Source organism: Thermobia domestica, chromosome 9, assembly GCF_964235325.1.
Source record: "Thermobia domestica chromosome 9, izTheDome1.hap1.1, whole genome shotgun sequence".
Taxonomy (NCBI): domain Eukaryota; kingdom Metazoa; phylum Arthropoda; class Insecta; order Zygentoma; family Lepismatidae; genus Thermobia; species Thermobia domestica.
In genome coordinates, this window is record NC_137462.1 from 18,927,888 (window position 1) to 18,978,899 (window position 51,012).

General features: G+C 37.5%; 1 protein-coding gene across 1 annotated transcript; it reads left to right on the forward strand.

The window, feature by feature from the left end:
* Positions 1-703: 703 nt before the first annotated feature.
* LOC145693930 (uncharacterized) lies at positions 704-48,005 on the forward strand. Its single transcript, XM_081770088.1, has 8 exons — positions 704-882; positions 23,740-23,822; positions 29,255-29,455; positions 32,824-33,026; positions 35,713-35,862; positions 38,917-39,034; positions 42,588-42,684; positions 47,664-48,005. The coding sequence occupies exons 1-7, from the start codon at positions 863-865 to the stop codon at positions 42,674-42,676; spliced, it is 864 nt and encodes a 287-aa protein (XP_081626214.1). The 5' UTR covers positions 704-862; the 3' UTR covers positions 42,677-42,684; positions 47,664-48,005.
* Positions 48,006-51,012: the final 3,007 nt, after the last annotated feature.

Genomic DNA, 51,012 nt, shown 5'->3' on the forward strand with positions numbered 1-51,012 from the left:
GTACGGAGAAATAAGAAGTGTTTGTAAGGACTATGACCTGACGAAAGAAGTAGTACAGACAATTAAGACTAATGGCAGTCTACATCAACACAACACCAACAATAGTGCATCCAGTTCCAGCGCCTCGGCTAGCTGCGACGTCATCGATGATGACTTATTTCCATTCAACTGATTTACAAATCAGGTGAGTTGTTGATGGATTTTATTGTAAATTAAAATCATGTATGTTGTTTGTTAAGTCTTCAGCGAATAAAATTCAACATTTCAAATTTCACTGTCTCATTCATAATCCTACACAAACACACACACACACAAAAGGAGGTTTAAAATCTTCAATGTGGGTTTAGGTTAGCAGTTCAAAATCTAGCTTCTTCTTTTTTTTTTTTTTTTTTTTTTTGCGTACAAAAGGTTATTTCTGAAGGCCATCTAGCCTATTTTCTTCAGAGGTTGTTGGCAACACTGCCTGAACCCTTCGGACGCCACTGTCTTCATGATGGGTCGAATAAATATAGTGATGTAATTATACTTCTGTGATTCTTGTCTTCTTTGTATGTATTGAATTTTTTTTTTCCCTTTTTTGCCATATTATTTATTTAAAACGTAATTTTATCTCTAATTTTATTGTGGCAGGATGTATAATCACGTATAAAAGAAAGCGTCCATTGTTATTCCAAAATTGACTCTGTTCTCTAGTGACGGTATATTATTTTAAAACATACCCATTGTTTATTTTTGTTTGTTTTTATATTACAAATGGTCAAATTTTCTTTAAAATTGTTTGTGTGAAAGAAAACAAAATTGTTCAGTTACATCCAGGAAGCTCGACTACGCTTGACAGCGTGGGAGCTAATACAACAACAAAATGGGACAGTATTTTTCAAGGTTAGTGTATTAGTTAAATTTTAACTTCCAAAAATATTTAGATCTAGTCTAGTTTAGTAAGAACAGTTCCTATAAAAATCGAAAAACTGAGAAAATCTTTTTAGCACTTTAAACGGCAAGCCCCAAAATCAGATGTTTTATCCTACAACAGATTTCAGATGAGAAGCGGCATGGCCTTGAGTTGGCTTTACGCGGCGTCCAATTGGCTTTGAGCGGTGTTGACAATTCGCGACAAGCAGTTCTGCACGCTGACTTCTCGCGCTACTGCGAATCTTGACAATAGCAGAGGCGCTTATTAGAAATATTGTATTAGCACATTAACTGCTCACTTTACGAAGTAGAGAAAAGAATTACGAACACATACGTGAAAACTACATCTTTTTATGATAACTGGTTGTCATGATACACGCTTTGAAAGGTTTCCATATAAAACAATTAGTAAAACGAGCGTTGAGTCCCGTCTAATTTCCAGTGGATTTTTCTTCGATTTGGAAATGGAACTCAACTTTTATTAAAGGATAATCAGGGGTGTAACCAACAGGTTGTTCTAGGGGAACATTACTTTCAGGGGGAGGAAAGCTTTTCACACATTAAAAACAGAACAAATGACCTCTTTCAGAATATGAAAGCATTTTAACTCACCATGTATACTATACACATATTATGTTTCCTCGATGCTACCTTAACAAAAGACGGATCTTAACAGTACTGAAGTTGAAAAGCGGATTGTAAGAGATAAATCAATAAGCTATTCATAAGAAAACAAATGCTGTTTCTAGCAGTCTGTTTATCCGACTTTGTGTTTATGTAGGTTAAAATACTAAAAGGAAAAAACTCGAAAAAATATCAACTCAGATACTATTATGCAATAATATAGTAGTGAGAGATCCTGGGGGACTGAGGGAGCCAGGGCCCCTCATTTTATTTGTAAATGTGCAATATTAGGCATAATTTGAATGCAATTTGTCTTAAAATCATCATATATGCTTTCTGCACCTGAATGCACCCCCCCCCCAATTTACAGAGAAATCAGCGTCCTTGTAATTAGGTACAGAAACTGTATTGATGATGTTTTCTTTTTTCTTTTTTTAAAAATCTTATTTTATTATAAACGTTCCTAATTTGCATTAATTATTAAATAAGTTTACTAAACATATACTAGATGAACCTCATTTCGGGGCTGGAAATAGTTTGGAAAGTCAAGGCCCGCTTTTCCCCCGTTTCTACACCCTTGAGAATAGTAAGCGATCGAATTAAATAACAAGCCTCTGCAATTTGATTCATATATATATATATATATATATATATATATATATATATATATATATATATATATATATATATATATATATATATATATATATATATATATATATATATTCGATTCCCGGCGGGAGCTCATGTGGAAGAACAGAAGGTATGGGACATTCGTAATATTGTTTTGAAATTGCCTTCATGCAAGATTCTTCCTTATTCGACAGAAGAAACGCAGTATGATTTTTTTTCTTCGTTTCAATACCTTACGTATGTGTGGCCAATTACGTACTCCTTCTTTACTCCTCTAGCAGGGACGCAAAAGCACCAGGCGTCTGAGTGGTGTCATAAATTATTGTAACCCAAAACAAACTCGACCATATCGTGTTGCTTACGAATCAGATGGATTGTTGTTGTGAGACCTACATCAAGTATAAGAGTATGTTATTACATGGAAGCAAAGGAGCTGATTGTGTGTGTAGGAACGCAACTTCTCTTCTTGTAGCATAAACAGAATTCATCAGTGTCTAGGTTGCTTTCTTTCGTGCTAGTTCATTTGTTCTCCAAAATTATAGTTGACAATGTCTTTAAGGTAACCGAGTACAAGTGCGGAATTTTCTTTAAAAAAAAAAAAAAAAAAAAAAGTGCTACGAAGTGAAGCTCGAAGAATTATTTTTTGTGTTTACAATTTTTGGAACTCATAATAAAAAATTTACAAGAGTCAGATTCAGACAATGGCGAAATATTAATTGACATAGACGATAGTGAAAGTAGTGTTGAAGACGAACGTTTAGCAGTTCCACTGGAATAAGTTAATAGGTAGGTTATTCAGTTGCTATATATACTTCTAGGATACACAGCCAAAATCTTTGAGTTTGCTGGAATAGTATATTTACATTGTGAATAATGTTGCCAATGTATGTGTAATAATCTCAACTAGAGGAAGAGCGAGAAGGGAAAGGGGAGTCCGAAATCCGGCAACACCGCGCGGAATATCGCACAGCATTGGCTACTGCCCGTGATGCTTTACATCTGAAAAACACAATAGGACTAGTTGCGTGCGCTGGCCTTTATAAAGGGTAGCAACGTGTGCATAACAGGATATGCGCATGGCTCTCAGGAATGGACCAGGTGTGCATCTAATGGTGTGATATCAAGTTTCACCTTCTCGAGACACAGGGAAAAACGAATGTTATACAAAGTGCTAAGTAGGTGCTGCATTCTTAGTACAGGTTACGTGAAAATCAGAGGTGAAAGTGAGGGGGAATGCTTGTTATGCCGTCCCCCCATCTCGAAAAAATATGTACGACGTCCCCCCAGTTTCTAACAGATTACAATAGGCAAAGATATGCAGGGGGAAGGAGGTGACGTCATGTCGCTACCTACCGCCCCCCCCACATTTTTAGATCCTCTTTTACTCATGGTGAAAATTGATATGCTTTATAGGCAAGGGCGCCGATTTCTCTGTAAATTTGGGGGGCATTCAGATGCAGGAAGTATATATACGAGGATTTTAAGACAAATTGCATTCAAATTATGCCAAATATTGTATATTCATAAATACAATAGGGGCTCATATGAGCTTTGGGGGGCCTAGCTCCCCGGCCCCCCAGGATCAGAGCCCTTGTTTATAGGTTATAATGCAATTTCCCTAAAGAAGGAAGAGGGTAAAGTTGGATATTAGGGAGATGAGCTTTCTTTTTAAATCCTTAAAATATATCAATCTTGATGTAGGTACACAATACAACATATTTATATTTTACAAGACATAACACTAATTTCTTCTTCATATGTCCCGTATTTGCCAGCGTGTAATATGCCATTACAGCCTAATGATATTATGTTTTTAATAGAAGGGTGCCCGAAATTTTTTGCACCGACTGTACTTGACGTTTAACAAAAAATTTCTGGCTGTTCATATAATTCGTAATATTGTTCATTATTCTATTTCAAATTAACATGGAAAAACTGTAAAAAAATCATTGGGAATGATAGTTTTGGGAATCAATATCTTTATTTATATTTTAAATTAGTTATAAGTCTTGTATATGGATGTGTAAATGGATTATTACAATTCTTACGGTGTCAGTGCTATCCGAAAATATAGATCCACTATTGGACGGAACTTTCCAGATCAAATAACCAATCTAAAATTCGACAGAATTTTCAGGACCACCCTTCACCTCTCTTTTAGATACCTAGGTCCTTCTAAAATCTAGTTTAATCCAGATTTTACCAAATTTTATTCGTTTCAAAGCCCCACCGCCAAAATGCTTTGTTTTGATTGGCTGATAAACCCACGCTATGATATTAGGGCGCAATTATTCCATTCCTTGCAAGAATTCCGCTGAAGACGCCGGAGTAGGATCTGCCAGCATATAAAAGTCAAAAATTAGCTGGAAAAGCTGCAGTAAAAGGTAAAATAAGATAATAGTTGAATAACCACCATCCAGGAAGTTAAGGAGCCATAAATTTGCTAGCTTTTCATAGTAAAAACCGGACTAAAAAGAAGAAATAGGAAGTGCAATTTAGGGACGCCATGATTTCATATACCGATCGCTATGGACAGGATTCCGAAGTAGTGTGATTTCCGTTTTCTTTCCTAAAACCGGTTCTGAAGATTAGTGTTTCCCCTGATATTTTCACCTCCAATTTTCCTGCTAATTAAGGGTTATAAGACCTGTCCATATATAGATTTGTTTATGTAGGTAGCGAGTGATTCTTTTTTCTTAACATATATGGCGGTATTCAATTTTGGCGTTGTTAAGATAGGTAGAATAATGTACGTGTAAATTAAGCAGGGGGCTCCTATCTGACTCCCAAATTGGGAGTACGGCTTCCAGCGGGATGAGTTGAACATGTAGTTTGTTCCGGATTCCTGCCCCTTCAGGGCAGGGGTCCTATTGTTAGTCAACACTTTGATATGTCCCCTCGGGGCATTGATTAAACACTCAAGAATGTGATTTAGTAAATACAGGGCCAGTTGGCCCTGTTCCTTTCTTTCCTTTTCCTTTCGAGCCGATTTAAAATGGTGAAATCTGAATGTTTTCTGTGTATATTTATTAGTATAACATGTATTAATGTAGTGTGTAGTATGGATGTGGCATGTATGTGTTTGTAATGTAGTATCATTAGCAATTGTAGTTAAGTGATGTAAGAGTGTGTGAAATTATGGAGTATGGACAGTGTATCATTTACTATTCACATTTTCGTATTCAATCAATCGCTAAACGCAACATATCAATCTATAGTAATATCAGAAATTCAAAAGTGAACGTAATATAGTATAACAATTCCGTGTACAAGGTCACATTCAGTTGTTCAAGGGTTAATTATATCGTCGCTAGCCCTAGTGTCAAAAGTCAGTACTAACCGCCATTCTTCTGTCGAGGCACTTAGTGATTTAGTTTTCATGGAATTGACCTTTCTTTTCGAAATAAAACCTAGAAGGTATAATTCACAGCCCATATGAATGTACAGTTAGGTCAAGTGACCCAAAATTAATATATTCTGAAAGTTTCAACATTCTGTATAGTCTAGAAATCGAGATATTTAAGTAAATAAACAATACGTAATTTTTAACAGAAGTCGGGCGATATGATGCTAGTTCTTCGCTTTGAAATTATATTAAATGTTCATTTTTCTTCGTGGCTGCAGAAGTTTATTGTTGCTGCAGAATTTCATAAACATTAAACATTATCGCAGATAATTCTATTTTCAGTGAACATACGTAGGATTTTTTTTCTTTCTTCTTAATAAAGCTACCGAGTATTACATAGTATTGTGTGTGGGATGAAAAAGTCTTGGGTTCGAGTGAGGTTGTCGTGCGGTGATCGGAATGGGAAATGTTTGTAGTGATTATAGATTTTAAAGTGTTAGGATGAAATGCGTATATAGGCTGGGCGTAGATAGAGGAAACAGGGTGTTTGTGAAATATAGCGACGTAGTAAATGAAAAGATAATGATATGAATATTATATGAATATTAATAAGTATATGAATATTGTAGTAAATGAATATAGAATATAGGACACCCATATAGTTAAATATATAGTAGCCCAGTGAATACTTCGCCGTGTGTTGACATATAGATATTGAATAGATACGTGTAACTACAAACATCTCAGGTTCTGACCCCTGCACCATGATATCACGCGGACCGGAGGGCGATATATAGTCGGACTATGGTAATACTTTGTAGTTTTATGTGTTATAATAATAATCAACCATAGTAATACCATCTGATAGAATGGGTAGCATCATATAACCGCTGACTAGACATATTGAATAATAAATTATGAAAAGACAATAGTAGTTATACAACAGGGCTGTAGTGAATTATATTTTCTGGTCAGTTTTAAAATAGAATATCCTGCTCCGTGAGATTTTTTTTTCTTCACGTTACCTACTCAGGCTAGCTTACAATGTTCATGGAGGCGACGGTTCGGACAGGGGTACAGAAGCAAAACAATTAATTATTGAAATTTATTATTCACGTACCCGGATGTCGACCCCTAGTCCCTTTAAGTATTTTCATTTCTTTTCTTAGTTTAATTAGACGAGGGAAATTAACGACATCCCAGACTGTGGCGTGTCTGCGCAGGGTAGCTATCGGTGAGGTTTGGCCATAGAAATCACCGATCCGAAATTCAGTTTATTTAATTTTTTTTTATTTTGGCAAATCACTAATTAGGGATATCTTAACTTTTACTCTAGTTTCATTACTGTCCTAGAACCTTCTTAGTTCTTCTGACGGGTCGAATATTTTTTTTGTCTTACTTAGAGATTTCAAAATTAGGGACGAAGTTACCCGGTCCCTTCCCCCTCTCCTTTTAACCTGCTGGTCTGGGCCGGATACGGGGATCGGATTTCAATCTTACAAACAAACTCTTGTGGGATTGGGATCTGATGGACACAGAACTTGCATCCTTGGCAGCAGGGACTCCCTCTTAGTTTACGTATTTAAGTAAACCACCCTCTTTCGGCATATGTGAATATTTTTGGCTATGAGTTGTTATATATTTAAATTCGATCACTCTTCTGAGTAGTGAGTAGTACTTTAATCTTTCTCCTTTCGTTGGCGCCGCTTTCTCTCTCTTGTCTCGTTCTTCCTTCTTACTTCGAGATTTTTTTTAAATTTTTCAACCTCCCCCCCCAGATTTTGAACTTGTTGCTCACGATTTATTTAACATACAACTCTGATCTGAAATTACCAGCTGAGACGTTGCAAGACACGATTCATGGATAGAGTAGATAATGATTGGGTCCTCCATCACATTTTGACCTATCGCCGAAATGAACAAAGACTTCATATCTGACGACACTTCAATTACGTTCTGTCACCGTCATCCTTTTAAGTTTTTTTTAACCTATTGGTCACTTTCCTTCCGTTTTGATTTTCGATTACCTCGTAGTTGATCTGGGCCCAGAAATTGTATTTTAGGTTATCTAGTTATATCTTTAGGAATGTTCTATGTTACGTGCCTGCCTCACAAAGTTTTTTTTTTCACGATTTAAGCACGAACTGATTATATAAAAGTGAAAATTTATAGATGCGCGGTATCAGGTAAAAAAAATCGATTTTCTTTTTCATATGTAATGTCGGAAGTCATTTGTTTTCTTGGACAATGTTTGCAACCTTTTAAAAAAAATTATTGTTGGGGTGATTAATTTAAATGTGTGCGCATTTATAATAAATATATATATATAAAGAAATGAATACGTCAAAATGTATATGTAATTAGTATGTGAATATGATTTTAAAGTAAAAGTATGATATTAAATGTATTATGAATATATGTAAGAGCGCTCGTGTCTGTCCCCCTAAACGTGTATTGGTTGCTATAGTTACCAGTAAGTTCTCCGACGAATGTAAGAATGTAGATTTTGTTAAGAATACCGCCGTGCACTTAAGTAATTTTCCTTTTCTTTTGAATAAATGTAAATGGTACCTTATGTAATTATGTAATGGCATGTATTGGAAAGTAACGGCAGGTCCAAACGTAACTCATATCACAACGAATATTAACCCTGAACTACCAACCTAAAGCCATTGTGGAAAGTGCACCTGGAATCCTTCTCACCTGTATATGTATCCTGTGACTTGACCAGTTTTTTTTATCCTCAATTTAAATCTTCTTACTCAGTACACCTGTGGAAGATCATTTTAACTCCGAACCATGTATAAATATATACGAAAGTGATCCTAGAGAAAGGTCTCATGACGTGTCCCATTATTAAATAAATAATTTGAAACTATTCAAATAATAAGTTTGGAAATGGATCGTCTCAGAGGAGAAACATCCTCTAGTGAAAGTTGTTTTTCTTAAGATCCCTAGATGGGTAAAGCGTCGTAATGTGCGATTGCAGACATAAACTGTTATGAGTTACAAACCCAAATATAGACGATAAATGGTTTTTGTAAACCGATAGTTAGATATATATATAGATATATAAATGACCACAAACTAAGTCAAATGGAGCGAAATGGTTTGGACACTATGAGTAGTGCGTGATCTGTGATTTGAACGCTCAAAATCATTAATATTTTATTACGCGATGTGAGGTAGAGACTCATATAATTTCTGATACACCAAAAAGTTCTTTTTTTTCTCTCCTCTACATTAGCTCTTTTTATTTTTTTTAACGTTTTCTTCTTTCAATATTGGCGACCGTTGACTTAGGACAGTTACCATGGAAACAATTGTTTTCCCTGGTAACGAATCTGAAATTATTTATTAAACACTGTTTAGGATCGAGCACATATTGACTTGGCCACAAAAGGGTGAATAATTAAAAATGGTCATAGTGAGATTAAATAATTATAGTCGTTGGCTGTTCTGCTATCTTTGTCTCTCTCTATAGAAAGGGGGAAATGAAGGAATCTGTCAAAATTTGAATTCTAAAAATTTGAAAATGCTGGAAGTTGACCCAAGGAGGGAATCAGATAGGAGTCCTTTAATCTATGAACAGTATCTGGAGAGTAAGTTTTGTTAGTCTGTAAGTATATAATTGCATGTGTGTTTATATTGTGTCCTTTTTGTACGGAAGCTATGGCAACCAATAGAGAAGTTGTCGTATCACACGAGAACGCGGAAGTCTCATGTACACAATGTACGTTAGACATTAATGAGAAAAGAGCTCGCGTCTCCCGTAGGCTAGTGAGGTGTCACGAGTGTGGGCTGAAATGGATTCATTTCAGTTGTACCAATTTAGAGGATACTGCTGAAAATGCAGAAAAGGTCCAGGCTGGTGAGATAATTAAATACTGTAAAGAATGTGAGGGAAAGCTCCACCAGTCGCGTGAACCCATGAGTCTATCCTCTGAGAAAGAAATTGAACATCCCGATTCAGACGGGGAGCGAGGGTATAGTACCCCGAAGAACTGACGCCAAATATCTCCAGTGGAGATATCTGACCTCGATGATGATGAAAGAAATGGGGATTCAATTGGTGATTTACCGGAAAACCTGAATGGTGATAAAACCAAAGAAGAGCAAAGGAAGACTGTGTCATCTAATAATGATACTCTCCTCCTTTCATTACAACAGATGTTACAAAAAATAGATCGGGATAATCAACAGATGAGGTATGAAATGAATGAAAATAGCCGGGAAATGAGACGCGAAATAAATGAGAAATTTGACACCTCGAACCAAGAAACCGAATCTCGATTCGAGGTACTAACCCAGAAAATAGACAACATATGTTCGGACTTTGCTTCCTCAATAACCACATTGAGGGAGGAAATGTCTACTGAAATTGACCTGGTCAGATGCGAGGCTCAGCAATCTATAAAGCAACTTCAACAGGAGACTGAGGGTAAATTCGATCATGTAAATTCAGAATTTGAACGAATAGATACCAAATTACATAAGGTCAACAATAAACTAGAAACACAGCAGGCTGAAATTGATAATTTAAAGTCAACTTTATCAAATTTATCACTGGAAACCAAACGGGAACCAACTGACCAAAAAATTTTGAAAATTCAGGACGAAATAGTAAATATTCAAAAAGAAATAACGAAACCAAGTCGCGAAAAATCAGAGGTAGCCTATCCTTTCCCCGGTAGCGATTCCCCGGAAATATTACCTGCTATAACAACTACCTGTAGCGCAGGAAAAGAAAATCCGATGTCAGGTGATGCACGGGATATTACGATGCACTACCCCATGCATCGGTCAGAACTAAAGTCGTGGTTTGATTGTAATAGTGTGCCGAATCAGTCGAGTGTTGTGACGACTACGGTCACTAGCGTGAGTGCTCCCTCCTTACATGGGGGTATACAATCACATAGCGTGTTGCCGGGAAGAGGAGATGGGTACCATCCTGAGTCGTTGTTCACGGGTGCGGTTGGTCCGGGGATGGAGCCCAACATAGTCAATACGACCAACAGAATCCCTTTTAATTATATGGGTAATTATAACACCGCTACGACGTCGTCGGTGGTAAATCCGGTGACTACTCCGATTGTGCAAGATAATATGTTAATTCCCACTAACTATTCCCCTGCTTATGTTAGTATGGGTTCCAAGGTTTCGTTGAGGGACATCGAACGTTTTCCCACGTTTGATGGGAATATCACCAATGGACTGCCTCGTGTTTTCCTGCGTAGATTGCAGCAGTGCTTGGAAATGTATCGGTTGACTGATAGAGAACGCTTGCAAATAGTTGAGAAACTTTTAATTGCAGCATCAGGCGCGTGGTTTGCCTCTATTAAATACAGCATCCATACATTTGGCGATTTTCTGATCCTTTTTAAGGAAGAATATTGCAATGAGCATATAGAAAGGCTTCAAAAACGCAACCTTCAATCTTTAAGGTATGATCGAGCCAAGTATGGGTCCCTTTTGGACTATGCTTGGAAGATCATAGAATTGTACTACCAGATCGCTGAAAATCCATCGCAAGCCGAACTAGTAGACATTATAGTGAACGCTCTTCCACCAGATGAGTCGCGGGCTATTGCTTCCCATTTGTGCCAAACGGTGCGAGAAGTTACGTCACGCCTAGCTGCCCTGTGTGGGAAAGAAACTGGAGGCCCACCAAAGAGGTATTTCGCCCGGCAAGCAAAAATTGTGAAACCTGTGAAAAGCAAGGCAACGGCTAGTTGCCAAACGGACTTTCTGAGTTACACCCAAGCTGGATCTCGTTATCCGAGTGGGTGTGGCTCGGAAAGCAATCAATATAATGGTCGACGTCTGTACCGTAACCGGCCGATGTTTAACAATCGCCGGGGTTATCGCCCCTATGACCGCACAATGGGGGAATCGAACCCGAATAGGGACGATAATAGGAGGAACTTTAACGGGGCGTACCGGAGAAGAGAAAACGGTAATGGTCAAGGCAGTAATGTTAATAATAATAGTGCAAACAGATCTCAGAGTTCTGCCCCTTCGCAAATACAAACTAATGGCGGAAATGGAATTCTAGCGAATCGAGGGGTTGATAGTCGCGAGACTGCTGTCAAATCGACAAACTAATTCCGCAACTACCTGGTGAAATGGGGGAGGATAGTTGCGGGAAAATATACCCCATTATTTTGAAAAACCAGACTGACCACGAATGTAAATCTAATTTGTGGACACAGAATTTATCATTTCGGGACTCGTTACAATTTGTTATAAAATTTGTTATAGATGAGGAACCCTTTGCTTCAAGTGAAGAACGCTATTTTTCTACCTCTCCCAGCCTACGAGGAAGTATCGGCGGCGTTGAACTTGTCGCTACAATAGATAGTGGCTCGGAGCTCTGCCTAATGGACTGGGAGGTGTGGAAAAAATTAAAGCAACGGTTTCCATCCGCTAAATTGAGACCATACACGGGCCTTACACTTGGCGCTTTCGCTGGAAAAGAAAGTTTTTCGGTTCAGTGCGTTCAAAATTTTAACCTAAACATACAAAATCATATATTCGAAATAGCCATCTTCGTCATAAAATATTTGCGAACGGACCTAATACTGGGATGTCCGTTTCTGGACAAATTCCATTGTATCATTGACCGGGAAAAGAAAGAGATTAGAATGAAAGATAGTTTAGGAAACACTGTTGTCGTTCCTACGGATCGACCGAACATAATGCTAGTGAAATTACCAGTGGAAGAGATTGCAATCGGTGAATCAGGATGGCCGGTGGTGGATCGACCCATGCTTGACCCCAGTTTAAATTGTCAAGCTGCCTGTGCAGTGACACCTCTCCACAAGGGAGGGGTTAACAGGGGAGATCAGCTGGATCCACTCCTGGGCACCGAATGCAATGTCTCGGAACAAGAGATTGATTCATATATTGCCACTCGGGATGACTTACCATCACCGATTAAATTAGGTCTTCGAAAATTATTAATAACGTACCGTTCTCTTTTCTCTGAGTACCCACGCCGCGTTAACGCGCCTCCCTATAAAATACAGTTGAAGGATGAAGAACCAGTTGTTGGACCATGTTATTCCGTTCCTCAGGCTATACAACCTGAGTTTGAAGCAGAGTTGAATAAATGGTTACGGTTGGGGATAGCAATAGAACAAATGTCTCCATATCGAAATCCTATTCATGTCGTCCGGAAGGCCTCTGGCGGTGTACGTCCGGTTTTAGATCTGAGGGCTACCAACTCAAAAATTATATCTCCACAGGTGCAGGTAGAACCTATCAATGAGTTACTACACCGTGTTTCGCAGGCAATGTGGTTTTCGTCGTTTGACGCGTCAAGTGCATATTATGGGATCAGTTTACACCCAGACTCTTACCAATGCACCAGTTTTGTGTACAAGGGAAGACAATATTGCCTTACTGTTCTGCCACAGGGGTTGAAAAGTAGTCCTGCTGTATTTCAATCGGTAATGACAAAATTTTTTAATGACTCGACCCGTTCTTTTGTTATTTTGTACTTAGACGATGTACTAGTAAAATCAACTATTGAAGAAGAGCATTTGGCTCATTTAAAGAGAACTTTCGAAATCTTTAAACAAGCAAATTTTTCATTAAATTTCAAAAAATGTAAGTTCTTTGCACGGGAAATCAAATTTTTAGGACATATAATTAGTGGCAGAACAATAAGGGTTGATCCTCGACTCAATGAGCCAATTCGTTGTTTTCCAGTACCGAAATCCAAGAAAGCATTACAGAAGTTTTTAGGGCTTATAGGATGGAGGCGAAAATTCATCCCAAACTTTTCTGGTCTCACTGCTAATCTGTATCAACTCCTGAAAAAGGATCAGAAATTCGTACTGAATAACGAAGCCTTGGAAACTTTCAATAAACTGAGAACTCTTCTTAGTAATCCACCTGCATTAAGTCAGCCGGATTTCTCTTTGCCTTTTCACATCCATAGTGATGCGTGCATGGAAAATTTGGCTGGCCTACTTGCACAATATCCTTCAGATAAAGATAATCCTAACGTCATTGGATATGCCAGTCGACGGGTGAAACCCTATGAGTTGTCTCTTTCAATATCTCAGCTGGAACTCCTGTCAGTCCTGTTCCTCTGTGAACATTTTGAGCAGTATATCATGGGTCGTACTACTTATGTCCATACAGATAACGCGGCAGTCACACATGCATTCACCCAAAAGAACCTTGAGCCACGAACCACCCGCATTCTATTGAAACTGCAGAAATTTGATTTAATTTTTCAACACTGTCCAGGCAGAGAAAATTTTGTAGCCGACACAATTAGTAGATACCCACCGGAGGTATTGCTTGAGCCCGAAACACATTATGTTCATTTTTTAACCAAAACGCAGGATGCTGATATTAATCTAGACTTTATTCGAGAAAATCAAATAACGGATGAATTATGTAAGAACCTGTTAAAGCAATATGAAAACAACCGTAATCTGGACAGAGTAACAATGTACTGTGGGTTAATTTATATTAAACCTTTGCGTGTTCAGAAATGGCTCTTAGTGATACCGCAGAGTTGTATATCCCAAATTATCAGTGTTGTCCATTCTACCGGTCACTTTGGAGTTCAAAAGTGTTATCGTTTTTGTCGAGCTATATTTTATTGGAAGAATCAAAAAACCACGATTAAAAACTTCATACGAAATTGCATAGAATGTGCCGAAACAAAGTTTACAAACCGTGCTATAGCTAAGCAGGAATATCATATTCAAGCCACCGTACCCCATGAGACTCTGGGGGTGGACCTTATTGGAAAATTGCCACCCAGTCAGGGATATTATTATATTTTATCTCTAACAGATATTTATTCTCGTTTCGTTACTTTCCTTCCACTGAAAAAGGCTCATACTAAGGAAATAATCACAGTATTAGAGAGACGATACTTTCATCTATTGCCTTACCCACAGGAATTCTTATCCGATAAAGGACCACAGTTCCAATCTAAGTTATGGCAGGACTTTTGTAACAAATATAAAATTAAACATAAGAAAACTTCCAGTTATTCCCCGCAGGCTAACGGCGTTACAGAACGTAGCCATAAAGAACTCAATAGATTAGTTAGATTATGGTGTCATGAGGATCAAACTACTTGGCACAAGTACTTAGTCAAAATTCAGGATCTCCTAAATAATTCATATTGTTCCAGTATTGGCTGTACGCCTGCGGAACGCTTTCTTAGTTATTCTGCCGTTGATAGCTATAGGAAAGTGTTCCCATGGCCCAAAGAGTTAGATTCCGTAGATAACCGTTTCCGATACGCTGAAGTAGAGGTAAAATTAAAAAGTCATACTAAACAGTCGTCAAACGCTATAAATCTGCAAGAAGGGCAATTAGTGATGTTGAAACTGCATAATTTATCCTCACTTCTAAAGCATGAGTCAGCAAAATGGATAAAAGTCTATACCGGCCCGTTTTTAGCAGTTAAATTATTGAAAAATTGCGCTGTATTACACAATCTAAAAGGTGAAAGTATCGGAACTCACAATTTCCAGCATCTTAAGCTTTTCAACTGTACTGAGGACAAGAAACGGGAACTTCTATCTCAATACCCAAAGTGAATGTTACACTGTCTCATTTGAGTGCATGAGAGTATGAGTGAGTAGTTAGTTTATTAGTATTAATACATGTTAATTCTATTCAACAAAATTTTGTTATTCAAACAAAATTTTTTTTAACGACGCCGGGGAACTGTAATATGCCATTACAGCCTAATGATATTATGTTTTTAATAGAAGGGTGCCCGAAATTTTTTGCACCGACTGTACTTGACGTTTAACAAAAAATTTCTGGCTGTTCATATAATTCGTAATATTGTTCATTATTCTATTTCAAATTAACATGGAAAAACTGTAAAAAATTCATTGGGAATGATAGTTTTGGGAATCAATATCTTTATTTATATTTTAAATTAGTTATAAGTCTTGTATATGGATGTGTAAATGGATTATTACAATTCTTACGGTGTCAGTGCTATCCGAAAATATAGATCCACTATTGGACGGAACTTTCCAGATCAAATAACCAATCTAAAATTCGACAGAATTTTCAGGACCACCCTTCACCTCTCTTTTAGATACCTAGGTCCTTCTAAAATCTAGTTTAATCCAGATTTTACCAAATTTTATTCGTTTCAAAGCCCCACCGCCAAAATGCTTTGTTTTGATTGGCTGATAAACCCACGCTATGATATTAGGGCGCAATTATTCCATTCCTTGCAAGAATTCCGCTGAAGACGCCGGAGTAGGATCTGCCAGCATATAAAAGTCAAAAATTAGCTGGAAAAGCTGCAGTAAAAGGTAAAATAAGATAATAGTTGAATAACCACCATCCAGGAAGTTAAGGAGCCATAAATTTGCTAGCTTTTCATAGTAAAAACCGGACTAAAAAGAAGAAATAGGAAGTGCAATTTAGGGACGCCATGATTTCATATACCGATCGCTATGGACAGGATTCCGAAGTAGTGTGATTTCCGTTTTCTTTCCTAAAACCGGTTCTGAAGATTAGTGTTTCCCCTGATATTTTCACCTCCAATTTTCCTGCTAATTAAGGGTTATAAGACCTGTCCATATATAGATTTGTTTATGTAGGTAGCGAGTGATTCTTTTTTCTTAACATATATGGCGGTATTCAATTTTGGCGTTGTTAAGATAGGTAGAATAATGTACGTGTAAATTAAGCAGGGGGCTCCTATCTGACTCCCAAATTGGGAGTACGGCTTCCAGCGGGATGAGTTGAACATGTAGTTTGTTCCGGATACCTGCCCCTTCAGGGCAGGGGTCCTATTGTTAGTCAACACTTTGATATGTCCCCTCGGGGCATTGATTAACACTCAAGAATGTGATTTAGTAAATACAGGGCCAGTTGGCCCTGTTCCTTTCTTTCCTTTTCCTTTCGAGCCGATTTAAAATGGTGAAATCTGAATGTTTTCTGTGTATATTTATTAGTATAACATGTATTAATGTAGTGTGTAGTATGGATGTGGCATGTATGTGTTTGTAATGTAGTATCATTAGCAATTGTAGTTAAGTGATGTAAGAGTGTGTGAAATTATGGAGTATGGACAGTGTATCATTTACTATTCACATTTTCGTATTCAATCAATCGCTAAACGCAACATATCAATCTATAGTAATATCAGAAATTCAAAAGTGAACGTAATATAGTATAACAATTCCGTGTACAAGGTCACATTCAGTTGTTCAAGGGTTAATTATATCGTCGCTAGCCCTAGTGTCAAAAGTCAGTACTAACCGCCATTCTTCTGTCGAGGCACTTAGTGATTTAGTTTTCATGGAATTGACCTTTCTTTTCGAAATAAAACCTAGAAGGTATAATTCACAGCCCATATGAATGTACAGTTAGGTCAAGTGACCCAAAATTAATATATTCTGAAAGTTTCAACATTCTGTATAGTCTAGAAATCGAGATATTTAAGTAAATAAACAATACGTAATTTTTAACAGAAGTCGGGCGATATGATGCTAGTTCTTCGCTTTGAAATTATATTAAATGTTCATTTTTCTTCGTGGCTGCAGAAGTTTATTGTTGCTGCAGAATTTCATAAACATTAAACATTATCGCAGATAATTCTATTTTCAGTGAACATACGTAGGATTTTTTTTTCTTTCTTCTTAATAAAGCTACCGAGTATTACATAGTATTGTGTGTGGGATGAAAAAGTCTTGGGTTCGAGTGAGGTTGTCGTGCGGTGATCGGAATGGGAAATGTTTGTAGTGATTATAGATTTTAAAGTGTTAGGATGAAATGCGTATATAGGCTGGGCGTAGATAGAGGAAACAGGGTGTTTGTGAAATATAGCGACGTAGTAAATGAAAAGATAATGATATGAATATTATATGAATATTAATAAGTATATGAATATTGTAGTAAATGAATATAGAATATAGGACACCCATATAGTTAAATATATAGTAGCCCAGTGAATACTTCGCCGTGTGTTGACATATAGATATTGAATAGATACGTGTAACTACAAACATCTCAGGTTCTGACCCCTGCACCATGATATCACGCGGACCGGAGGGCGATATATAGTCGGACTATGGTAATACTTTGTAGTTTTATGTGTTATAATAATAATCAACCATAGTAATACCATCTGATAGAATGGGTAGCATCATATAACCGCTGACTAGACATATTGAATAATAAATTATGAAAAGACAATAGTAGTTATACAACAGGGCTGTAGTGAATTATATTTTCTGGTCAGTTTTAAAATAGAATATCCTGCTCCGTGAGAATTTTTTTTTCTTCACGTTACCTACTCAGGCTAGCTTACAATGTTCATGGAGGCGACGGTTCGGACAGGGGTACAGAAGCAAAACAATTAATTATTGAAATTTATTATTCACGTACCCGGATGTCGACCCCTAGTCCCTTTAAGTATTTTCATTTCTTTTCTTAGTTTAATTAGACGAGGGAAATTAACGACATCCCAGACTGTGGCGTGTCTGCGCAGGGTAGCTATCGGTGAGGTTTGGCCATAGAAATCACCGATCCGAAATTCAGTTTATTTAATTTTTTTTTTTATTTTGGCAAATCACTAATTAGGGATATCTTAACTTTTACTCTAGTTTCATTACTGTCCTAGAACCTTCTTAGTTCTTCTGACGGGTCGAATATTTTTTTGTCTTACTTAGAGATTTCAAAATTAGGGACGAAGTTACCCGGTCCCTTCCCCCTCTCCTTTTAACCTGCTGGTCTGGGCCGGATACGGGGATCGGATTTCAATCTTACAAACAAACTCTTGTGGGATTGGGATCTGATGGACACAGAACTTGCATCCTTGGCAGCAGGGACTCCCTCTTAGTTTACGTATTTAAGTAAACCACCCTCTTTCGGCATATGTGAATATTTTTGGCTATGAGTTGTTATATATTTAAATTCGATCACTCTTCTGAGTAGTGAGTAGTACTTTAATCTTTCTCCTTTCGTTGGCGCCGCTTTCTCTCTCTTGTCTCGTTCTTCCTTCTTACTTCGAGATTTTTTTTAAATTTTTCAACCTCCCCCCCCCCAGATTTTGAACTTGTTGCTCACGATTTATTTAACATACAACTCTGATCTGAAATTACCAGCTGAGACGTTGCAAGACACGATTCATGGATAGAGTAGATAATGATTGGGTCCTCCATCACATTTTGACCTATCGCCGAAATGAACAAAGACTTCATATCTGACGACACTTCAATTACTTTCTGTCACCGTCATCCTTTTAAGTTTTTTTTAACCTATTGGTCACTTTCCTTCCGTTTTGATTTTCGATTACCTCGTAGTTGATCTGGGCCCAGAAATTGTATTTTAGGTTATCTAGTTATATCTTTAGGAATGTTCTATGTTACGTGCCTGCCTCACAAAGTTTTTTTTTTTCTCACGATTTAAGCACGAACTGATTATATAAAAGTGAAAATTTATAGATGCGCGGTATCAGGTAAAAAAATCGATTTTCTTTTTCATATGTAATGTCGGAAGTCATTTGTTTTCTTGGACAATGTTTGCAACCTTTTAAAAAAATTATTGTTGGGGTGATTAATTTAAATGTGTGCGCATTTATAATAAATATATATATATAAAGAAATGAATACGTCAAAATGTATATGTAATTAGTATGTGAATATGATTTTAAAGTAAAAGTATGATATTAAATGTATTATGAATATATGTAAGAGCGCTCGTGTCTGTCCCCCTAAACGTGTATTGGTTGCTATAGTTACCAGTAAGTTCTCCGACGAATGTAAGAATGTAGATTTTGTTAAGAATACCGCCGTGCACTTAAGTAATTTTCCTTTTCTTTTGAATAAATGTAAATGGTACCTTATGTAATTATGTAATGGCATGTATTGGAAAGTAACGGCAGGTCCAAACGTAACTCATATCACAACGAATATTAACCCTGAACTACCAACCTAAAGCCATTGTGGAAAGTGCACCTGGAATCCTTCTCACCTGTATATGTATCCTGTGACTTGACCAGTTTTTTTTTATCCTCAATTTAAATCTTCTTACTCAGTACACCTGTGGAAGATCATTTTAACTCCGAACCATGTATAAATATATACGAAAGTGATCCTAGAGAAAGGTCTCATGACGTGTCCCATTATTAAATAAATAATTTGAAACTATTCAAATAATAAGTTTGGAAATGGATCGTCTCAGAGGAGAAACATCCTCTAGTGAAAGTTGTTTTTCTTAAGATCCCTAGATGGGTAAAGCGTCGTAATGTGCGATTGCAGACATAAACTGTTACGAGTTACAAACCCAAATATAGACGATAAATGGTTTTTGTAAACCGATAGTTAGATATATATATAGATATATAAATGACCACAAACTAAGTCAAATGGAGCGAAATGGTTTGGACACTATGAGTAGTGCGTGATCTGTGATTTGAACGCTCAAAATCATTAATATTTTATTACCCGATGTGAGGTAGAGACTCATATAATTTCTGATACACCAAAAAGTTCTCTTTTTTTTCTCTCCTCTTTGTCAATTTTTTTAAAGTGTAATAAGTTTTTTTTTTTGCGTATGTCGCAAATCATAATTTTGCTTTAGCATGCCTAAGATATGATACATGTAATTATATTTTTTTTTCTTTCCATTTGTCAATATGATTGAATATACAAAAATTTACTAAAATATAACACTATGTACTCTATTAATATATAACCAAGAACTTGTGCTTTTAATATTTTCTTCATAATTACTTGTTTTGTTTTTTTTTTTCCTTTTCACTATGAATGTAATAAACTGTTTGTATCTTTGTAGTTAGTTGATTTTCCTTTAAACATATATACACTGTCCTGAGTGAGTGAGCGTGTGAATGCATGATAGATTTAATTTAGGTAACTTTAGTGATATCATTTGTCATATTAACATCTGTAATATATGTGTCATGTTTTAACGTATATGTGTTAAGGTAAATAACCTAGGTCATGAAGGACCGCTACTAATGGTTTAAATCGGCTCTAGGAGTGAAACAAAAGTAGCAGGATGAGCCTAAATACGACATCTTTCTTCCAGGAAGTTGAAATTCTTATTGATGCGATACATAAATTCATATTGAGTTTATAAGTCTGATTTTTTTTTTCCTCTTGGCTAATTCATATGTGTGGTCGATCCTAGAGAACAGAGTTCAGATGCTGGATGGTTATCAATCACCGGTCGGAATAACAGTACAAAGAATGATTTCACCTTTCTCGTTTCCAGGTCTAGGTCTGGGCAATCCCACGGTCGTGGTGCCTGGAGCTAGGTCTGGGTGGTATGAGGGAACATGTGTCTATCCCGAAGCATTCCAAAATTGAGTAATCTTTAATAACATTTAGAATGATTCATCTTTCAAGGACTTTCTCGACCTTTTACTATATTTCCGGAATTATCCAGTAATCTGTTTTTCTTATTAAAATACCCTATTTCTTTTCTTTCTTCTTTCCCTACCTCCTACTTTTACCCTTTTACTTTCTTCTCCTTCTTTTCTATTTCTAAATGAAAGAAAACGGAGTCATGATTGAGAGTAGTCGCTATTGGCACGGTCAATAAGTTGTTTAGATGAGTTTTCTTCGGGAGTCCGATATGGAGTAATCAACAATAGCAAGAAAGTTTATTGGAATTTACTTTATTGGAAAAATAATCCGGATTTCAATCAGTAGGTGATGTTTCGTAATCGTCCTCGTTAAAGAGAATTAATTTTAGCGACTTCTCTCCAGTACATTGCACGTTGTTGTTATTATTATTTTTTGTTCTTCGTTTTTTTTTTTTTTTTAACGTTTTCTTTCAAGCGTATAATACAGGGTTAGCATAAATGATTTATCCGTTTTGAAAAGGCTATATTTTCAAAAATATTACACGTACATGCATCAAAGATGTATGAAAAGAACCACAAACACACCAAGTTTGTATTGTGTATTCCAGATGGCAGCACGAGTCCATTCGATCGAGTGTGGCTACGAGGTTAGCACCTGTCGAAAATGAAGGGAAACCAAGAAAAAAGACGTCGAGTATCGTCTGGACGTGTGTTGTGTCACCAAAGGAGCACATACTGGACATTTGTAGACGGTGCATAAACTTGGAGAGTTTGAGGTTATTTTCATGTATCTTTCATGTACTTTTGAAAATATAGCCTTTTCAAAACGAATAAATCATTTATGCTAACCCTGTACCGATACTAATTTCCCTACTCTGAAAGTTAAAAAAACAGTGCATCTTATATGCTATTCAAAGATTTGTGTATCTCAATTTCGATAATTTTTTTTTCTGGATTCTGTGCTATTTGGTATCTTTCTTCGTTCCTAATGGTGTACAACATCGTTCCATTTGTGAACAGTTCAGTGACTCACTAAATGCCAGTGTATCTTTTTAATTTCATGTTCGCTGCTTGTTCTAACTTACTGCCCATGATAAAATGGTAGGTGTGGTATCGCACATGCCCGTAGCGAGCCCAAAAATTTAGGGGGGGCGGTAGAAGTTAGGGGGGCCCGACCCAATCATATTATACTTCATCACTTATTATAGTTTATTTGCAAGCTACCGTGAAACTTTTAGGGGGCCAACCAAAGTTTGGGGGGCCGCCCCTAGCCCCCCCCCCCGTGGATACAGGCCTGGTAACGCACATGGTAAGAGTAGCACCAGCCGCACAGCTCTCGAGGACGATGTCTCTTTGAACTCTGACTTAGGAAGATCCGGGCTCCCTGCAGCGTTGCCAGACTCACAGCTCGGAATTATTCCAAAACCTGATCGAAATTATGCTAGATTCGGTCATATTATGCTAGATCCTCATAATTACTAATTCAGAAGTTTTTAAAAGGAAACCAAAGTTGAGATGCGATGATGTATCTTAAAATACACAGAGTGCAAAAATACGAGGATAGAACTCAATGCTTCACGCACCAAAGCTTTGTAACTCAACTAAACTAGTGCAGTTATTGCCAGACTCACAGCTTTTGGCTTCTAAGAAGAATAAATAAAGAAAAATATGTCGTATAAATGAATGCAAAGTGTTTGTTTACATATTTTGAAAGAAAATGACATCGCAGTCAAAGGATTAGAAAATCCTGGGTGGAGCTACCAAAAAAATGCATCTCTGGGGTGGACTGGGTCAAAAACATGCCAAAAGGCCTTTGAGTCACCTGCATTTGTGTGCTATATGTTTCACCAACAAGCTACCGTCTGCAATAAAATTCATTTTCAGAAACACTAAATTGTTTTTATTCCCACGTCCTTTCTCTAAAGGTATCGGTAAAGGGATGACCTCCCGCCGTTTCGAACTTGCTTCGAACAATAAGGCTGCCTGTATGGTTTAGCGATTGTATGAATCAATGGGACAGGATAGGCCTACATTTCTGCCGTTCTTTTTCTTACAATTACTAACTTCTTTCTCATCTCCAGGTTCTGCGACTTTTTGATAAACTTGCTGAAATTATGCTAGATTTGGGCAGGATGCTAAAAGCAAGATGCTAGATGCTAAAGACATGCAAATTATGCTAGATCTAGCATCATTATGCTAGATCTGGCAACGCTGGCTCCCTGTGCCTATGAATGCAGCATTGTGCTGTTATCTGTTAGCATGCTACAGAATTAGTCTCGAAACTTTTTGATACTACCTCGTAACTTTGTTTTCTCCCTGAAAATATATAATTACTTATACAGTTTCATACGCCGGCCAATGCGATATTTACTTCTTCTATGGAATATCCAGCGTTGACGTAGGTCATCTTGTATTGCGCGGTCTCATGTCCCTCCCTCAAACATGCCCGTAAGGAGGACTACCAATATATGCGAGCTAAATTAAGTGTTCAAAAAATTCAACTTAAGTATTTAATAAAACAACGGTAACTATGTGCCATCATATTGATTGATATTTTCATAGCTAGAAGTCATTAAGCGAATCTTGAACAGGCGAAACAATTGTTTATGTATTTTTTCACAATTGTTGACGTTAAGCTCAAAATCTAAATAATTATAATCACATTTACGACTTTTCTAAAACTAAGAATCATTTGAGTGAAAGGTTCCAGATTTCTTGGCATCCCTGTACCAGTCAATGCGCAACAGAGCGCTGCAGCGCACAGTTTAGGAAATATATCCGCGCTTTGCAAAATTACGTACTTACTTTGTATAAATTTCTGTAGATGGTACTGCTCAAGTATTGAAAAAAATTGCTTACCTAATTTTTCTTCTTTTCATTTCAGAGACGAGAAAGAAAGGGAGATTATATCTAAAAGGTCGTTGAAAGCGGTGTTAGAGATTATCAACTTCCTGAAGGAAGGAAATAGTAAGTACAAATAAAGTATTTTCAATTCCTGTGGTTACAACATACCATTCTACCTTTCATAAAATAGAAGTTATATATTCGTATTATTGTCCGAGTTTACATCATGCCGTACTCAGGTTACGTTTACAAGCCAAAGTTAAGAAATCAGGGTCGTAGTGCGTAATAAGCTTGAAGCTACCCAAATATTCATAATGCAACCTAAAATTATGTTGCTGTTCATGATAATTGTAATTTTAGTACTGTTCCATTTATTTTGTATAGATATTAGGTAGATGGACATAAACATCAAGCACGCAATAAAAACATCCGAAGTGTAGCTCCTTCAACTAGGTTAATTAAAGACTTTGGTGCCGTCAAGTTCAAAAAGTGAAAGTGTAAAGGATAGATTCACAAGGATTTGTCATCATCTGACTTTCTTCAAACTTAGCACACATATCTAGACAGACACGACACTTTTTTTTTTTTTTTTTTTTCTCGGAAGATAGGTTAAAGGGGCCAAAGAGCCACTTTTCAAGAAAGGAAACCCTTGATTGAAAGGGTCTCATTAAAGAAATGAAACTGCCGATGCAAAGATTACTTCAAAGTAGGAAATACGTGTTTTATCGTTTCTGCGAGAAAAGGGTTACAGGGAGCAATGACAAATTTGCCGAGATTAATGCAGGCATCTACAACGTGTGACCTCTGATATTTTTTCGGAAACCGTTTGGTGGATGGACAAATCGGTGACCACGGATCCGATTATGTTTGTGGGCACACGTTTTGAAATATTTTTTGGCCCCAGGGTCCCAGACGGGTCTCATGTGAAACTATCTCCTTTATACTTTCACTTTTTTAGACTTGAGGGGGTTTTGACCCAAAATATTCAATTCTTCATACTCTTTCCTATGCAGGCGGCAATGGGCAGATACACGATCCACCATTCGTCGTTTCAGCAGAAGAAACCATTCAGAGCAATATAAAAAATTTGAAACGAAAACCTTCGGCACATATGGCTAGTGTTCGGGAAATGTCCGGAGACGAGAGGGACAGTCGAAATATAAATGTCTCGAACACAAAGCAGAAAGAATTATAAAAAAATGGGACAGTAACTTCTAAATGTTGACGGAAAGAAAACAAATTTTAAAATAAATGTTGTTATGAATATTACGGGGGGGGGTTCACGGTGACTCAGTGGTGGACCACTTACCTCTGGTGCGTGGGGTCCCTGGTTCAATTCCGACCAAGTAAGTTTGTAGTGGACAACAAGAGCGCCCATCAGGGGGCCAAGGTGGGGCGCTCGCCCCCCCTTACAGGAAATTGTACTTCAGAATATCGAAAATCCAATAGAATTTTTACATTAGTTACAGCAAAATTTGAAACTATTTTTGAAATGTCGCTTATACTTGCCCCTCCTTGGAAAGCACAACATGGGCGCCCTTGGTGGGCAACATTGTGTCCATGGGTTTTCTCTGGGTACTCTCGTTTTCTGCCACATTCTCATCCCACCAATCCTTCCATCATCATTCAGTTGATTTAATCATCGTCTCCATTAGCCTAAAGCGCATAAGCATGGGACGTTAAACTGAAAGATTTAATTTCGTTTCATGAATATCACGGTATTAATACACAAGTGAGGTATTATTTTTTTTTTTCTTTCATAGTTCCAATTTCAAAATATCTATTTTCCTTAAAGCAAACAGCATGATAGCATACATTGATGTACGCCATCTTCTGTTTTGTATTAGGGTTGTCAACCGTCCAGTATTTTACGAACAGTTCAGTTTTTGACCTCCTTGTCGGTGTTTGGTACGACAACAAAGCCGGACGTTAAATGTCCGGAAAGTGTTCCTCTGACTAGTCACCTCCAAGTGACTGCTATGTCGAACGCGTATTCAGTGTTACAAAGAATCTTTGGAGTCACGAAAGGAATCGTTTGTAGATGAACATGGTTAAAGCAGAGCTTATAATTTCACTTTCATATCGACCTGTTGTGCGCGGAATTTGCTGAAGAATTGAAGGCAGGAAAATTTACTGAATTTATTAAAACCGCTGAAGGCAGAGCCGTAACTGGTGGGGGCACTGGGCAACAGCTCTCCCAGGAAAGCTCCCCGCCGTTTGAGGGGGGGGGACGTTTTTAAGACAGAATTTTCTTCCTCCATATACGATACGAACATGAAATTATATAAATGAAGCATCAAATAGGTTCACTTACATAAACAAAACAGCACATAAAAGGTAAATAAAACAAAAATAAATCGTGGGCCCATTTCGATATATATTAGGAGCCCTAGAAATAATATTTATTCGAATGGCTTTGAGATTTGTCAATATTGTCCCCTTAATTAATTTGTCATGTATGGAACGGACTCAGTGGCGTAATTAACGACCCCGCAAGCTCCGAGGGCCAGGCCCGTATCCAGGGGGGTCTAGGGGGCCGGACCCCCCTAAATTTTTGCGCCCCCCCTAAAATTTTCACGGTAGGCTTGCAAATGAACTATAATATGGTGATGAACTATAATATTTTTGGATCGGGCCCCCCCTAACTTCAGCCGGGCCCCCTACATTTTTGGGCTGGCTACTGGCCTGCCGAGGGCCCCATAAAGAGTAAGAGAAAGATGGAAAAAGCGGGCCCAAGAATTATAGAAACAACTTTTTCTAGGGGACCCAAATACGCCTATCAATGCTTACCCCCCCCCCTCCTTCCGAAAAAATCTAAGTGACGGCGCTGGCTAAAGGTCAACAAAGGCACATTTTTAAGAGCGAAGCTAGCACTGCTTCATTATCAGCTATATCTTGCAATTAAATAATGCATTCAGATCCAGTAAAAGTATGTAGGCATTATGAGACATTACCTGCCCAAGTGAAGCTAGTAAGACACATTTTTCAAGTATATTTTATGCACGCCATAATTATATTGCCAATTCACTTGCCTTTTTTTTTTTTAAATACGACGTATTATTGATGGTAGACTACAAAAATTACATGTGCAGACTCAACCTAAACTGGAATAAGTAAATTTAATAAATGCTTCAAAAGTAACTTCGAACTCCGAATCGCTCATGTAAAGTAACCATTTTTAGATTATTCACATTTTTGACGAGCGATGACGTCACAATTTTAGGAGTGAGTACACGTACTCCTGGAAGGTGTCCAGTATTTCCTTTTTCAAAAGTTGGCAACCCTGTTTTGTATTAACATGTTGCACTTGTTATGGATAAAATGAATAAATTTGAGTTAGTGCTTTGGTGAATTTATAGCTCAGGCATAGGGGCGGATTCAGGACGACTTCTGGGGGGCGGTGGGTTGTAATACTGCTACTTAGAGTTACTTTTAAGAGCTCCAAACTCTGAGATGGGTTTTATTTATATATAAAATAAGAAAGTTTCCTCTTTTCGGGTGTGGGGGGGCGATAGTCCCGATCGCCCCCTCCCCTGAATTCGCCACTGCTCAGGCATATCCACTTTTACTTGTTTATTCGAAGCAGCAACGCTCCAAATGAATCGTAAGCACTGTTAATTTTAGTGGGAACAAAAAACGGTTTTTCGATTTTCTCCAAAACCGGTTCGGTTTTCACCGAAACCGGTTATCAGTTTCCTCCAAAACCGGTTCGGTTTTTCACCGGATTAGGTTTTCTTCCGTTTTTTTTTAAATTGTTCTATTTCTGACCAGAATAGTGTTTCGTTGTTCTCCGGAAACCGAATCCGTTTCCACAGAAATAGTTTTATGTGTTTTTCCAAAAGTTTTTACCGAAACCAATTTCGGTGAAAACCGAACCGGTTTTGAAGAAAACCGAAACCGGTTTTGGAGAAAACGGAAACCGGTTTCGGTAAGAAAAAACGAACTGTTTTTTTAATAAAACCGAAAAACCGAAACCGTTTCGGTGAAAACCCGAACCGGTTTTGGAGAAAACCGAAATGTCGGTTTTTCGGGTTTCGGTTTTTCTAGAAACCGGTTTCCGGTTTTTATTTTAAAAACCGGTTTTGCCCATCCCTAGTTGCCCATTTTTCTTGTACTGAACAGTCAACTGCCAAGTAACATATTACTTAAACTATCACAACCCGTCATATATTTAGACTACTCATTCCGATACTTCACACGTTACCGTATAAACTTTAGCATTCACGAGTACTATCAGTTGTGTGAGAAAATTGTTACTCCTTTACTGTATATAAATATTTTAGTTTAACGTCCTACAATTATGCCCTGTATGCAAAGGGAGACGGATGATTAAGGCAAGTGAATAATGATGAATGAATTGGTGAAATGAAAATGTAAAAGGAAACTTGGAGCACTGAGAGATAACGCACGGATATGATGTTGTCTACCACAAACTTACTTGGTCGGGGATCAAACTGAGACCCCACGCACTAGAGGTCAGCGCTCCACCACTGAGTCACCATGTCCCGTCCATACTATGAGATTTCCAAGTCGTGAACTGAGAGAGAATCCCCATTCCTCTGATTTGCAAACTCGGGCCCTTGATATTAACGCCATGGGGTGAAAATCAGGGTTAGAAATTTCCCACTAGATGCAGTAACAAAAAAAAAAAAAAAAAAACCTACCAACACGGCATTGGAGAGCCAACTGCAAGAAGTATGTTGATCCTGACTCAACATCGAACAAGTATGTACAAAATTAAAGAACCGCAAGGGGTTGACATTTTTAAGAAAGTACAAGAAAGTTCTCTCGATTTTTCACCCACCGCCTTCGAACATCGAGATGTCACCTGAGACGTGCCTGGAAGATCAAAAATAGTCCCCATCAGCATCTACGACCTTCTGCCAACGTTCTGGAAGGCTATGAATTCTATCGCGGTAGGACTTGGTGTTCCGCAAAGTGAAGAAGGTATCAAGTGCATTTTGCACCTCTACTTAGGATTTGAACTGGCGTCCTCTAAGGTGATTGTCCAAGGAATGAAACATATGATAACGGTGAAATGTCCGGAGAGTATGGCGGATGCAATAGTGTTTCCCATCCAAGGCGTGGAATGGTATTCAGGGTCATCCTAGCCACATGGGGCTTAGCGTTGTCCTCTCACAGAAGGACCCTGTGCGGCATGTCCGGCATGTGGTGCGTCTTCGAATGTTTCGTTACTTCCTTAAACTTGTTAAACCACCACTGTACTGTCCACGTACTCACGACACGCTTACCAAAGGCCCGGCATATATTCCGCCCCACTGCAGCGGCGTTTGACCCCAGTTTGAACTCGTACAGCATACACGCCCTTATGACGCTCTGTGGAGGTTCCATGTTTACTCTGTCCTTACACAAGTTCACGGTGTAACTGAACTGCCACAACCAGGTAGTATGGTGGATATACCCACAACAACAACTGACTTTCGCCTTATCTCCATTCGCATTCAACTCACAGTGTGAGGGCCAGCAAATCTCCACAGAAAGCGAAGAACTTACTTTGTTACCTTTATACAAATAACTTGGATTTGCTCTTGCAGATGTCCGCACCGAAGGTTTATTCCAATGGAGAGGAAGACCAGAAACTAGGAAGAAGATCTTTGCCAGTCTCTTGAAAGGTGAAATAACTCGTTTACGACGTCTAGATGGCTCTGTGATCGAATGCGCTGCCGCTCTTCAGATGTTTCTCTCACATTTGAGGCAACCGCTAATACCAACGCGGGTACAGCAGTTAGTACTGGGTGAGTTTAATATAAATAGATAAAGATAGATATAACGTTTAAGTAACGCCACAACTTGGGAACTTTATTTGGAGAGCAAGCAGTATTTTTGTGTCGCCTAGAAAAATATGAAAGATCATCCAATTATGCCACTAGTGAAGTGCCCACGCTTGAATAAAATTTCAATTACGCTCTTACACTAATTTAGGAAGCTGAATCCAAAGAATATATTTTAAAACTTATCCCTCTATGGCGTCACGAAGAAAATATCCTCAAAGTTGGAGTCTTTAAACTACCGTTCACGATGCGTGACCCATAGACTGATACGTTTTACCATGGTTCCATGACTTTAGCACCCTCAAATTAGCACTCAATAAAAATTTATCTAAGCGTAGGCACTTTTTACTATTGACATGATCGGATATTCTTTGCCTCCCCCTAGAATTTAGGACCTTATTAAACATTTTTATTACTTCTAGGGGTCCTAGGTGGCCTTACACTGCGAAACAGTGGCGTAGACAGAATCTCATCAGGGGAGGCTCACACAGCCAATAACTGATCGCCGCACAGGGCCAAATTAACATATTCTCACACCCATAGTTAAACTTCATCCCCCCTTACCTCAAAGAAAATATAGTACTTGTGTTCAGGCCCGTATCCATGGGGGTCTAGGGGGACCGGGCACCCCCTAAATTTTTGCTGGCCCCCGAAAATTTCACGGAAGGCTTGGAAATGAAAATGAATTATAATATGGTGATGAACTATAATATGATTGGATCCGGGCCCCCTAACTTCAGCCGCTCCCCCCCCTACATTTTTGGGCTGGCTACCGGCTGCTTGTGTTGTAAATTGCAATGACCAAATTATCATCACAATGGATTCTGTATTTAGTCTCGACTGCAGAAAATCTCGTTGTTGAACGCACGTTTATAAGCCGGATCACTCTAAAAGATAACAATGTATTGTAATATGTAATACAGAAACGCCCACACAGGAAATTTCTAGTACAATAGATCAATTTATTTTGTAACATACTAGACGGTAAAGAGGAAGTCAAATAGGCCTATGTGGCCATAGGCTCCACCTAATTAGCCTAGGCGCTAATTTAAGCCTGACCACCATAAGCGGCACTGTTGTGCGCCATGTGGATGGCCAGAGTATTATGGTTTTCAGTTTACTTTAGTTACACGGTATTGAGAAACTAATAGAGGAAAGTTGTATTAAACTTCGCTACAGCTTATAAAGATATCTGGCCGGCCAGAATGGCGCTCTATCTACCCGATGACGTGAGATTCGCCAATCACCGCCCAAACACCATTATTCTTGGCCTTCTGAACTCGACTTTGATAGCTCTTAATTCAGATAGCTTCCTAATTGCCTCATGATTCTGAATCAACACTGGAGAATTTTAGTACTATCACTGGAAGTAATAAGGCCTAACATCAGAATTACGCACACTAACAATTCAACTAAGGTGGAGCTCATTAAGGGGGCAGACTACTAAATATTTTTCAAAAGCTAACAATTTTTCTTTTGCCAGTTTTTCGTAAGTGAAAAGAGATAATGAAATGTAACTTACCTCAATAATAGATAATGTTATACTACACCCGAAAATACGAATCGGAAGAATTTTCAGTGTTGCCATCCATAGAAATTACAGTGTGACCAGAATTTGAATTACCCAAAAATCTAGGTTATGGTAGTGACTAGAAAAATGAACTCAACGGCAATTGGTAACTTATCATGCTGTCTATGTTCCTTGTTAACTACTTTTTAAATAATATTTGTATTTTAATCCTACTGTTCATTAAAACTTATTTATTTTGTACTCTTTATTACAAAATAAATACCAAATATTTGCATTTTAATTCTACTGTTCATTAAAACTTATTTATTTTGTACTCTTTATTACAAAATAAATACAAAATATTATTTAAAATGTAGTTAGCAAGGAACATAGACAGTATGATAAGTCACCAATTGCCGTTGAGTTCATTTTTTTAGCTGCTGCCATAACCTAGATTTTTGGGTAATTCAAATTCTGGTCACACTGTAATTTCTATGGATTGCAACACTGAAAATTCTTCCGATTCGTATTTTCGGGTGTAGAAAATTGAGGTAAGTTACATTTCATTATCTGTTTTCACTTACGAAAAACTGGCAAAAAAAAAAAAAAATTGTTAGCTTTTGAAAAATATTTAGTAGTCTGCCCCCTTAATATAAAAACAATATATACAGAGTCCGCCAGCGTACTCTTTGTCATCCTATATCAGGGTACTGGCATTGACAATTGTTGTGAAATTTAAATATGTTGTAGTATGGTTTTTCGCCCAACAGATGTCGGTTTGTCAAATGTTTTTAGTTAAAATTACGTTGTAGTGCGGTTTTTCGCTCAACAGATGTCGGTACTGTCAGCTGACAGCTCAACAGATGTCGGTTAGTGCGATAAGATTGTGAGATTTGTAAATATCGCAAATCGTTCCATGCGCCTCAAACTTGTCAACAATGCATTTGATGCGATAAACATACATTTTCTTCTTTAATGCCTTCTATTTGCAATTGAAGTTAATAAATTTTGATACATATGCCACAGAGGAAGAAAACGAAAAGATGAAGGATACTAGATATACAGTATTAATATGTTGAAACTTCCTCCAGATCGAGAGCTTCAAGGATTTTTTTTAACATGTCTAGTGCGAGACATGGCTAATAAGATTTTTTTTAAGATGCGAAACGGGAATACTCCGAGAAGACCCACGGACAGATACTATTGTGCTGCCAAAATGTCTTGAGCCGTGGCAAAAATGCGAATACTCACACCCACGCGTTGAGCCAACAAGGGTTCAGCTGTTGCTAACCGAGAGAAAGCGAGTGTAATAATACCTTCAGCCGATAACAGCGCTTGTAACGGAAGACTAGGGATCAAGTCAACGTGGTATGTCTATAGCTCGAAAGTTAATATAGTTTGAAGAATAACGAATGACCAGCCTGACAACAAATGTAAGTACCACTTTTAGGATGGTATTCTGTATAAAATGGTACTTATAAAGGAATGTTACGAGCTAATAAACTGGGTACATACCTTCAAATTCTCACAACATAAGCAACTCTCAGTTTATTCACACACCTTATGGTAGAAAAAGCGCGAATGTTAATAATAACCTTTTATTTTAAAATCCTAACAAATCACTTTTTACACAGGTTAATTTTAATCGTGGCTTACGAGGTTATTAATAACCCCCAGAGGTTGTTCTTGTAAGCATCACGCTTAGACAATCGGAAATTTTGGCGTGGGATACCAAAATAACCTTGTCTGATAATATTTCTGGTAATTGCATCATGAAATTATTTTACAACCCGTTTCTAATAATTTTCTTGATATTCTACAGCTGAAAATCCAGGCGTTCCTGAAACAACTGTGGCTTGTGATGCGTTGGGGCTCCTTCGACAAGATCTCTCTGGCCGCCATCTTGAGCTACTTACCTCGTTGTTAGATCTACTGAACGAAGCTACCCGAAATAATCCGACTAGTAACGAATTACACGGATGCAATCTGCCAGTTCTTTTATTGCCTATTTTCTTCGATCTCAAAGTAAGTACAAAGAAAATAAGTTTGTAAAATATGCAATCAAGATAACCTAAAGTTGTAAATTTCTAGGGTATTGTTTAGTTTCTTCCCCAAATCACGAGGTTGTGACATTGGTTCACTTTGTAGTGATTACGATTCGAGGTTAGGTTAGGTTAGGAAGGTTTATATGGTTGCACTTGACCGTGAATGGATTTGTGGGAGATACTAAATGCCATCCAAATTCAACGCTATTATGATACTAGTGTTTAACGAAAAGAAAATGTCTAAACATCAGTTACGTACCTCCTTGAGTAGAACAAAATGAATGCGTCAGTGTAAAAGCTTATGCGTAAGTTTTTGAGAAAATTGTTATAAGTTGGAGGAAACATATAAGGAGAAAAGGATGGTAACATTACAGAATAGATGTGGTGCTGATTGAGGTACACAGGGTGTAACAAAAAGATACTGCAAAATTTGAGTGGTGGATTCCTTATGAGTAGACAAGCAAAAACAAAGTTCATATGACCATATATCGGGAAATGCATCGTTACAGAGTTACGACTATTGAGCCGTCTAACGGTGTGAAATAGTCACATTCTGGATGCCCTTTAATGTGACTCAATTTAAACCTCAATAACTCAGCCCCTAATTAAGTAAAGAAGATAATTTTGGTAGCAATATGTTCCTGAAGGATAAGTGTATCTCCAACGGGGAAGCAGTGCCCCGTAGCATATTTGAGTTTTTGTTTGGTTCATTTATCTTCAACCATTTTCGAGATATTACCGTGGAAAGATAAAAATGGGCCACCCTGTATATTATTTCATACAACCAATACAGCCAAGAGACAACAAATACACTAAATTATTTTTCGACATCGTCTTCATATCGGTTGAGGCAGTTATCACATCGTGGAATGAGTTTTAAGATACCCTCCTGGTAAAAAAAAAAAAAAACTGTCCGTGCGTGTTCAGCCACGTTGTCACTAAGTGTTTCACCTACTCGTCTGAAGCAAAGCTACGGCCCTTCAAGTGTGGGAAGAGGTGAAAGTCGCTTGGAGCGAGGTCCTGGCCATAGGGAGGATGCTCAATGATGTCTTAGCGAAACTGCTTCAACAACGTGGTGGTCCTCTGGGCTGATGACGTTTTCTCTACTAGCCGCAAACTTTCGACACCATTCTGTGACATGCTGTCGAGACATTACAATCTCTCTGTAAACCTCTACCAGCTACCGGTGAATTTCAGCCGCGGTTAAATGTTTATCTCACAGAAATCGAACAACTGAAGGGACTTCTTTGCGAGATCAGTTTTCCAAACGAGTCGCCATTAGGGATGGCCACATTTTTTCGAAAAATGAATTTATCGAAAACGAAAAATTTTTCGAAAACGAATTTTTTTCGAAAAACAAAAAACGAAATTTTTCGAAAAGAAAAACGAATTTTTTTTTGAAAAACGGAAAACGATTTTTTTTCGAAAAATGAAATTTCCGAAAATCGAAAAACAGATTTTTCGAAAAAGGCCATCCCTAGTCGCTATTTGTGTTTACATACGACTAGTGCCGTAGGTGTCATGTGGCTGGAACTCTGCACAGTTGCCAACTCCATGTATTAAAATTTCTGCAGACTCCTCATTCCTCTATAACAGACTAAACGCCAGAAATACCGTCCTTGTAACTTTGTTTCTGATCCTCCCTCGTATATCAATACAGCTGCTTTGATTCATGAGAGACATTTTCCCAAAACAGCTTTATACAAACTAAATGCATGTTTATACTGCCGAACATTGAAGCTGAAGATCAACAAAAGATTTATAACTTAGGTTCCTTTGCAATTCTTGGCAGCCTAATACTAAGCGAATGCTCAGATTCTTAACAGAGAAAGCACATTAATAATGTTTTGTATTCTAATTAATTGAGACAGAGTTTTGTAGAACTATCTACATAGTCTCGTCGATGCCCATAAATAGCTGAGAAATTAGATAACCAGTTAGGAGACTTCTGAGTTTTTATGCACTTTTGTAAACTGTTTATCTGTGCTTACTGAATGAGAACTGTGGCTATTTGGACCTTCTTAAAATAGGAGATACGTTTGAATACGGGTATTTCCGTACCCTTAATAGATTTATTGTTTACAATTTTGTGAAGAAGTGAAATCTTTATGTCCATTAGGCTAAGGCAGATAAGTGATTAAGGCAAGCGAATAATGATAGAAGTAATGGTGGAATGATAATGTGGGAATACCCTGAAAAAAACCACGAACACGATGTTGTCCACCACAAACTTACTTGCCGGGGGATCGAACCAGGAACCCAACACACCAGAGGTAAGCGCTCTACCACTGAACCATCGTGCAATTTTGTTAGGGATGCGCACGAGACAAGATTTGTGGCTGTCTCGTCTCAAAAATGTGCTGTAAAAGTGATGTCTCGACTCGAAAAATGTATATTTCCCTATTGGAAGAGCAGTGTCTCGACTCGAATTTTGTCAGGAAAATCCTGTCTCAACTCGTCTCGTGCGCATCCCTAAATTTTGTGATTAATACTTTTCCAATGTATTTTTAAAATGTGAATATCATAAATTAAAAATTAAACCTTTCTCATATTTTTTAAAATAAAAATAATAAAATTACACAACTGACACATAAGCCTATGTTTCTTTATTTAATGCTATTTAGATTTATTATGAATATTTTACTTAACCTTTGTTTTTTATATAGCCTGAGGTAACGAGCCGCTGGAAGCAAGTGGCAGCTACTTTCCACGAACTCATAATTGTTTCTCCGATGTGGTTGGGAACGACTGACACAGTGCCAATAAGCGACTCGGATACTTCAACAGCGTCGTCATCAGAGCCTGCAGGCTACACGGTAAGAGAAACTGGCACCAAGACGCTCAAAATGTCTTTTCAACTCATTCTGAAACGCGGGACCTATCATTGAGGGTTTCTTCCGACCAGTGTTCCTCTTCGTTGATGTAATTTTGCCGTGAGTTTTATAGGATGTCATCATCTTGGTCACTGTCCCTCGCAACTCACCCAACACATCTCCACTTTTACCACGCTCTCAGCACATAACTGAGCGCCAACAATTTGCCCTCTTAGCAAATCAAAGAGGTTGTCAATTTTACATTTTCACCGTTTGCTCAGATTACTGCACACTGCTGTTCTACAACCTCTTACGTAGTACGGAATTTGACGTAACAGTCCGTTGCTACTGTCTCCATCTGATAGTTGCTTACTCAGACATACATCTGACATGTTTTCAACTTCAGGTGCACGTAGAAAAGAATAATCTGTAATCTGGAGATGCGCTATGTAAATTTGATAACTTTCGGATCAAGAGCCCGACCCCGGCCATAGAAAACATCATGCAGCGAACATACACAGTCATCTATAGAGCGGGCAAGTATATAGTCACGACCAACGGCGCAAATCTGTTTCAACATTTGGGGGAGGACGGGTAAGATCGTTCCCATCTGTATATATATATATATATATATATATATATATATATATATATATATATATATATATATATATATATATATATATATATATATATATATATATATTCTTTTAAGTGATGTTCAAAATATTTATGAAGTTGAAAAACAATGCTTGGAGGATCAGGGGAGCAGAACTGTCTTCAATATTGGGAGGCGGGCAGATTGAGGCTTATTCTGGGGTGACATCAATTTCATCTCACTTTCCTTTGTGGCAATTGGACACTAATAATCACATTTCTCCCCCTCCCCCAAAAAACGCATTTAAAATCGGAGTATTGGGGGACAGTCTAAGGGCGCCGATTGTGGAGGGGCCGAAGGGGAACGCCCCCAAAGCTCATGTGGGCCCCTATTGTATTTATGAATATACAATATTTGGCATAATTTGAGTGCAATTTGTCTTGAAATCTTCATATATATATATATATATATATATATATATATATATATATATATATATATATATATATATATATATATATATATATATATATATACCTTCTGCATCTGAATGGGCCCCCCAAATTTACAGAGAAATCGGCGCCCTTGGGATAGTCCCCCTCATCCCCACCGGGATTTGCGCCAATGCTCATGACTGTAGGGAATATACTGCCATCTCCAGAGTGTGAATACTACACGACATGTGAACAATAGGCCTACGTATGGCAGGACGCTAGATGTAAGGAAAAATTGTTAGTGGAAGCTGGAATTGAACCAGGAACCTCACGCCTACAAATGTGCCCTCTACCGCTGAGCCACCACGGCTCACAATTTGGAAAGTTGAGAGCAAATAGTAGTAGTAATAGAGGCTAACATTTTATTTCCGAGAGAGATAATAAGAAACACTTCCTAAAGGAACTAGGTATTGTAAAAGAGTATAATCCATGTGTAAAAGGCCAATAGCATTTATAACAGAACTGTATACGACAAAAATGATATCGATTATAAAAATGAAATATTTCAGATTTAAGTTCCAAGGTTATGCCGTGTAGAATAAAGGAAACGGTGATGATGAAAAATTAGTGAAATGAAGAAAGTAGGAGGAAACGAGAAAGCCCCGAAACAACTCACACACATTTCTCAAGTCCACCACAAAGCCCACTTGTGCAAGTTAGGATCGAACCAGGGACGCCTGGCACGAGATGTGGACACTCTACCACTGAGCCAACGCGGCCTTTAAATCAACTACAGGAAAAGACCAAATGGTTACTTGTGTACTCAGAATAATCTCACAATCACAGCTAGGAGAAGGTTGTATTCAGTGCCGGTAACAGCAGGAAAGAGTGAGGGCAGAGTTACCTGTTTGTGGGCGATTGACGTCAAAGGCATTACACGTACCACAAAAGAAAAGTTTACGTCAAGTAACAGGCGTTTCCCTGTTCAATCACACTTTCTTATTCCCTGTCAATTTCCCGTATGTTTCACTTTCTGTATACTACGGTGATAAGTATACATTCTCCGTATATACGTCGTCTTCAGACATATATTTGTTTTCTCCAGCCATGCACGAAACACGGTATCACTCCTCGTGTTTCTATTATTTTGATAACTATATATATATATATATATATATATATATATATATATATATATATATATATATATATATATATATGTGTGTGTGTGTGTGTGTGTGTGTGTGTGTGTCTCAAAAGTCCCCTGGCATAATGTAACTGTTATTATGTTAAATGAAAAATGCAACGTTCCCATTTACCTGGGGCTGGGAGAGAGAAGGACAGGACAGGAGGTGGACAAATTTTGTAAGAGTGTGGTGAATGGGGACATGTTTGAAATGGGGGCTGGCCATCGACATGTTAGCATAACAGACAGTAACTTCATTCATTTATGTTGTGGATCCAGGTAAATGGCAACGTTTCATTTTCTTTTAACATTGGGCATAAAGAATGTACAGCCCAAACGGCTCGACCGATAAAAAAAAAATTCCATCACTTTAGATTGAAAACGTCATATTTGGAGACGGTTTCCTGCTTGTAATGTTATTTTGTTGTAGTTCTGAAAACAGAGTTACCCAATGTCAGGGGACTTTGGAGACACTATATATATATATACAGTTTGTACATTTTTTATCTTGTTAATGGAAGATATATATATATATACATTCCATTTACAAGAAAAAACTGTACCTCTGATAAAATATTAATACTAATTGGAGAATATTGTCAATAATGAAACAATTTCAGTAACAAGAAAACTTTAACCTACTGGCAGTAAAATTCTTGCACTCATAGGAATACTGCTGTATTAATATTAACATAATTAACCTGACCTTGAACGATGCAGTCTACTGCAGATGTATTGCACATTCTACAATCCTTAATTACATCAGTAAGCGATTATAAACGATTATTAAAATTATTAAAATCGATTAAAATTATAAACGATTTCTTTCTTGCTTGCAGAGCAGCGTGAGTACATATGAATCGAGAACGCAGAATTTATTCAATCTACGCAGAATTCGGAGTGCAGTTGCATTGAGACTAAGAGAAGAACTTCAGCATGATTTACGCCCATTGCCAGGTAAAATTAATTTTATCATATTATCCTTATTAATTCAGCATCTCAAGGTTTACGTACGAGGATTTTTTTTTTTTAATTCATCAGAAAAAAAAGTCTCACATTTCTTTTACCAGTTTATGAATCAGATCCGAAAAAATCGTTTATAAATTTATGAACCAGCTCAGATAAAATCGTATGAATCTGTTCTCAAATATAGTTTCAGGCAAGCCCATAGCCAGCCCAAAAATTCAGGGGGGGCGATCCGACGATATTATAGTTTATCATCATGTCATGTTTCTTTTGCAAGCTTACCTTGAAAATTTAAAGGAGGAAAGTAATAAAATAGGGAGATACGGCCCACCTTAATCCCCCCATGGATATGAGCTTGTCAGGTAGGCCCGTAGCCAGCACAAAAATCCAGGAGAGACGGTAGAAGTTAGGCCCGATCCAATCATATTATAGTTCTTTAGCATGTTTTCATTAAAATTTTACTGGGAGCAGTTAAAATTTAGGGATCGGCTCCTAGTGTTTACAGACCTAGTAATTCGGTAATAGGAAGGACATTCGTAGTCTGATCTGGAGTCTTATTTTGTATCGGTTCTCACACAGCAACGTAAGAAAAAAACAAAAGTTATGCTGTATCGCAAAGTAAAATGCAAACTATGCGTTGCGTTGACGCAAACCGTTGGGGAATGAGGTCACTGATGTTTTTCTTAGTAATTTTGCCTTGAAATAAATATATATTACAAATTTTACTTAACAACACTGATATATTCAGAATCAAGGATCTTATAAAATAGAGGATCTGCCCTTACAACAAAATCTTGTACGTCACAGTTTCGCCACCCCTACTCTGCCCACTCCGCCCAATAGGATTGCAATGTTTTGAGCCAACAATCATGGCGGAAAAGAAAGTAGCCAATCAGATGATGGCAGAAACGAGAGTAGCCAATCAGACGTGTCGATGCTCGTTTGTATTTTGGCTTCAACGATTTAATAGGATGAAGATACATATGGACAGATCCTCTATTTATAACATCCTTGTTCAGAATGTAACTTTTTGTGTTAAATTAAGTGACTTCTTGTGGTGACAGATAGTGAATTACAGAAAGAAAAGGGAAAGTAAATGTGTTGGTTTTCGTGTAATAGCGAATAATTATCGAAGTTCTGCGCGGGAAGGTGCGTGTGGCATTGAAATTCATTGCTCCTTTTTATTTTCGTCTTTGATTTGACTTAAAATAATCACAGGATCAGTTTAGTATATCGCATTACGCTCTTCAAGATTCATCCATCTTGACCAAACTTCGTATGAAGTAGATCTTGACATCCGTAGTAAGCATGTGAAATACCGGCAAGTCTTTACTTCAAGCAAGGCAGTGACAGGAAACGATTCATCTGATCCGGTTCCCGCAGTTACAGTTACAGTTCCCAAGAACGAAAGACAGAAAATAACGTGTGCTGCGCGACTGTAACCCGCCTTTACTCGTTAACGCCCGCTCGGCAATACTATGTGAATCAGGAACAGCAACAACATCTAGTGAGAAAACATAAAACCATCCACGTGAATTAGGAACAGCAAGGGAACCAGTGACAACTTGTGAATAATACTAACAGTGACAGGATATCACCGCCTTGTTCAAAGTGAGGAGTTATCGTCAAGACGAGAAGTAGACTACATTTTCAAATTCCAGATGGGACAAGAAACATGATAATTCTCGTCTCGTTTTCAAGACTAGACAAGAAGTTTCACGAGCCTTGTGAGTAACACTAGTCTTAGATCTCAAACACTGTTTTAGTGTTACATAATTCCAGTCCCGTAGCCAGCCCTAAAACTTAGGGGGGGCGGCTGAAGTTAGGGGGGGCCGATCCAATCATATGATAGTTCATCACCATATTATAGTTCTTTTGCAAGCCTACTGTAAAACTTTTAGGAGACCAGCAAAATTTAGGGGGGGCCGTCCCCCCCTAGACACCCCTGGATACGGGCCTGCATGATTCATAAGATAAAACTATAAATTTGTAAAGTGATGGTAAATACAACGAAAAACCATTTTTTATCAAGGTAAAGGCTTCCAACAATAAATATGGTTTGAATGCTGTTATGTCACATCTCCGTGAAGCTCTTATGACGCAAAATTATTAACATATTTTTATAGCTCGTTGATATACAGGGTGGCCACAAAGTCCCGTTACCCTGAAAATAAGTAACATAAACCACTAAACGCAGTTAAAAAAACTACACGGAAAGAACTGAATGGCATGAACAACAATGCTTTTGGGAAGTTTTATTGAGATAGGAGACATTAAATGTCCAAAGGATCAGTCTGTCGACCGTCATTCTCATGACAAAGGATAATACGCCGCCAGGTTCCGTGTGACATTTTGCAGAGCATTGCAGATGTAACTTGAGTGAAAGCTTGTTTCACATCTTCTGTCAGTTCGGCAGTAGTATCGTAACGGTTTTGTAAAACAATGCCCTTTGTGAACTCCCATGGCGCATTATCGCAGGTAGTAAGGTCTGGTATTCGTGGTGGCCAGGCAAGTGATGCGGCCACATCCGGACTACCATGACCAGTCCAACGCTCAGGAAAGACTTCCGTAAGATATTGGCATACGACAAGGGCATAATGGTCAGGTGCCCAATCATGCTTAAAGGAACATATCTCTCTGATTCCGTGCTCCTCCAAGAGAGATGTTCCTGATCTTGTGTACGGTCTGTCATTTCTTTATTTATTTTTCACATTTCCTGTGGTGAATAGTTTCTATTCCCATTCTAAAAGTGTTTGTTTTGGGAAAGAATCTCGTTGAAATCTTGTCCGAAAATCTGCACGCATTTCTGCCAGTGTCTTACCTGTGTCTTTCCTCTCTTCCACCCAAGAACTTGCAATAACACCTTCTTCAATACTGTAACTAGAAGTATCATCCATCGTTCACACAAGCTAAAACAATGGAAAATCTTACATTAGCATTTATCAAGGCCTAACGGGACTTTGTGGCCACCCTGTATAATTATATTCTAATGAGTCGTTTCTAAGAAAAATGAATTTTATGGTACATAAACTATGTCATTTGTTGCCAACAATAATCGATAGTTTTTTTTTCCTTGAAACAGATGGTATATTTACTGAACATGTAAGAAAATACACTGTTAATTAACGGTTGTATCTGTCTTCTTGTTTCAGTGACATACACATTGCTAACACTGACGCACATACTCAGGGCCATATTTAACATTTTTGTTGTCCCGGAAAATTAGAATGATGGTGCCCGTCAACATCAATGTTTGCTGCCAAATTTCTGTAATTCACAGAATTGGATTACTGCTCTGACAAAATTTTCCACCCTCAAATATTTCCGCCTTGGGCCATGGGCCATGTCGACGCATGCGCAAAAACGGCCCTGCACACACTACTTGTAAAACTCTGAACAAAGTGCCATAGCTGAAGAACTACACTTTTAAAATGTAATGTTTTTCAACTGCAGTACTCTGTTTCGAGTTTCATTTTTTTGAATGTGCATAAGTCTGAGTACGGAGTACTATTTTTAATACTAAATAAACGTTTTATATTACCAGGTGGTGAACCTTCTCCAGAAGAGCGATTGATGATTATCAATGGGAGACCAATCCAAAGCAGACTTCACTCTGTATTGCTCGGGCGATAAGATAACTTGTAAGAAATAACTTGGTATTTATTCTAGCTACTCTCAATTTATTTAATAGCACCTGTAGGGTAGTAGTGCTTTGTCTATACGACTGTGTTTCCAAAAGTTTCTAGCCTGATAATGAAATTTCACGCCACTGGTAAAAACCCGTTTATGGTATACAATACCATCTATGGAAGAAATAATGTATAAGTTTTCAACTATCTAGCTGCTTTAGTTCGTTGGAGGTAGTCTTTTAAATCAGTCGCTGTGCGTTGATCTCGTCTACTGCATGACAATGCTCCAGGACACACGGCTGTTAAAATCAAGGCTGTAGGAAAAGATTGTATCTTCGAGGAGATTCACCACCAACCATACAGCCCATATTTAGGTGAAAGACTGTAGCTTCGAGGAGATTCAGTACCCACCCTACAGCTCATATTTAGGTGATACTGTAGCTTCGAGGAGATTCAGTACCCACCCAACAGCCCATATTTAGGTGAAGGACTGTAGCTTCGAGGAGATTCACCACCCACCCAACAGCCTATATTTAGGTGAAAGACTGTAGCTTCGAGGAGATTCAGTACCCACCTAACAACCTATATTTAGGTGAAGGACTGTAGCTTCGAGGAGATTCAGTACCCACCCTACAGCCCATATTTAGGTGAAAGACTGTAGCTTCGAGGAGATTCACCACCCACCCAACAGCCTATATTTAGGTGAAAGACTGTAGCTTCGAGGAGATTCAGTACCCACCTAACAACCTATATTTAGGTGAAAGACTGTAGCTTCGAGGAGATTCACCACCCACCCAACAGCCCATATTTAGGTGAAAGACTGTAGCTTCGAGGAGATTCAGTACCCACCTAACAACCTATATTTAGGTGAAAGACTGTAGCTTCGAGGAGATTCACCACCCACCCAACAGCCCATATTTAGGTGAAAGACTGTAGCTTCGAGGAGATTCAGTACCCACCTAACAACCTATATTTAGGTGAAAGACTGTAGCTTCGAGGAGATTCACCACCCACCCAACAGCCTATATTTAGGTGAAAGACTAGCTTCGAGGATATTCAGTACCCACCTAATAATCTATATTTAGGTGAAAGACTGTAGCTTCGAGGAGATTCAGTACCTATCCAACAACCTATATTTAGGTGAAAGACTGTAGCTTCGAGGAGATTCAGTACCCACCCTACAGCCCATATTTAGGTGAAAGACTGTAGCTTCGAGGAGATTCAGTACCCACCCAACAGCCTATATTTAGGTGAAAGACTGTAGCTTCGAGGAGATTCAGCACCAACCCTATAGCCCATATTTAGGTGAAAGACTGTAGCTTCGAGGAGATTCAGCACCCACCCTACAACCCAAATTTAGCACTGTGACATTGACACAATAGTCCCGTGAACTGGAGTGTTGCCATACTGTATGCGAGCTACGCTCAGCATCAATTGACTGCCTCCAATGAACTGACGCAGTTAGATACTTAAAACTGATGATAATTCATACATACGTCCATAGATGACACTGTGTGTCAAAACGGCTTATTGCCAGTGGCGCAATATTTCAGTGTCAGGCCAGTGTTACTAGTTTGCGGGAAATTTCCCTAATCTAGGTAAATTTAGCAAAGGAGGGAGGAATGATTTTTTCAATAGAATGTGAAAGTCCAGGGAAATTCTAGCGCTGACTAATTAACCAATATAAATGCTTTAATTTTTTCTTCGTTTTTAAGAAATAAATCAATAGAATAGAGTTAGTTTGTGTGTGTGTGTTCAAAGTCGAATAATTTGCATCTATTATTGGCTAGGTGTATTTGTGTGTATTTTTTGTAAGAGAAAAAGTGAAGCGAAAAAGGTGAAAAATAGAAGCGAAAAAGGAAATGAATAAAATGAATGTAGTTGACACCAGGGCCGTGCCGTGGAAAATCAGCGCCGGGGCGAGAGTATACGACGGCGCCCCCATACATATATTCCAAGTAATTTTTCCTATCTTTTTTTCGTTTTTACTCCCGAATTTTTCGCCCCCTTACTTCGGCGCCCGGGGCTGTCGCCCCCCCCCCACGGCACGGCCCTGGTTTACACTTCCTTTAATATACGGTAGTTAAATTAATCGTATCACATAACTTCTATTATAGGCAAGGGCCGCGGTGACTTAGTGTTAGTGCGTTCACCTTTAATGCATTGAGGTCCTTGATTCGATCCCAGCTCGCGCCAAGTGTATTTTGTGGTGAACAAACACCGTGTACGTGGGCTTTCTCGGGGTTCTCCCACTGTCTTCATTCAACCATTTCCTTCATTTTTTATCATTACCGTCTCTTTTAGCCTAGTCGGTATAATTGTGGGACGTAAAACTTAAAAGATTTCATTTCATTTTTTTTCTATCATAGTCATTTGGTGCTTAACAAACTAGGAAAAATTTAATTTTAAAAAGGGAAAACAGTGTCAGTTGAGGGAAATTTTCTTAAGGAAATCTACGAACACTGTATCAGGCCGGAATCTTTTGGAAATACTTTTATATCTATAGGTAATTCATAATAGGCAGTGCCATGCCGCGGAAAATCAGCGCTCGGGGCGAGAGTATACGACGGCGCCTCCATACATATATTCCAAGTAATTTTTCCTTTCTTTTGCCCCCTTTTCTCCCGATTTTTTCGCCCCCCCCCCCCACGGCACGGCCCTGCATAATAGGTACCGTATAAGATTAGTTTTAAATATGAGAGATTCAGAGTTTAAAGTTTATGCAAATGTCAGCCCCTTCAAGATGTTCATAATTGAGACAGGCAAATTTTCTATCATATTACAAACTTAATTAGAATAGTACGGTATGCCTACTCAATAAATACATGAACTCTTACATATATACTAACAGCGGAAAATGGAACATGAGTAATATTTTGATGTAAGAGTTGTGAGATTGGTTCAAAAGTAAATTGATCCTCATAATTGATTAGTAAAAACATTTCACAAGTGAATTCTACATATTTTTCTTTTAATAGTCTATAATAACTAAAGAGAAATTACTTTTGTAAGTTAATAGTATATACATATACATACTATTAATAACTATAATAGGATACATTAAGGTTAATAGGATATATTAAGGATAATAGGATTGAATAATTTAACTTTGAGCATGGTCCTTTAAATTTGTAAACTAGCCTAGACATGTTTATTTCCAAAATATCCGTGGCCTTAGAACGAAGATAACCACACTTCATTCTGATGTGTTATTCTCAAACTCTGATCTAATTACTACTCATAAAACTAACTGGAAAATAAATATTATGATTCAGTTTTCCTTGAGGATCGCTACCATGTATATATAGGTGGTAGAAGATAAAAAAGAATGGAAACTAATGAGTGGGAGTCTTACTGATAATCTTGTAAAAACCATAAAATCATCATTATTATTTGTTTATCGAATAAAAATGTAGAACGACTAATTATTATGTGGGAAGTTAACCACAAATTTGTCCGTAAGTATCCAGGAAGTGTCCTGGTGTTCATACGACATCAATTACATAATGGTTTACAAATTAATTGTTTTTTTTTTTGTTTTTTTTTTATTCACCATTTCATCAAAAACTACATTTTGCACTTATTCATGCTATTTTGTTAAGTCAACAAGATATATCAATTGAAATATATCTAACCTTTGGACTTTTTTTCGTTGAACGTTAATCTTCTACAAATTTAAGTATACACTCTTTTTCGCGAAAATTTTACTCAATCCAAACACAAATTTTCATGACCCTGATTTAGGATCCAAATGTTTGTACAGGAAAACGTTTCACATGTGTACTAAGCCGGTTAACGTCCACAACTACGCTAAGTTAGATAAACGGCCCTTTTCAGGAGCAAAAACAGACATTCAACATAGCCATTTCTCGTAGCAAAAGCAACAGCCAATCAAGCGCCAGTATCCCTCAACCAATCAGAAGACAGCATTGCCCTCAACCAATCACAAGCTCTTATTTATGGATCTGCTCCTAAATAGTCTCTAACATGCTCACGTCTCCAGTCTCTTCATTACAATTCCTGAAGATGAATGCAATGTCGGCATTAGAAACGTCGGATTGCAATACCTTCATCTGGCTGATAGCCCGAGAAGAGTTACTAAAAGTTAGATCAAGTTCAGATATATTGGTCTGTGGAGGTACTTTCTTCTGATGTATACTGTGATTTTTAAAAAAGAAAAGAACGAAAATTCGCCAAACAATACCAAAACGTGTGATTTGCATGCACAATAAAAGCAAGCAATGTGAACAATAGATTAATTAATCCCTAAGAACTTATATGATTAGCTACTTACATTTCTTTCCTTTCAAAGAAATAAACGCGAGCTAGGCCATGTGAGTTGTGATGTTCGTCTATCTTCTCGAGGTTCTTCCATTTCCTCCCACATTCTGATTCCATCAATTTATTTCATAATCATTCACTTTCATTAATCAACCGTCTCCTTTGCGCTACAGGGCATAAGTGTTTTCTCTGACATTGTCATCACATGAATTCTTTTCATTATCATTCGTCTCCTTTACCCTCTCAAGGCATAAACATTTTCTCATTACTTGAATTCCTTTTGTTTTTATCTGTCTCCTTTACTCTACAAGGCATAAGCGTTTTCTCCAACATTCTCATCACATGAATTCCTTTCATTATCATCCGTCTCCTTTACCGTCTAAGGCATAAACATTTTCTCATTACTTGAATTCCTTTTGTTTTCATCTGTCTCCTTTACTTTACAAGGCATAAGCGTTTTCTCCAACATTCTCATCATATGAATTCTTTTCATTGTCATTCGTCTCCTTTATCCTACAAGGCATGAACGTGATATATAAAACTGGAAGATGTATTATTTTATACATACGCCTTTTATTTTTTTATTTTTAATGTTTAAGTATATTTTTTATTTGTTTGCCGTTAGTTTACTTCTGCCTTTGGCACAACTTTCTGCAAACTTGAATTCTAAACATAAATACTGTATTAATAAATAACGTTCTTTTTTCCAGGATAAATACTGCATGTGTCACTGCTTTACAAAGTAAAAAGAGAAAGAAGAAAAGATTTTTGTTTGGAATTTTCAAAATTAAAATTTTGAGTTTTACAACTATTTTTTTTTCTTCCTTTTGAAAATAAATAACTTTACATTAGCACCACCAAGTAGAAAAGTAGTTAAATTTCTATTGATTCTTTAATGTGAGTGAAATAGAGAGATGTATTAAACAGGTGTACTTATTGCTGCTGCTCTAACGTTGAAGACTCGCTGTTTTTAGCTGCAGATGCTGATTCAAAATCAAACATACATCTTATTGCTATTTTGTTTGGTATAATCTATAGAATTCAATTTTATTTTTTACAAAATAATAAAAATATTTTTTAAAAAAATACCAAAATACGATATATCTTTATTATAGTAATATATCGATAATTCGATGTTCCTTATAGTCTGAGCCTAAAAATAAATAAAATAAAATAAAATATAACAAATGACAATTGTTTCCGCAGTGCCTTGGAAGTCAGTTACATTGTTGTTATGATCTAATAACGAGAAAGAGTTCACTCCTAGACATTATTTAGTTACGTTCCGACAGCAGCGGGTAGTTATATGGCAGTACAATGGACGTCATTTGGGAGAAAGGAAGGAGCAATTCCTCCCCCCCCCCTCTCTCTCTCTCTCTGAGTTTTACACACATCTATTAGAAATATAACATATGGGAAAGCATGGCTGGAACTGAATAGAGATGGATGTTAATTGTTAATTTCTTTGTTCTTTAAATTACTGATTTTAAGATATTGCGATAAAATGATCAATGTATCAATAATGTATGACTACTATTGAAATATTTAAACACAAACTACACACACTTTCTTATTTGTGTTTGAGATGGACACAAGGCCTTTTTATTAAAATATCCATTAAATATTTAGTAAATATAGGCTCTGCTTTTCCATTTGTGCTCCACAATGTGAACCATGGGTGATATACTTTAATGAATATATAGCTAACACACGGATATAGCTTTAAAATGATTTGAAAATGTAGAGCACGCCACTTCCTGTTTTTTGAAGATGAGGACAGCCTTTGGGAAATCACGTGTACTGATTGCAAGCACCTGGAAGATTTTGTCGTAGATTTTGACAGCTCCAAATCAAGACATCCAGTGAATGAACTAGGAGTGCAATGATACCGGTAGTCTATTTTACTTTGATTGGTGTTGTTTTTATAAAGATAGAGAACGAAAATATTTTACTGTTCGAACATTTGAAAGAATACTTTTCTCTTAAGAGCTGAGGATGATGGTGGACAGGATTTAAAAGTAAAGTGTCTGAAGTGCCCGGCGGAAAATATTTATCAACAACTAGGGTAACATAATTAACGATTTACAGTAAAGGGTTAATATGAATAAACTGTTTTGATGAGCAGGCCTACTTTATTACTAGACAATAGTTTGCTGATGGTATGTAATATTGGAGTTCTTTCACATCAGTTTGCTTATACTAGAGTCCCGTTGATTATAGAGTAGTGTAATGTTTCTCTATATTCTTTATTTTTAATTTTACATAACATTGTTATTATTATATAATTAGTTTAGCAGAATAATTATAAGCAACCATTTTTTTCTAACGCATAGGGATATGCACGAGTCAAGCTAAAATTCGACTCGACTCGAATTCAAGTCGAGTTTCGAATCAAGTCAAGGGTAGTATCCTCGAGCCGAGTTCCGAGCCGATTCAGTTTTTCGCGCCGACTTTCGAGTCCAGTCGAGTTTGATAAATAGCTCGTTCGTTTTAAGTCGTCTTGAAATCATGGCCTGATTACACTGGAAAACGAAAGCCATGAGAAATGTAAGGTAAACAGTAATATGGGATACTCTTAGTGTTGCTCACGAGATGGGACACTGCTTGCATCTCGTCTCATCTCTATAGCGAGACCACAAGAGATTTTTTATAACAAGCTTAGCTCAGCTCGGCTCAACTGAGAAGATGGCTCGAGCTGGCTCACTTTGGGTGAACCATCGGCTCGAGCTGGCTTGGTAGGGATGAGCCATTTGCTCGGTTCGGCTCAACTGAGCTGTTGGCTCGGCTCACTTCTCGGTTCTTGTCGATAGTGAATGAGCTGTGAGTCGAGCTGCTCGAATCGTTGACATTCTAAACCCGAGCCGAGCAGTTTTGAAGATATTTGGCCAGTGTCTATAACTTTTAACAGCTTGAGCCCGAATACTCAACCTAGACCCTCAACCCAAATTCAGAAGCTCGTGAACAATGTCCTTGACTCCTAGACTTCACGACTACCGAGGTTGGCAATCAACTAGCTTTTTAGTATTCAAATACAAACCGCCTATCTTTCTTTTTATATACAGTGTTGTTATAATTAATAATAATAATAATAATAATAATAATAATAATAATAATAATAATAATAATAATAATAATAATAATAATAATAATAATAATAATAATAATAATAGCGGTAGTAACAGTAGTACGGAAAATTGAAGTCATATTTTTTTCACATTTTTAAAGTTTCGGACCTAAAAGTAACGCGTTAGTAACGCGTTACTTTCGAAGTAAAGTAACAGTTACTTTTTGGGGGCAAGTAACGCGTTACTAACGCGTTACATTTTAAGAGAAAGTAAAGTAACTTGTAACGCGTTACATTTTTACAAGTAACTTACCCAACACTGATAACACAAGGCCTATAATGCTAGCTCTATATATATATTGGTGTTTACTTAGTCTGATGTAGGGAAGATCTAGTTCATTTGTTTAGCTAGTATCATATGAGTGAACAGTACTTCGAATAACATAACTTACACAGTTTTCTTTGACATACATAAGGGAGTTTAGTATATACATGGAGGAAATGATCATTATTTCAAAATCTTTGAAAAAGTGCCTACAAGATTCTCTTTCTGGAATTCCTGTTATTGTTCTTATAGTTTTTTTTTTCATTTAAATATTGTTTGTGCCCTGGAAGAATTACTCCATAATAAAATACCATATGTCGAATGAGAAAGGAAGTATGCATAATATGCAGTGATTAATAGATTTTTACTTACAGAAGTCTTTAATTTATATAATACATACACTGCTCTTCATAATTGTTTACATAGTTGCATACTATGCACATTCCAGTTTAATTTCGCATCTAAGTGTATCCCTAATAGATTAACTGAGGAACAGTCTGCGTCAATCATGGAACTATTGAGATGAAAATATAACGTCTCTGTTTCATTATGATTCAATTTTAAATTACTGTAAAACACAGTCAAGTGGAAGACTTATTTATTGCCTCATTATTGTTGTTCATATTGTGCTAACATTATTGTTTTGTGTTATAAGTGTCGTATCATTGCC

Bases quoted from the DNA above. Each gene is read 5' to 3' on its own strand.
- LOC145693930 (XM_081770088.1), top strand. From the start codon at position 863: ATGGGACAGTATTTTTCAAG. The intron at 883-23,739 runs GTTAGTGTATTA...TTTTCATTTCAG, and splicing joins ATGGGACAGTATTTTTCAAG to AGACGAGAAAGAAAGGGAGA. The intron at 39,035-42,587 runs GTAAAATTAATT...TTATATTACCAG, and splicing joins TGATTTACGCCCATTGCCAG to GTGGTGAACCTTCTCCAGAA.